The 68,419-nt window shown below is 33.9% G+C and overlaps 9 protein-coding genes across 18 annotated transcripts; 6 read left to right on the top strand and 3 right to left on the bottom strand.

The window, feature by feature from the left end:
- Positions 1–3,490: 3,490 nt before the first annotated feature.
- LOC111015015 (Subtilase family protein) lies at positions 3,491–6,059 on the bottom strand. Its single transcript, XM_088117808.1, has one exon. It carries the CDS (start codon positions 5,996–5,998, stop codon positions 3,683–3,685), a length of 2,316 nt encoding a protein of 771 aa, XP_087973934.1. The 5' UTR covers positions 5,999–6,059; the 3' UTR covers positions 3,491–3,682.
- A 2,885-nt stretch (positions 6,060–8,944) lies between these two features.
- Positions 8,945–15,921, top strand: ALDH7B4 (aldehyde dehydrogenase 7B4). 5 transcript variants are annotated; one of them, XM_022298261.2, is made up of 16 exons: positions 8,945–9,171; positions 9,401–9,534; positions 10,834–10,920; positions 11,078–11,209; positions 11,742–11,814; positions 11,954–11,976; positions 12,062–12,125; positions 12,454–12,499; positions 12,909–13,089; positions 13,263–13,439; positions 13,533–13,697; positions 13,850–13,990; positions 14,107–14,204; positions 14,361–14,510; positions 15,447–15,514; positions 15,608–15,921. In XM_022298261.2, the coding sequence occupies exons 2-15, from the start codon at positions 9,403–9,405 to the stop codon at positions 15,499–15,501; spliced, it is 1,524 nt and encodes a 507-aa protein (XP_022153953.1). In that variant the 5' UTR covers positions 8,945–9,171; positions 9,401–9,402; the 3' UTR covers positions 15,502–15,514; positions 15,608–15,921. The 5 variants fall into 5 exon arrangements, with proteins under 5 accessions (XP_022153953.1, XP_022153937.1, XP_022153945.1 ...); XM_022298245.2 differs by having other exon boundaries at positions 9,393–9,534; XM_022298253.2 differs by having other exon boundaries at positions 8,945–9,277.
- Positions 15,922–17,336: 1,415 nt separating this feature from the next.
- On the bottom strand, positions 17,337–18,593 carry LOC111021346 (uncharacterized). 2 transcript variants are annotated; one of them, XM_022298280.2, is made up of 2 exons: positions 18,179–18,593; positions 17,337–18,082 (listed from the first exon to the last, which is right to left on the bottom strand). In XM_022298280.2, the coding sequence occupies exon 2, from the start codon at positions 18,073–18,075 to the stop codon at positions 17,602–17,604; it is 474 nt and encodes a 157-aa protein (XP_022153972.1). In that variant the 5' UTR covers positions 18,076–18,082; positions 18,179–18,593; the 3' UTR covers positions 17,337–17,601. The 2 variants fall into 2 exon arrangements, with proteins under 2 accessions (XP_022153972.1, XP_022153961.1); XM_022298269.2 differs by having other exon boundaries at positions 18,183–18,588.
- Positions 18,594–20,856: 2,263 nt separating this feature from the next.
- Positions 20,857–25,118, bottom strand: LOC111019600 (proteasome subunit alpha type-6). Its single transcript, XM_022295995.2, has 9 exons — positions 24,879–25,118; positions 24,070–24,164; positions 23,891–23,972; positions 23,422–23,518; positions 23,091–23,149; positions 22,874–22,956; positions 21,921–22,016; positions 21,487–21,546; positions 20,857–21,240 (listed from the first exon to the last, which is right to left on the bottom strand). The coding sequence occupies exons 1-9, from the start codon at positions 24,952–24,954 to the stop codon at positions 21,148–21,150; spliced, it is 741 nt and encodes a 246-aa protein (XP_022151687.1). The 5' UTR covers positions 24,955–25,118; the 3' UTR covers positions 20,857–21,147.
- A 12,899-nt stretch (positions 25,119–38,017) lies between these two features.
- LOC111020229 (inter alpha-trypsin inhibitor, heavy chain-like protein) lies at positions 38,018–43,981 on the top strand. Of its 3 annotated transcripts, none has more exons than XM_022296837.2 (13): positions 38,018–38,569; positions 38,977–39,132; positions 39,222–39,434; positions 39,510–39,599; positions 39,732–39,848; positions 40,132–40,401; positions 40,534–40,690; positions 41,343–41,420; positions 41,842–41,942; positions 42,082–42,252; positions 42,608–42,682; positions 42,815–42,922; positions 43,492–43,981. In XM_022296837.2, exons 1-13 carry the CDS (start codon positions 38,186–38,188, stop codon positions 43,837–43,839), a joined length of 2,268 nt encoding a protein of 755 aa, XP_022152529.1. In that variant the 5' UTR covers positions 38,018–38,185; the 3' UTR covers positions 43,840–43,981. The 3 variants fall into 3 exon arrangements, with proteins under 3 accessions (XP_022152529.1, XP_087974029.1, XP_022152537.1); XM_088117903.1 differs by having other exon boundaries at positions 38,429–38,569; positions 38,999–39,132; XM_022296845.2 differs by having other exon boundaries at positions 38,431–38,569; positions 38,990–39,132.
- An 875-nt stretch (positions 43,982–44,856) lies between these two features.
- LOC111017349 (Nucleoside diphosphate kinase family protein) lies at positions 44,857–53,795 on the top strand. Of its 2 annotated transcripts, none has more exons than XM_022293095.2 (6): positions 44,857–45,007; positions 45,307–45,396; positions 46,088–46,312; positions 46,935–47,042; positions 47,184–47,290; positions 47,751–53,795. In XM_022293095.2, the coding sequence occupies exons 2-6, from the start codon at positions 45,320–45,322 to the stop codon at positions 47,780–47,782; spliced, it is 549 nt and encodes a 182-aa protein (XP_022148787.1). In that variant the 5' UTR covers positions 44,857–45,007; positions 45,307–45,319; the 3' UTR covers positions 47,783–53,795. The 2 variants fall into 2 exon arrangements, with proteins under 2 accessions (XP_022148787.1, XP_087973625.1); XM_088117499.1 differs by having other exon boundaries at positions 44,933–45,060.
- Positions 53,796–57,028: 3,233 nt separating this feature from the next.
- Positions 57,029–59,330, top strand: LOC111022297 (protein NEGATIVE GRAVITROPIC RESPONSE OF ROOTS). Its single transcript, XM_088117498.1, has 6 exons — positions 57,029–57,121; positions 57,243–57,315; positions 57,972–58,507; positions 58,599–58,767; positions 58,859–58,926; positions 59,035–59,330. Exons 1-5 carry the CDS (start codon positions 57,116–57,118, stop codon positions 58,876–58,878), a joined length of 804 nt encoding a protein of 267 aa, XP_087973624.1. The 5' UTR covers positions 57,029–57,115; the 3' UTR covers positions 58,879–58,926; positions 59,035–59,330.
- A 476-nt stretch (positions 59,331–59,806) lies between these two features.
- Positions 59,807–62,640, top strand: LSM1B (Small nuclear ribonucleoprotein family protein). The gene is made up of 5 exons (XM_088128383.1): positions 59,807–60,317; positions 61,737–61,805; positions 61,920–62,035; positions 62,122–62,184; positions 62,357–62,640. The coding sequence occupies exons 1-5, from the start codon at positions 60,257–60,259 to the stop codon at positions 62,432–62,434; spliced, it is 387 nt and encodes a 128-aa protein (XP_087984509.1). The 5' UTR covers positions 59,807–60,256; the 3' UTR covers positions 62,435–62,640.
- A 1,897-nt stretch (positions 62,641–64,537) lies between these two features.
- LOC111020488 (Lung seven transmembrane receptor family protein) lies at positions 64,538–67,713 on the top strand. Of its 2 annotated transcripts, none has more exons than XM_022297173.2 (5): positions 64,538–64,943; positions 65,292–66,210; positions 66,786–66,881; positions 67,015–67,151; positions 67,217–67,713. In XM_022297173.2, the coding sequence occupies exons 1-5, from the start codon at positions 64,723–64,725 to the stop codon at positions 67,392–67,394; spliced, it is 1,551 nt and encodes a 516-aa protein (XP_022152865.1). In that variant the 5' UTR covers positions 64,538–64,722; the 3' UTR covers positions 67,395–67,713. The 2 variants fall into 2 exon arrangements, with proteins under 2 accessions (XP_022152865.1, XP_087974281.1); XM_088118155.1 differs by having other exon boundaries at positions 64,809–64,943; positions 65,276–66,210.
- Positions 67,714–68,419: the final 706 nt, after the last annotated feature.

Below are 68,419 nucleotides of genomic sequence, written 5' to 3'. Positions count from 1 at the left end.
TTGTTAAAGATATTAGTCTTTTTTTTCATAAAGGTCCTACATTTGTGAAATATTTAGAGTCGATTTTCAATATATTTTAAACTAAAAAGCTAAAGTAATCACAAAAATTATATATTATAATTTAACAAATGTCATAAATAATAATAAGAATGTGTATTTCGAGGCTATGAGTTCAAATCTTCTCCCAATATATTGTACTAAAAAATCGAAATTAGGTATATAGATTTATAATTCAAATGGCAACTTCAACTATAAATAAATAATAATAATATGATGGAGAGCATTAAATTCAATATTGCCATTTTAACAGAAATAACTAAAACCAAATGATTTTACATGCTTGAGCTAATTAAAGGTAGTTATTAGAGGAGAGAGGCGCCAAGAACAGGAACGGCCAACGAAATCTCCATTAGAATCCTTTTCTGAAAAGCAACGACGGCGCCGGCGGTGCCTTTTCCGAACAATGGATTAAGCTTTTTGAGGAGGCACGTGCAGCGCACCCTCATCAGCCACTTCCTAATTTGGATGTCCCTAAATGACCTCCAAAACGCCACCACTCGCGGCGGCCTTCTCCCTCCGAGGCGGGCCGTCGGCAGCCTCCTCCGGCGGAGGTGGATGCGGAGGCGATACGGCCGCCGGTGGCCGGAGGGGAGGAGGGATTGGGCTTCGTCTTGTGGCTGTTCAGATTCGTAAGACAGAGCCATTGGGAGTGTGAGACAGAGAGGTGAGAGTTGTGGCTCTATTTATAATATTAATGCAATTTTGGCGATTTTTTTTTTTTTTTTTACTTTCTCAAAATGAAATTATTATTATTTTTTTTTTTGTAGCTTTACAAGTGGGGGTTTTTTTTTTAAAATAAAATGAATTATTTCTCTCTAAGGAGATAAAAGAGTGTGACCTATTATACTTTTTCTGTTTCACCTACCAATTTAGATTTGGAAAATTTATTGTGGTCAAAGAAAACAAAATCAAAAGATTCGGAGAATTTATTATGGACGGTAAAATTGGTTACAAAATTTATAAATTTGTTACATATAAAAAAATAATTTCCAAAAATCAAAAAGTTTTTTTTTTTATGTTGTATATCACTGATATACTATTTTTTATAGTATATTTATATAAATGATTGAGATAATATATGTCATTGAATAAAATATAACTCTTATATACTTTATATAATATAAAGTATATTACTGGTATACCAATTTTTACCTTTGTGTCATTTTTGATCTATTATTATTTTAGACAAATATGATGATGTTGTAAAAGCCTTTTTAGCTTTCTTCTAATGACTAATTACATTCTTGGTTAAGTTACTAATTAAGTTAAGTTTCGTTACTAAACTTTAATTCTAGACATGTTCAAATTTTGGCCAATAAAGTTGATGACTGAAACCTCAACTAAATATATAAATAAAAAATTGAAGGGTGAAACTTTAAATCATAAGACACATTATTTTTACCACTTTGCCTACTTGTTGCTTATTGGTTACACTTAATTCTAGGATTTATTTTTAAATAATGTGAAATTAGAAACTTATTTACAAATATTACTCTCCCAAATTTATTCCAAGAACAATGATCTTCTTTTTTCTTTTTTATCCAATAGAATGTTATATTGTAATTTTTCTATCTTCTAAATAAATATGAAAATATTAATAATTACGATATAACTCAAGACCTTTATATTAAAATGTGAGAGTGTAGCCAAATCACCAAAGTAGCATAACTATATAAATTGGTACATGTGTGTCTTGAAAAGACGACATGATAGGATTTTAAAAAAAAGTATGTAACGCCAACAAAGCGCCACACAAGTTGGAAACGGTTCCAAGTATTATTCTTTAAATAAGTTTATTTTGCAAATAAACTCCCAATTTAGCATTGTTAAAAAAAAGTCCCTTAATTCTACTAATAATTTCTTAAACTAAAATTAAATTTTCAAAATTGTTGATTTTTTTTTTTTAATTTTTCAATAAACTAGATTTGTTCAAATCTCACCAAGAGTGAAATTTCTTGGCTAGAGAAAATTTGTGACGTAGATACACAAATTCCCCAACCCATCTATTGACCTAGCTAGCTCACCTAAACGTTGATAAAGTCAAATTTTATAAAGTTTTTGTTTATTATTATTATTTTAGTCTATATAGGGGGAGTTTTATCTTTTATGTCACTTTTGTGATATTATAACTAGCTTTATTTGATTCCATAAATCATACAAGACATACAAAATATAATAATTGATCATACCCATCCTCTATAACTATATTTTTTCTTCAAATTAATAATCAATTTATTAAACAACATTTTTAGCCTAGTTTGGAAAGAGACCAATTCTCAACAACAAAGTCAGCTAAATGCTTTTTTTTTTTTCCATTGACGAGATTTTATAAGATAAGAACAAGTTGGAAAGCGACAATTCTCATATTTTATGTGTGATTTGAAGAAGTAATCAATTATTATTAGTCTAATACTTAACATTTAGAGCTAAGAGGGTGAGAAGTGGTCTACTAGTGGACTAAGTACAAACCGAGAGTAAGGTGTGTCATGCCAAAATCACTTTTCCATTGTCAAAATCGCTTTCTCTCTCATGGGTTGTGTTTGGCAAATTAAAAGATTGATTTTAGAAAAATTTAAAATCAATTTTTAAGATATAATTGGGATTATAATTTTGAAAAATCAATTATACTAAATCTATTTTTTCAAAATGCATTGAAATAAGAGATTTTGAGATATTGGTAGGATTATAAAAATAGTATTATTAAGGGTTAAATTATAAATTAAATCATTGTGATTTGGTCCCTACAGTTTTAAAAGTTTCAATTTGGTCCCTATGATTTAGTCAAATTTCACAAATCTTCCATACCGTTATCATAGTGATACTTTTATTTTAGTTAAATATTATGTTAGTTAACTGATTATGTATGGTTTAGGGATTAAGTTAAAAATGGAAGAAAATAGATGAGGCTTTTAAAGTGAATAAATGATAGTTTAGGGTGGATTCGTGAGATTTGAAATTAAACCGATGTCATAGAGACTAAATTGAAACTTTGAAAATCGTAGGAATCAAATCGAAATGATACATAAATTGATACTAATAAGAGGTTGCTATCTTATTTGTTGACTCATTCTAGACCTCTTAAAAAGTATGTGAATGAGAGCAAAGACTATGAGTGCATCTTCCCTCTTTTTTTGTTTTCTAGGTGCCGAATCCAAATTATAAATCTTGGCCCATTAATCAAATTTTAACCAAATTTAGAAAGAAAGAAAAAGTCTCCATTTCCATCTCCATTTTCCACAGAATTTTTTCTAACACATTTTCTTGTCTGCCAAACAGAACTCGAATGCAATGCAATGCAACACTGTCTATGCTTTAGAATTCATGACCCTGCTCTGCTGATACAGTTGTGTTTCAAGCAGCAATGATCAATTTTAACAGAGATTCATCACATCATCACAAGACTAAACACAAACAGTTCCTCAGAATCAAATTCGATGAACCCACCATAAAGGAAGATTATTATAAAGCTTAAATTCTTTCCATACGATTCAGAATAATCCAAACGAACAGAAGTGCAATCTCCTCGAATTGTACTGTACAGAAAGAGGAGCTCCGTACCCACCTACAATGGCGGACCCTATCAAATTGCACTCTTAAATATCCTGCTCAAGCCCATCCCAACTCACATCGAAGCTACAGATCCGCTGTTGAACGACACAGCAATCGGACTCCTCACCACGTGACTTCCATCGCTCCATTCAATTGATCCGAAGCTCGCCGATTTCTTGAATCCATTGATTTTGGTGAATGTAATCTCGTAAGACTGTGTCGTCTTCTTCGCGTTGAACTCCAGTTTGTTTGGAAGAACGCTGATTAGTACCCCTTGTGGGGATTCTACTTTCACTTCATAAACTGCATCGGCTTCGCTTCCGACGTTCGTGACAGTTCTTGTGTATTTCACCACCTCCTCGGCGTCGGAGTCGAACACGACGGCGAATGATGGGTAGTTCAGATATCCGGGACTGGTGAATTTGTGCGAACAGAGTTGCGAGTATGAAGAATCCTTCACGAAAACAGCTATTTGTCGAGGATCGTAGCCAATGGAGCAGAGAAATGATACGTAATCCTGAGAATTGAGGTCGTAAATCAAACCGGGATTCAGAGCTCTGTTGGGATCGATATGGCCGGCACCGTGGACGAACGGATTTGAATCTTCACTGGTGGCGAGATCTTTGATTGGGCTGCCGGAAGTGTCCACAGAGTAAGAAGTGGTGATCAGAGCCGATTTGATCGCCGCCGGCGACCATGCCGGAAAAGCCTTTCGGAGCAAGGCGGCGACGCCGCTGACGTGAGGGCAAGACATTGAAGTTCCGGAGATGATATTGAACTCCACTCTTCGAGGATCGATGCTCAGACCGGTCGGACTGCTGAACCCGGTCCAGCCGGCGAGAATGTTAACCCCCGGCGCTATCACGTCCGGCTTTAAAATCTCTGCCGTTCGATAGTTCGGACCGCGGCTGGAGAAGGCGGCGACTCTGGGCGCCGGTGGTGAATCGCCGATCACGGTTCCGCGGAAAACGAGTGTTGCAGTTGGATTCGGATCTGAATGGACGTAGGCTCTGAGTTTGTTACCGGCGATTTCGCCGACCATTGTTCCCGGTATAATATGAGCATCCGCCAAGAGTTCTTCGCCGTTTTCTTCCGTGTTGGCGAGAATCATACCACGACCGCCGGCTAATTTCACGGCGCCTCCTTTTTCGACTCTGGCGTTCCCTCCTCGATCGCATACTACGATCTTTCCGGCGACTTTCGATGAATTGAGGCTTCCATAATAACAATACCTGCTTCCGCAATCTCCACCGTAGACCAACGGAAGCTTGGAATCGCCGAGAGGATCGCCGGAATAGAGGGATACGCCGCCGAAAACCCTACCGTCTCCAAGAATCACATCTGCGAGAAACTCTCTGTCGATTGTGGAGGCGCCGACGGTGAGGATCCATGGAGCGATGTTCACCGCCGTGTAGGGACCGGGACCGGAGTTTCCGGCTGAGCAAGAGACGACAACGCCGTGCTGCATTGCGCCGAACGCTCCGATTGCGATGGAATCTCGATAGTACGCAGGGGCACGGCCGGAGGATCCGACGGAGAGAGAGATGATGTGGACCCCGTCGGCAATCGCCTGATCCATAGCGGCGAGTATGTCGGAGTCGTAACAACCAAGTTCCCAGCAGATCTTGTAGGCGGCGATTCGAGCTCTGCTCGCCATGCCTCTGGCTTCTCCACGAGCGTATTCAAGAAAACTCGCGTTCTTAACAAACGACCCTGCGGCCGTAGAAGCTGTGTGAGTTCCATGGCCCTCCGTATCCCTAGGAGATCTCAAATCCGAAGAATCTTCAAACGATTTTCCTAAATGAGACGCGTATCCATAGAAGTACGCCCTCGCGCCGATAATCTTCCGATTACAGGCAGAAGCCGGAAACCCCTCCCCGGTCTGGCAGATGCCTTTCCAGCTTGACGGAACCGGAGAAAGGCCCTCGTCCGAGAAACTGGGCCGTTCGGGCCAAATTCCAGTGTCAAGAACGCCAATAATAACATCATCCGCATAGTTCGTGTCGGGCCAGAGCCCTAGATTATCAGCGAGACCTAAGAAATGAGGCGTTCGAGTCGTATGAAGCTGACGGATCCGATCAGGAATCACCGAAACAACACCAGGAACGCGACGCAGCTCCCCCGCCTGAGCAGCCGTGAGGCGGGCGGAGAAGCCGTTGACGGCGCGTTCGTAGTTGTAAAGAAGCTTCGTCGGATGAAGGGAAGGAGAGAGCGATTCGAGAATGGTGGAGTGCCAATGATGATGAGAGGAGAAGAGAGCAGGCTTCTCCGATTTAGAAACGTGAACGATGAAGGTCTGCTGATCGTCCGGAAAACGGGAGAAAATCACCGGAACGAAACAGAGGAGGAAGAAGAAGATAAGGAAAGAACAGACATGGAAGTTCGCCATTGGAGGAGCTCTGATTTTCGATCGCAGATGCGAAGTACGAAGTTCAGTGGGGAGGAAATAGAAAATATAACTTTATAAGGTCCAGTTATTTCCACGTCAGATTATTGTTTTTCTTATTAATCTATGCGATTAGGTTGGGTAGGTTCACGTTCACGCGATCGATTAGTCGTCTAAAAATATAAATATTTATTTTCTTTATTAGACTTTCAATTATTGGGCCCATTGTCTTTGTAACAAGTGGGACCCAGAATATAAATATCTAGTATGCGACAACCAATGAATGGGCGCCACGACTTCACATAAAGATTCTTTATGGACGGGGACGAATCGTCTACGTCATGAATCATGATAAGGCATCAAGGGGAATTTTCAAACGTACCTTTCTCTTTTGACAACTTTTTTCCAGATATATATATATCCCTAAGAAACTCAGAAAAATAATAACATATATTTTGATGTCTATTTTTGATGCATTTCACGCGAGTGTAACGTATATTTTGGTCTCTAAATTTTTATTCTCCGTTTACAAAAATCTACCAAATGTTTCGTATTCTGTCAAATGCATTTTAATATTTATTTATAACTCAAATTAATATAAATAATTACGATAAAAAAAAGGGTAAGTGGATAGTTTTTTCAAAAATGAAAAGTAGAGAACGTAGAAATTGAATTCAAATCCAACTACCACTTAATTGTAAAAAGAATATGTAATTTTAAATCGAGCTCAATTGTTCAAAGTATTAATAACCCATTTCATGGGTCAAAATTTTAATCTCCACATTTTTATTGAAATTGTAATTTTGTAAGGTAAAAATATGAAATAAAATAGGTTAATGAAGGTTCACGTGTCACGTGGTTTTGAATTTTTTATATTTTATTTTGATTAAATATTCAATTTTAAGTTTCAAATAAATTAATTGGTGGCAAGATCAAAATTTTGTATTGTGGATATCGGATACGTGGCACTGGATCAGATCATAATCGACGTCGTATTTGTAAATTTAGTTTTTGTTTTTCGAAATATATTTAGTATTGTATTTTAGGGTGGATCTAACTTTTAATATTTTATTTTCCAAAATAATGTTTAAAGTTAAACTTCTCTTTTATAAAACTTAAATTAAAATAAGCAATAGACATACTACCAAGTACATTTCTGGTTTTTTATTCGATGAGAATAAAATAAAACAAATATATAAAATAATTATACTGAATGGGCCATAACCATAGTCCATAATCACATGTGTGGCCACGTCTAAAGTAAAAAATGGAAGGTGAGTCAGCTTCTTTCTGTAAAATTGTAAAGTTGTTTTTCTTTTCAAGCCACATCGAGCATAGTTTCTTTGAACGAGTGATTGGTCCTGACAGCAAAGCTAATGCATTTTAGTTCATATTAGTTGTTCAAATCGCTATATTATTTGTTTCACCCAATCCATCGGTTTAAATTTTTTATTTGAGTGGTAGTTAAACTGCATTAAAAACAATCTCCAAAAAAGACATTCATTTAAAACAAGAAAATGAAGAGTCAAATTATTTACCATAACACTTAATTCATGAATGTTTAACTAAATACAAGTTAATACATCAGGTATGATATGTCTAAATTAAAACATAATTAATTATCAACAAGTTAATCCACTTTCATCATTCCTTTTCATTTCTAACCGAATAAAACTGATAACTACATTCCATCTATTTTTAAATGTTCAGCTTTATCTACTTTTTAATACTCTTTAATTTCAACAAATAGGTTGAGTACAGTGGGTTACATATGAAAAAAATTAAATCTCATTTAGTCCGTAAACATTCAAGATTATTTAATTTGGATATCTAATTTTGAAAATTATTTAATTTAATTTTTAAATTTTAAAGTGAAATCTTTAAATCAAAACGAGCATAACCCCACAATAATTAACATATAACTTCAACTAAGAGATTGTGAATTCGATTTCCATCCCTACATGTTGTACTAAAAAATAGTACTTTACCTTTTTTTAGTACAACATGTGGTGGATGTGAATGAAACTCATAATCTTTTAGTTGGAGATTAAGGTTAATTATCTTAATATTTGTTTAGAATTATCTTAGTAATTAAACTTTAATTACAATGACGAGAGGGTACGTAATATGTTGGTTTAGGCGAGTATTAGATTTTAGGTAACAAATTAATAACAACTATTTTTTTAATATAACATGTGGGGTGGAAGATCGAACTCACAAACTCTTCATTTGAGATATATGTCAATTATCACTGACCTATATCTGTTTAGTAAACTAAAAAATTTGTTTTTTTTAAGTCCGATGCTAAAATAGAAATTTTAATTATTTAAAAATAGACATTTAAAAAACACAGGCATTAAATAACTATTTTTTTAAACAAAACCAAACTCAATATTTTAAACGTCTAGAAACGAAAATAAAGTTAAAGCGAACATAACTCAACGGTAATTGACATACTGAGTTTCATCCCACCTACGTGTTATACTAAAAAAAACACTGACTAAATTAAAACAATAACCATAAATTCGTTTGCAAAGGAAAATAACCATGGCATAAATTGCTGCCTAATGCTCAAGTGTCCAAATTCCTTTTCAACCAAATACGACATGTCGTTCCTGAAACGCAAGCGCGCGAAGCATCTGCCATTTATAGAACCAACGAGCAAACTGTGTAACCTCCATTACAGATTTACTCGCAGATTTCGATCAAATTTACAAGAAAAGAAAACGAACCACTGGGAAATGCCCAAAAGTACAAAAAGCTCAACTATAAGAAGTAATTTTCAGGACTAATAAGCATTTTTCTATATCAAAATCAATCCAAAACTATTGATTTTCCCTCCTACAATTCTCTCCGCACAGAAATTGAGGGATTTTTGCGTGCAGGTGGTTTCTCAAAAGCCAAGTTTACTTTTTCTTCCTTTTTTGGGTTTTTATAAATTATCGGCGAACAAAGAACGGATTCAGGGCCACCTCATCGTAGATTTGTTGATGCAATTATCAAAATGGACAAATTGGGTTCAACCCAATCCTAAACCTCTTCGATTCTTACACGTCTCTGCAATTTTTTTTGGGGCGCATTTTTTGGTTTCAGTCGCATCCTTAAAATAACAATCAAACTCCTTCCGTAAACTGCTAACACTTTCGTTTCTCTCTGGCTCTTAGCTTCTTTTACAGGTAATTAATCTCACCATTTTCTGCTTAATCCGTAAGATGGGGGAAAGAAGTTAGAATTTCACGAATCCCCATTAACTTTCTTCGATTAAAACGAGTAACTCAACTGGTTCTCCCTCTCTCTCTGTCTCTCTTCTGCTGTTCTACTTGTGCGGTTTAACTTTTAAGGTCTGTTCTATTGTGCCATTTGATCGATGAACGTTGATTTATGCGAGATTTTGTAGTTTTGCAGAGATGGGTCTCGCCAAGGAGTATGGATTTATGAATGAGATCGGTCTGGGACCTCGCAATTTGGGGTGTTACGTCAATGGCGTCTGGAAGGGAAGCGGCCCAGTGGCTTCTTCCTCGAATCCTGCCAATAATCAGGTTTCTGTTTTATTAATCGCCTGCAACAGTGACAGTCTCTCTTTTTCTCTTCCTTTTTTAGAAAAATAATGCGTAGTTTGTTATTAATCATGTTGATATTTCATTTTTGTTAAATATCATTTAGTTGTGTCTTCATTTTTGTTTGTCCGAGTCTTGGGAATTTTCCCATCCTCTTCTTTTAGGTGCTTTCTTTTATGCCAATTCAACTCGATTTTAAACGGAACTGTGGAGTTCTAGCTGAAATTTATGTGCACCACTTCTTGGTGGAAAACACTCGATTATTGTTCTGAAGATATCTCTGATTTGATTTGGGCAAAGTGCAATGTTCATTAGTTTGCAAACTTTCTGGCTGCTGGCTGACTATTGATCATGTTAGCTGGGAGGAATATTCTCCACTAGCACTTTCAATGATAGGATTAAAATGTAAAAAATAGTGATTAGGGGTTCTTATAGTTGCATTTCAACGATTCTTACTTCTATAAATAATTGCAATTATGAGAGAAGCTAATCTTTTGAATATAGCTCAATTGTTAAGACACCTGCACTTTCTCTTAAAGGGTTGTAAACCCACTCCCGTATCTGTGATGTGGTATTCTAGAAATTATGATTAATGAGATAAAGTATTGTCCAAAAATGGACTTCGAGTGCAGGGAGTGAGCAAGTGAAGATAGATAGTCCTTTGGGGCCGCCATATGTCTATGTTTGTGCTCTAGTTATACCATTTTGTTCTGACATATGGGGACTGAGAAACCAATGCAGAAATCCTGACTTTCTGGAATTTTTACAATGGCTGAAGGTCATCCCACAGTCTACTTGAATAAATAATTTTTTTTTTTTTTTTTTTGAGTTTATCGACCATGGGTGTGACAGTAGGTTACTTTATGCTTTTACCAATTGAGCTATTACTCAGTTGGCAAATACCAAGTAGTAGTTTATTTTAGGATTGTATAGGATATCGTTGTAAGCTTCAACATTGGATTTTAAGAAATATATCTAAGTGTACCTTGAATAAGCATCCATAAAACTAATTTAATACCTATATGGCTATATCCATTTCCAGAGGGTATAGATGCAGTACCCCAGAGATCAAACAGCACAAAAGATAGTTTCTTGGTATATACGGTTTGAGACAGAGAAGCGTGATTTATGGGTTTTATAAAGTGGATAATTGAATGCTACAATCCAAACGATATTATCCTTATCAGCTTCCATTTGCCATGAAAACTCCCAATGGGAGCTGAAGATTGTTGAATTTGCTTATTATTTGTTTAACAAGATCAATTATCTCTCTTTACTTAGATAATTGCTGAAGTAGTGGAGGCTTCCACCCAAGATTATGAGGAGGGCTTGGAAGCGTGTAGTGAAGCGGCAAAAGTATGGATGCAGGTGAGATTTTCTTGAGACAAATTGAACAGTGGAATGTTATTTTGAAGTATCCCAGTGCGCACAACAATGCTCTTCTTGGATTATTTAGTTTAATTTGATTGCACATGCTTCCTAAGCTGGAATTGGCCTTTTTATGGGCGCTTTTCATCTATTACAGGTTCCTGCGCCCAAGAGAGGAGAGATTGTAAGACAGATAGGGGATGCACTAAGAGGTAAACTCCATCAACTTGGTCGTCTTGTGTCACTTGAGATGGGAAAGATACTTCCAGAAGGGATAGGAGAAGTTCAAGTATGTTTCTCATGACCATTATAAATCTCCAATAATTCCACTTACAGAACCCCAACAAACCCCCACCCCACCCCACACACACACACACAAAAAAAAAGGATATGCATACCTCATGTAGTTTCATTTTAAAGGCATGATGTTCAGTTATTGTGCTATAGTGGGATATTACATACCATCGTACATGCTTGGACAATATTTCCCTACTGCACGCCACTAAATTTTGAGAGAGAGAACGCTGAGAGGGAATTTTAGTGGTGGTTAGTAGGAAAGTGCAGAAGTATTGTTCTTTGGCATTAGTTCTTGAATTGCCCCCCTCCCTTCCCTTTGTATTAAGTTAGATAGCAGCCTCATAAACAGAAGCAAAGTAGTCTGCATCTATTGTGAGCTTATTAGTGTGCTTTCTGTATGAGAGTGTGGCCCATTTGCATCAGTCTAATGCTTCTTCAGCCTCATGTATATACGTGTTCTGTGCCATATTTAAACCTTTATGCTGTAGATTTTCCCCCCTTTAGTAATGGAGGTGCCATTGCAGGAAATTATTGACATGTGTGACTTCTCTGTTGGTTTAAGTCGACAACTGAATGGATCCATCATACCATCTGAGCGTAAGCTAATCTTAAATATCAACAATCATTCAGCATCTTCATGTTTTCTGAGTTCCTCTAAATTTAAACTGATACGAACTGGACTTTTAATGTTTAATATCTGCAAATAGAATTCTTAATCATATTTACTTGTTAACAGGTCCAAATCATGCTATGATGGAGGTGCGCTTTGATTCCCCTTTTTAATTAAATTCATCTATAATCACTATCACAAATCTTCCATTCTGAATGTGAATTGTGTGCACAGATGTGGAACCCTCTTGGAATAGTTGGTGTCATTACAGCTTTCAACTTTCCTTGTGCTGTTCTTGGTAAGTCGGTGCAAAAATGAGGCTTTACAGAAGTTACATGATTATATATTTATATCAATGTCCGAGGATAGAGTGATATGATATTTTATTATATTCAATTCTGTATTTAGAGGGGGAGGCACATGGACACAGTCACCTGAATCAGAGAAATATTATATTACTATGAAGAATTTTCCCTTTCTCTTGGCAAAAATTCCTAAAGAATTTACTTTTTTGTTATTTCGGTTTAAATCACATAAAATTATCCTTTTTTATACATTTTTTATTGGTGATTTCGGTCGACTTTTAAGATGAGTTCTGTAATCTTGTCTCGATTGTTGTCGTGTAGGATGGAATGCTTGTATTGCACTAGTTTGTGGGAACTGTGTAGTCTGGTAAGTTATAATTTTTGTTCAATTAATCTATGATTTAGCATTCCTACATTTTAGGAGGAAGGAAAGAGAAGGATCTGAAATTTTTTGAAATGAGCTGCTTTTGACAGTCGCATTATTCATGTATTTATGTCCTTGTGGGACATTGAGGTCATTATTCTTTTTCTTCAATGTTGTTCCCAACTTTAATAGCACACAAAATCATCATATACTCTGAATGAAACCTATAAAAAGCTGTTGTGATTATATACTGTGATTGAAATTTTACAAAATGTGTATATTTATGAATAAAAAATCATTGAAGTCTGGAAACTACAAAAAGAGGAAATGGGAGATAAGATATCAAATAGTCATTAACAAGTTGAATCTTTTTTACACCATGAACTATCCCTGACTCCATCATGAATTATAGGAAAGGTGCTCCAACGACCCCCTTAATCACTGTTGCAATGACAAAGTTAGTGGCTGGGGTTCTCGAAAAGAACAACTTACCGGGTGCAATTTTCACATCCTTTTGCGGAGGTGCTGAAATCGGTCAGGCAATAGCAAAAGATAGGCGCATTCCCTTGGTTTCATTTACTGGAAGCTCCAAGGTAAATTTGTCACGACTCTTTTAATCACATCAAGAAAATGACAATCTCTTCTTGTGCTTGTATCACCATACTTTGTTTTTGCACCCCATTGTTGTTTTGTTGTTCTTAAAGACTGTTTTATTTTATTAGATCCGTGATAACCAATGAACTATACTGCATATGTCAAATTATAGGTCGGTCTAATGGTTCAGCAAACTGTAAACGAGAGATATGGGAAATGCTTGCTTGAATTAAGTGGAAATAATGCAATAGTTGTCATGGACGATGCTGATATCCAACTAGCTGTTCGTTCAGTTCTGTTTGCCGCTGTTGGCACAGCTGGTCAACGATGCACAACATGTCGAAGGCTGGTAGTATTCATTTTGATATTGCCCATGAACTTGTTACTCTGTTGGTCAAAGTGAAAGCATCTAATCCTGGAAGTTTGTATTCGTGTCTTGCAGCTGCTTCATGAAAGTATATATCAGAAAGTGCTCGATCAATTAGTCGACGTATACAAACAAGTGACAATTGGAAATCCTCTTGAGAAAGGTACCTTACTGGGGCCATTGCATACGTCGGATTCGAGGAAGAATTTCGAGAAGGGAATTGAGATCATCAAGTCTCAGGCACATTCGATATGCAACTTGCTTACTTTTCATTTCCATTTAGCTCCTTTTTCGGCCATGGATAGTGCAAAATGCATGATTTTGTGATGCTTTAACTTGTAGTTGTCGTTATCGTCATCGTCTGAGAACTTTTATGGATTTTCCGTGTTCAGGGAGGGAAGATTGTTACTGGAGGTTCGGTTGTTGAGTCGGAGGGCAACTTTGTGCAGCCCACAATTGTCGAAATTTCTGCAAATGCTAATGTTGTGAAGGAAGAACTATTCGCTCCAGTTCTTTATGTCATGAAATTTCAGGTGAACTCTTGAATTTGTGGCTTCTTTTGATGGACTTCCTATAACCACTAATTCCAGAAAGTGGTTTTCTTTTCCCCTCACCAAATTTTCCAATTTGTTCTGAACTATTTGCCTAGACGTTGAAAGAGGCAATTGAAATCAACAACTCCGTGCCGCAAGGGTTAAGCAGTTCTATCTTCACACGTCGACCTGAGATCATCTTCAAGTGGATTGGGTGAGTGTTTTAAGCTTTCAAGCCAATGCAATAAGTCCATTGTTGCTCATTACACAATTTTATATTATGCTATATCTTTGGTTGCTGTTTAACTATGATTGATTGTGACTTCATACAAATGGTTTATGTCATTCATTAGTTTTTAACTCCTTGCAGACCACAAGGGAGTGACTGTGGTATTGTAAATGTAAACATACCAACAAATGGGGCTGAAATTGGAGGTGCTTTCGGGGGAGAAAAGGCCACTGGGGGTGGTCGTGAAGCAGGAAGTGACTCGTGGAAGCAATACATGCGTCGCTCAACTTGGTACGTATTAAGCTCAAATTGATTCTTTGATGCATTATTCTTTCTTTCCTTTTTTCTTTTTTCAATAAATAAATTGGTGGTAGGAATAGGGAGACACATCCAATTATCCCAACTAGGTTGGCATAACCTTGACTGAGAAAAATATACAAAGAATTTAGAATAGATCAAGGAAACTTAAAAGAAGACTGCTACAAATTTCATTTACAAGAAAAGAGTTACAACTACCACCAAGGAGGAGAAACAATACTATAGGATTTTGGTAATCACTTTTGCACTTTTTTTAAAGACTAGTATATCATTGTAAAACATTAAAGGCATGTTTGGAAGTGATCCGTCATTTCCAAAATCATTTTCATTTTAAATAGTAACGTTTTACAATGATAGGTAAGCGATTTTAGAAAATCACACTCAAACATGCTCTAAAACTCTTAGCAGTCAAACAATCAGCAACACGATTGCTTTCTAAATACAGATATACAAGTAACTACAAACTCCATTTGAGAAAAAATGTAAACATTTGTTCTAAATAAGCTGAACCCCAATGCTAAAAAACTTGGGGAAGAGAAATTATTGGAGGCTAGAAAGATGTGGTCGGTGCCCTTATAAAAGGGATAACAAAATGTATTTCGAACCTATATCAATGGTTATTTGGGGCATATAAATTTCAAACTTGCATCCTATGGTTATTCATGAATAGAATGATCTTCACTAATTCACTGTAAGAGTAAAATCATTATCGAACTATAATTGACACCAACCAGAGCTCCAAGCCAAAGCAGAAGATAAAATGCAACCCATCTATAAAACTGAATCTTCTGGCTGATTGTCCACAGAATCTGAGCAGTGGGTCCTTTTACATAGCTAAAAAAATGAATCAAAACCCAATCTTCCAATAAATTCTTGGCATAACAAATTACTGATGAAGTTCATTTGCAGCACCATCAACTATGGGAATGAGTTACCATTGGCACAAGGAATCAATTTTGGATAGATGGTCAAAACAGGTCTGCTGTTTAATCAAGTACTCTTATTGAATCTCATTCTTCTCTCTCTTATCTCCTAAAATTTGCTACTTTTTCTTTTCTGTCTTTCCTCAGTTTGGTGCTTTTAGAGGAAGGGGCTTCATTTGAGGCTTCTGCTCCAGCTTTGACTGAGAAAAGATTTGGCGTTACCAACGCTTTTAGAAAGACAATTCCTGCCAACTAATAGAAGAGGGAGCTCCTTCAAAATCTGGCCGTATGCAACTCAAATAAATAAATTAAAAAAAAAAAAGTTTTCACAGGAATAACTTCATTCCAGTGGCTGGCTCCTCCCTCTTTCTTCATTTACTGTATTGTTGAAGACTTTTGCAATCCAATAATGAGATTTTCAGCAAGAATATGAATATGAATATGAATATGAATTTATGATAGTTGTTTGAAAAAGAAGGGAAAAAAAAACGTGTTGGGTAACTTATGAATTGATTAATTAATGAATTTGATGAGCGTATTTCTTGCAATATGATTCTGTAGTTTATTTTAAAAGGCTATGTGTTTCATCATTTTCTCCACTATTGGAAACCGAGGTGTGATCCACAAGATGGAAAATAAATAGTTTAACAAAAGTCAATTATGAGAATATTATAATCAATTTTATTTCATTATTAATTCACCAATGTGTATTAATCTAAAAATATATATATCATACACGTCAACGATATAAATTTCAACTCTATTTTACAATTAGTGAATGTCAATCGTTGGTATATAAAAAAAAGTAGTCATTTGGGAGTTGATAATGATGTGATAAATAAGAAATTGACCCATCTTTAGGAAGCAATTTTTGCTATAAAGTGATCAATGATTGATAGTTAACAATCATTCCACATCATTAACCATCAATAATTCACTCACTAATACATTGCAAGGAAACTTTAAAAGTTGACAAAATCAAAGAAATTGAATAAAGTATTATCATATTATTGCTTATTCTTATTATTAATATTACTTCAAGTAATAAAAAGAATCTCCAAGCAAAACGCCCAATGTTTTTCCAAAGAAAGGGAAAGAGAATTAAAATACAAGAAGAAGAAGAAGACAAGAGGAAAGTAATGAGGCATGCACAAGGCTTCTTCTTCTTCTTCTTTTGGGTAATAAACACATCTCACATTATTATTATTTATTATTATTATTATTATTATTATTATTATTATTATTTTTGAGAAAACAGATTATTTGATTGGGTTATGTCAACTACTCAACACATCTTTGGTTACATTTTGTCCTGATTTGGTTTTTTTTAATAGTTTTAATAATTTTTCTAGAAATCTATAAAATTACACACTCCGGAATTTCTTTTTATGAGAAATGGGTGTGATATGAAACTTCCTTTTCTTTATATTTGATGAATAAAAATAATAAATGTGGCAACATTGTCGTACAAATTATTGCATCCTTTTATTTCCTGACTCCATAATTCCCATATAAAAGTTTGCAGAAAAATAAATGCAGTCTTTTATAAACTATTAATTACCCTCCTTTATTTTATTTTCTTGCAAATGACCTCCATTATTATTACTATTTTTTAACACATTATTTAATTTTCTTACATAATAAAAGAACTTGCGCAATATGCTTTCAAAATACAGCATTTTGATTAAATAGTTTTAACAAAAATAAAATAAATATTATCAGACTCAGAATTCAAATAGTAAAAGAAAAAAAAAAGATATCAAGAGCCTCTTTTCTGAAATGATATTTTTTTATGGATTTTTTACAAGGAAGAAGAATGAACATTATATTTCAAGAAAAGTAAAATATTGGGTGGGTTCTGGAATTGACAACTAAATTACTGTACTGAAAATCCAACTTCCATTAATATTTAGGCTAAATCGCACAAAATGAGTACGGTTTAAAACTTTCAATTTTGCCAGATAAATTTCCAATTCTGTCAAAATTTAAAAGAGAAAAAAAAACCATTATAGATGAAGAATATGGTATGATTTAGCCTAATGTTTTTTTTTATTTTCGGAATATAAAGTAAATCGGCGATCCCCCAATATTTTTTAGTTGAGTTTTGTGGTTGGTCCTTGGAATCCTGTACCTTTGATGATTCACGAACCGGAGGCGGAGAGGGAAGATAAACAGCTTCCTGATCGAGCGAGCGGCGGCGGGCGAGATGATTTCTTCGTCGGACTGCTGGGCATCGACCTCAAAGCCCTTGTTTGGGGAGAATCCATGCTGCGCTTCAGAATCTGTCTCATCGCCGCGATCAAATGCACCGCAGGGTTCGGAGGCGGTTTCAACGAGGTGAACTTCTTGCAGAGCTTCATGTGACTTTCCATGGCTTCCTCCGCCGTGATTAGGCTGTCGGACCGGAGAATTTCGTAGTTGATGGCCTCGGAGCAGAGGCCGCAGATCCAATTTCCATTGTATCGCTCGCGAACGCGTTCTATGTACGCCGGTGTGCACTCCTCTGAAAGTCCGCAGCAATCGCATTTCACGAACTCGACCTCCATGTGAGCAATTAGCTTCGCCGAAGCAGTTGCAGATTCAAGGATCGTATCACTAAGTACGGTTGCAGACATGGCGACTCTGCAAATAGAATCGATGATTATTTTATTAACAACGAAGAACAAACCCTAGAAATTTCGAAATTCGTAATCAGATCAAATCTAGGAGAGTACTTACTTACCAACAGAATCAGATAAAAAGATATGTAAATGAATTTGAATTTGAATTTCCTTCTCCCTCCGCCTTATTCTCGGCTTAATTTCCTGCTATCTCTCCTTTTCCCCCTTCCCTTCGTCGTCATCGGATGATGAAATTTCAGAGAGGAAAACCATTTCAAAATTGAAACTCAACCAATCAAATCAAAAGGCAGTCAGTTCCAATCAGAACCTTCCGCCAAGAAAAAATGGAACCGATCTCTCGCTTGAATCAAAATCTTCGAAGATATTCCAGATGAATTATCACAAATCTATAGAACACAACAGATCTCGAACTGAAATCAGGGCGGAGAGAGAGAGAGAGAGAGAGAGAGATGGAGGAGAATCGGAGGAAGGGCGCGTCGGGAATTATGGAGGAGAGATACGTGAAACTTGAAGGCTTATAAAGGATCTAATTCCGTTCGGCCACGTCAGCGGAATTGGCTGTCGGTAATTTTCAGCCGTTGAATATTAGACTGCCAGCTAAGCAGTTATCGAGTTCAGACTTTTGTTAGCAAATATGTGCTGTTTCGGAAGGTTGTTCCTCCTTTTTTTCTATACTTAACTAACCAATGCTTATCCTCCACGTGTACTCCATACAATTTGTACGGCGCGCCTACGTTTCAAATCTTTCTCCACGTAATTTCCTAGTTGTACTTCCTTTTCTTTCCTTTCCCTCCACTATCCAAAATATACTAATCTAATATTATGAATTATCTAATATTATTCTCAAAATAAAAAGAATAATAATCCAATTCTTTAGTACATATGAACTGAACGCTCTCCAATAAAAAGTTCTCACAGTATGGAATGGTTTTATACCACTTTAATTTGTTGATACGATCACGTTGGATTTTTTTGACCTGTTTTAGTACGCAAGTCGCGTTTTGTTTATTGTTTTTAAATTTACTGTTTGATAGATTTGTTTTTTAAAACTATTTCTAAATTCTGTAACAATAAAAATTTTGAAAACAATTTTTCTTTTTTCAGATTTTGAATCTAAAACTTTAAAATGTATAATTATGTTAAATAATATAAAAATTTTGATAAATATATTATATTATCTTATAAACTCATTTCATTTTTTTTAATTTAAAAAATATAATATAATACATTGTAAAATAATAATTCTAAAAAATTTATAGCATATATTTTTGAAATAATTTGGTAAAAACGCATTTTTATATCATTTTATTTAAATCAGCATTATTTTAAAAATACGTTTTAAAAAAAATTAACTAAATATTTAGTTGGTAAATAGCACTAACTTACAAATAAATTACAAAAGTACCCTTTATCGCTTAAAAATATGTTGTTTTGGAATACTTTTAAACTAAACAATTTCAGTAAAAAAAATATTTTTATTATAAGCACTTTGGTAGTCTCTAGATGATGAATGACTTTCTGTTTGATTCTAATAAGCATTTAAGTCAAAAGCATTCTACACATCCTTTCCTATAAAACATTTGAGTGCTACAACCTTAATAAAAAAAATTTAAAAAAAATAAAAATAAAAGTTAACTAATTCGAAATCTCTTTGCCGGTCAAAGATAACTAATTCGAGATAAATGCCTTTGAACATTAAACTATCATTAAGTTGGAGTTAAATATTTGGTTACTATAATCTAAAAACGAAGCCATGGCCGGTATAGCAAATAGGAAATAAAATTTTTTATTTCATAGAAGACCATTATAATTAAAAAGGTAATGTGAATGGATTAGAAGAATTGGAGAGGTGGCGTTTTCTTTTCGTTCTTTTTTTTTTTTGAATTTTTTTATAAACAGAAGTGTTGAGTAATATTATTATAATCAGTGAAGAATATAAAAATAAATTAGGTGGAGTGTGGTCAAAGAAAGCAATAATTATTGGATTAGAGAAATGATAATAGGTTTGAATTTGATTTTATAGAAAAATTGGATTAAGAGAGAAGAGTATATACCTGGGCGATTATGCTGAATATAAAAAGATCCGATTTTGAAGAGCAAAGTCGGCTTCTCTCTGTGACTGAGTCCACTAATATCTTTTGTTAATAAGTGGACCAGGGATTGCCTCGCCCAGACCATCAACTCAAATCATTCATTTGCTTTCCACATACAATCTTGAGAAAGACGTATTATTATAGTGACACAGATGAACAACAATCCAACGGTTTTGGCAAAATATCAAAATATTACCAAATACAAATACAAACAACGAGACATGCTCTAGATATTTACTCATAGTATTTTGTGTAATTTGAAAAGTGAGAAATTTCCATGATTGTAATATACGGTCAATGATATGTCTTAACCAATTAAACTATATTCAAGTTAGTAAATAGAAGAATTTCGGATATTGCAATACTAGGAATTTTATTCTCGTTTCTTGTCAATGTCAGCTGTATTGATTTGTTGAAAAATGATGGGGAGTCCAACAATTGGAGTACCACAAGTTTTCTCATCACAAAACTTTGTTTTAATGCTTTAATCAATAAAATGATGAGTGAGAGAGAGAGAGAGAGAACCTCTCATCATATTTGCTATCCATCTTTCACTTGCTTTGATGTGTGAAATGATGAGCCAGAGACCTTCCAATCCCTTCCTATCTTTTCTTCACATCAGAGAGCTTTGTTTTGTAAGTTTTTATCTCTAACATGATTATAACAAAAAAGGCGAAAACACTGTTCATAATCTCCTTCCCATCATTTTTGGCCATCAGAAACTTTGTTTATTTGTCTCACATGTAACATGATGAGTTCCTCTGAGAACACAAATTCTAGAGATGCACGGTTTAAGGTCATTTTTAAATAAGGAAACAACATCGTCGTCTACAGAGATTCAGAAGCAAGTACCTCAAGAACTTGCATATATAAAGAACGCATTGATAACCGACATCTGAAATGGAGGTGTTAAGATGTTGTCAATTTGCTTTTCCAGGTAGCTTCAGCTTGTGTTCTGCACACATCACAATAATCAATCTCGCTCACTAATGGCAGTCAAATGCTCATCAACTTCTTCAGTGCTCAAAACTCTGAAGATGGGATTCTCCGACCTAACCACACCCACCTATAAACAATGTAAAAATGCATTTGCGTTATCATCATAATCACGGTGCAATTGACTCAAATAACATATATACAGTGGAATACAGCGCACCCTCTACCAATGACAATAACATAACTACATGTCGACATTATAGTGGAAGCTAGCACGTCAAATCAGAATTTGGATTTGAGACCAATCATGTACATCCCTTTCAAAAGAATTCTCAAGCATATTTGTTGAAAGAAGAGACGATGCAAATTTTAGTACCTCAATCTCGTTGGCCTTGAAGTCCTCTTGCAGCACTGATTGAAGTGCAGAAATTGCAGTCTAAGAACAAAAGAAATTGACATTAAAGAGTGGTCATATTCATCACAGCAGATCTTCAATTCTATGTTTGCTACCAGTATCAAAAGCCGCTTAACGGAAGAAGACGGCATAATTGAAAATAACCAAGAGAGAAATTACGCTTAAAGTTACATCAGAGAATATTTCCCATGAAGTCCTCGGCCCTCTTTTTAAGAAAAATAATAGTTGTGGACCAATATGGGTTATATTGCCAATTACTCAAAAACATTAAGAATAAAAATTTCTTTCAGAAAAGTATGCACAGAGATAATGATGCGTCCCTGAAATTAACAGAAGAGGAGAAAAAATATGTGACTAGTACAATATCTAAACATTTGAAACAAAGTGAGATCTACCTGCACTGTCTCCTCATAAGTAAAAGCAGGATCGTTCTTCATTTTCTTTTCAAGGAAATTAATGGCCTCCTGCTCCTTTAGTCCAGCACTAGTGGCCTAAATGACAAAATTGTTAAGTCTTACTCGCATAGTTAACCTAATAGTAATATCAAGTTAAAAAGGTAAAAGAAACTAAAGCATTGGAATACATGACATTAGACAAACATGAAACAAGTATGCTAAGAAGCATGTAGTTAGTAATATTGAAGCAACTAAGAAATTAGAACAATCAGTATCTCAGTTCTTAAGAAAGAACATGTTATTCTTCAGAAGTCAACCCACGTTCTTCAACCAATTTTGAAAAAGGTAGATTGTGAAGCAGCTTAAGTGCAGTGTACTCTAAATAGCAATGCCTCCCTACGCATCACTATAATGATGGTGATCAACAAACCATCGTGCCCTCAAATAATAGTGTGTAAAAATTTACATTTGAAGGCACATGCTATTTTACACAAAAGCAAAATACATATCCATAATACTTGTACATAAATCAATGCTGTTTAAAACAAAATTTCCTTAGAAGCAAGAAAATAGAAGAGTTAGTATTTTTGTTTTCTTTTTTAAAACATTTAACTCTTTTATTTTCTTCTTTTGAAACAAGAACCTTAACTTGATGCACTGAAAATATGAAGCAATATTAAAAAAAGTTATCCACCGTCTAGAAGCTTAAGAAACACTCCAATGTCAAAATATATATATATATATATATATATATAGAGAGAGAGAGAGAGAGAGAGAGAGAGAGAGAGAGAGATTTTGAATAAAAAAACATCATTTGGTAATCAATTGTTAATGAAAATTTTTGCCATTGTGGCATCCACCTACCGGAAAATATAAAATTTTGAACATAGGTGCATGTTGCAAATTGTATGGTGCTCTGACCCAATTTTTTTTCCTTCTAAAAGGAAATTTACCTTGTGACCAAAGAAATGACCAGCAGGATCGCATTTATAGAGCCGAGGCCCATACTCATCATCAATGCCCAAAACCATTGCCACTACAGGAAGTCCAGAAAAAAACCAAGGATTTAGAGGATAAATAAAGGCAGTTAAAAAGCTATGCCAATCAATATAATATGATAAGGTTCAAGCATTATATGCATCTAAAATAAGAAATATGCGAGGAACCAACCAACTCCAAGTGGTCTCATATAAGCATGCTGGGTATAGATCTGTGATTTATCAGCAATCCTGCAAACAAATAATTCCAACATCATAAGTCTAGTTCCTGAAATCGTCTTCCAAAACTCATTGATCGATGTGCATGTATCTGACTTGAAAAGCAATATCAAAACAAAATCTCCATGAATGATTCATATTTAAAAACCTTGCCTAAACTTCAAAGAAATATTATAGGGCGTTAAATGTTGCCGCGTAACAGAATGCAAATAAAACAGCAGCAGTTTCTGAGCAGTTGACTCAAAAAATAAGGAGATTCTCGTAGAAATAAATAATCAGTATACCATTTAGCCAATACATCCACAGGCATCTCGTAGCCATATCGGAATCGAAACTCAGCTGCTTCGTTCCTTGCCTGTTGAACCAGCGATCTGGCATCAGCTGAATGGCATAGAAAAAATGTGTAAAGAATTCAATCATTCAAATTTGAGCCAAATAGATATTTACAATGAAGCATATGCATGTGGTATTTCAAACTAATAACAGTACATTGTACTGTAGAATACTAGTACCATTGCACCATCAGCATAAATAGCATGAGTAAATACACACTAATCATACGCATATGAGACTAATTCCGGAATATAGTCAAGGTATTCTTCTACAATCAGTTTATCAGAAGCCTGTTATCTTAGTGAGTACAAGTTTATCATCAGTAGAATTTGAAGTCAGCAAAAACATGAGGCAAGCAATCTGTTAGGAAACATGCTGCTTTATTGAATGAATATGCAGTAAAAATGATACAAAATGTACCTGTAATGCCAGTAGCCAGCAAACCCAGATACTTGGTGATGGAGAAAAGGTGAGTGACACTTGTCTGATCCAAAAGTTTATCCTGTGATCAAAATGGGAATTACTACAAATGAAACGGAATATGTAGCATCAATAAAAGAAATTCTGGGAAGTGGCACGGTCAAACCAATAATACTTACAGGGACCTTCTTCTGAGTCACAACACAAACCGAATCCTTCCCTTTGACACCAATCGAGGTAGTTCCAGCAGATTTCACAGCCTTGAACGCATACTCTAGTTGATCATTTCAAAACGAATAAGTCGTGAAACCATAACTTATTTGACAAGCTAAATCATGAAACTAAGCAAAAATTTTATGATAAATGTATCACTGACAACAATGTGAGGCCTCTGGGACATTATAACAATTTATCAATTAGAAACTATTTCTTCTGCAATCTTTCCTAATAAATGGAGTCACTAAAAGCAAATCCAGCATCAAAGACATTGATTAATGATTGTCGCCCTTCCAACATAAAGTTTCCAAATATTCTAAAAACACACCGCACTTAAGAAAACCCTAACACGCACAGGTCAAAGGCCATACATCTAGAATACACTTGCAAGAGAAAAACCATCGTCGTCGCACAGGAAAGACGAAGTTAATTTGCGCGTTTCCCCTTAATTCCGTCCGACACAAACTAAACGCATTCTCTCGACATTAATCCAAGTGAAATGAGGAATTACACTCAATACATCTAATTAGAGGCAGAATCTATACACCCACCACACCAAACTCACCTTTACTTCCTGAGAAATAGCATCACACTTCAGAAGAGAGATATTCCCTTCTTTTACCGAGAGTTTTCACCATTAGAACTAAAAAATCAAGCTAAATCACTTCAAATATAATCATTCTGAAACATTAAGCGAAAATGGCAAACCCTAGGAGACATTTCAACTGGTCCGATCGAAACAAAGAGATCGAAGACGGAACTGCATACATACCGACTTGAAATAAGCGGCCCTCGGGTGAGAATATTGTAATGTGACGATCATATCCACCTCCACTTCCACGGCTCATGGCTTCTGGTTCAGATCGATTAGGGCTTCTACGGGATTTTGGGGTTTGTAGAGAAAATGACTTTTCTGATAGAGCTTGGAGAAGAATATAGTAGTCGAGCCGCGAAAGCTTTCTCGCCAAGAAAACCGCGCACGCGCAGACAGGCACCACCCGGCAGCAGTGACTGGCTAAACACCTTTTTTTTCCTTTTAACTTTTATTTAATTTTACATTTTACATCATTTTAATTTAATAATTTTCATCATAAAATTTTAATTGAACAAGTTAGTACATATTTATTTTTAAGTCAATCTAAGTTCAACCGTGAAGACAACTACCAAACTATGACTAAGTGTTAATTGACATGTATATCTTCAATCGGACGGAAAAGAAAATAACAATTGATTAAGACAATTATCTTCAATAAAAAAATCGTGATGGGAGATAAGTGTCTTAAAAAAAACATATTTCTTTTTAAGTATATGTCAAATGATTTTAAATCAAGAGAGCATAATTCAACACATATCCCTGACTAAGATCGAATTTTAAATTTCCACACCACGTATTGTCGAACTCAATAGAATAGAGTATAGTTCACTCTTTTAGATACAAGTAAGTTAAAATATTACAGTATATCCGTAAATTGAAAATTAAGGTTTTTTCATCCAAAATTTCAATAAAAATATTAGGAAAATTGATTATTTACAACAAAAGAAAAAAGTTATTGAAAAATAAAACCATCTTGTCACGAATGAGTTCGTGCAATAATTTTGAAACAGTAAAAGAAATTGATTGTCACGACCTCGATATAACTTCATGGTTAAAATATTGGTAGAGAGGAAAAGAAATACTACTAATCTCTCAAATAAGCTTCTTAAAAAAAAAAAAAAAAATCTCAAAAAAAGAAAGAAATAATAAATAAATAAAATAATCTCTCTCTAATAAGCTGAAAACTTGAATCCTCTCGCTCTCAAGTTTGCAATGCTACATTATAAATAAATTAAGACACTTGTATCTCATTGCCTTCACCTTCAACTATTAGTTTTGGGCCAGTTCAGATATTTCGGCCCACAAGCACGACCCAAATAAGTTGATTTGGGCTGATTGGGATTTTGGCCCACAAGCATGTGGCCCAATCAAAATACTGCTTCTGAATATATATATATATATATTTTTTTAATACATGCTTCTGAATATTTAAGAAAGTCAATAATTTGTTTGATTAGAATATCTTTAGAGTTATATTCTTTTTTTTTTCCGACGACTGAAATATTTTTAATTTGGCATGGTTATATACAGGTTCTTAGTGTACTTTTTCTTGAACTTTATTGCACTGTTTTTTCGTATCTTTCTTTTTCATTTATTTATTATTATTATTATTACTATTGACCGCTCAATCCATCTCTACTATTATTTAAAAATTTATTCAATTTACATATTTTAAAGATATAACTTATAAGTTGTATATATATATATAAAGATATCAACCACCACACTTTTGTCATGTTATAGTTTTTATAGTGTAGTATAAATTCAACTCCTTCCAAAGATTAAATCATATTTTATCCACGTAAATTTATTATTATTATTTTTTTAATGTAACAACCATATTGTTTATCCACTAGTGATCGATTATAATTCTAATGTTGTGTACGTGAGTTTGTAGATAATTTAATACCTCGAATCATTGAAAGAAGCGAGTATACTTATTCCTACTATCAAAATTGACATGAAGCTACAAGTATCAATTTAATATTTAAAAATAAATAAATGTTTAAATGATCGATACTTTTACTATTTTCAATGGTAATCAACAAAGAAACTTTGTATTATTTATCGAGGTGTCTTAAAAGGTAAAATATTTAATTGTAATTGTTTTAGTTGGACACGTTTAACTTAATTCAACCAACCTTGAGTAAGATTTTCAAAGTAAAAGCTTTGAACATTTTATTTGAATTAAAAAATTTACTCACCCCAACTAAATCCAACCTAGAATACCCTAGGTCCAACTCTCTCAACCTTAAATCAAATGTCAAAACTGGTGGAATAGGCCTCTTCCAGGTCAGAAAGCTTCCTTCAACGAGTGCGCCTGTTTAACTTAAACTCTTGAAGATGTCGAATTGTATTATTCTTCTTCCGATTCAACACACTCCTATTTTTCTACTAAGAAAAGAAATCGCATTGTTCACAGAACAAACATAGCTTGAAATACTTCATATAAAAAAATTCATCGAGCAAGTACGATTATGAACACACGGGTCCTCCAAATAAATAAGAATGAGCCCCCCCTGTAAAAATAAGGTGAAGAAAAGTAACAAAAGGTGCATTGAAACAAAGAAATGTGATTGATGAAAATGACCCAAAGTAGATAGAGGGGAAAGAGTATAAATTTGGGGTTACTTGTTGGTCCATGTCATATGAAAATCAGCTAGCCTATTATTTGTTGATTCAATGGTTCCACGTTATCTTTTTTGATTGATCCAAAAATAAGTGGAACAGAGCTCGTTTGGCTTTCTTGTCTTTTATCCTCGATTTGATTTCGTGGTCAAAATTGGCAGAGGGCTTCTTTTATTGACTTAAATATACTGACAAAATAATTAGCTTTTCTGTTGTCGAACCATAATATCCATGCTAGCTGTAGTTCGGAATAGAGATCGGAAATCACCATCTATCCCATTCTATTGCTTTTGTTGTTTGGTTTCTTTATATAAAAAATAATATTCGAGTGGGAGTTTAAATATTCTGTTTATACAAATGTTACACTTTTGTTTAGATTAAAATTTGAATCTACGACTTTTTGAAAGAAATAAAAATATCTGAGCTGTAGGCTATAAGATATGTTATAAATATCTTAACAGTCAAATTATGTTTTCCCACCAGAAACAATCATGATACTAATAGCATTAAAAATTTTCATGCTACTTAATTGTTATTAGTCATGTCATCTCTATTTAAAAATAATGTACGGTCTGTGAGATAAAAAAATATCGCTAAATAGGTGTTCTATAGTTTTAGTAGGTAGTTTGTATTTTTTTATTTTTCGTTTGGTACAAAACAAACTAGATTTTTATAGCTTACTTTCTATTGTTGTTGTTGGGTAAATCTTGATATGATCCATGTTGGCACAATCATCGTCGAATTACTAAGAAGATGTCAAGTTATCCAAGGACACACTTGCAATGCATAGCCGCATCCCGACCGACCTACATGCTCACCATCAATGTCATTCACGTGTTCTCAAAGGTCAAATTACATATTTGTATGTCGCGATTGAAGTTAGATCATCGCAACTCGATATCAAAATAGACACACTTGAAATTTTCTAATATTTTGGAATTGCCTAGAGAGGGAGAGTTGGTTTATTGGACACATACTATAGAGATCAAAGATATATTGCTTCAAATCAAATGCGATGTTTGTTTCTTCATTACAAATAGAAAAGGGAATTGATTAGGTTGGCTCACAAGACAATTTGAGTAGCGGTGGGAAGGAGAGTTGAAGACATCTAACTTGAGGAGTACTTTTTGAAAAATTCAGCTTGACTATTCAAGTGAACACGAGACAACCGTGTGATTTTACTTCTTTTTTAATGCATGTTGTTTCTTAATCTTCTTTATATTTCTCCATTAAAAAAAGACATATCTATAAAGCTTTTTTAATAAAAAAAATCACTACCACAAATGATTTTAGTGTTCAAATATCAACAAAACAATACACGACATTGGAGGTGTATACCAATAGATGATATCACAAGTAAACAGATAATGCAAAGAAATGAAACTTAACAAATAAGAACGAACAAATGAACAAAAGTAACACAGCGTGGGGACAAAATGTCGAATAATTAGAAAACAATAGCAACAAAAAATCACGTGAAAATTGCCCCTAACCAACCCACCACTAGAAGCAAATTAGCAGCCAAGTAGGGCCTCCCTTTTTCCCTTTCCTTATCGCCCATGGGAATTGTCAATGATGAAGAAGACATATAGTACACAAAATTGTCAAATTAGAGTTTTTAAAAATGGCCAAATCTTGGTCCATAATAACCCTCCTCCCCAAGTCCTAAACTCCCTAATGATGTGCCTCTCGCCGGCTGGCACAACAGTAATTTTTGTCTTCCCCCTGCCCCCTGCCCCGGCCCCTTTACGACGTCGCATATGGCATTAAATTCCGTGGCGATTTCTTTGTCCGCCCCATCATTTTCTCCGGGTGCCCATCACGTGGTCTTGTTATCATCTCATCATGGTCCCCCATCGGACGGTGCCAATTTCACGCCAGGGTTGGATTAGTACTACCACATGGGACCATCGTGGTCCTGGCTCTAGAGGATTACCGTCCCTAACTAGCCGCCTCGCCAATAAATCGCCGCTTTATTAAATTTAAAGTTGTTCATTTACTTTACTTTTATTGCTTTTCTCAAGTAGTTTTGTGGTCTTTTTATCAAACACACTTATTACATTACTGGACTTCTAATGATTTAATTTAATTTTTTTTTAATCAGGAGAACAGGAGATAAAAGAAAGTAACAAATTAAAACTTATTTAATTGAATTAGACTAGATACAGGCCTGTTGATCTATTTATACTAATATACTACTAAATTATATTAAGACAATCTCAAATCACTATTCAAATATTATAATCCAAATTATATTCTGATTTAAACAACATAATCTAATAATGATTCAAATGACATTGTCTAATAATATAATCTCACAAAAACTTGAGAAGAAAATATTTAAATTTTGATACTCGTACAAACATTGAGGTCTCAATTTTAAATTTCTATAAAATTACTGTTAAAATATTGATTTGATAGATATTCCTAGAAAATTTATAATAAAATCATAAAATATATTTAAATTAATAAATAAATATATCACACTTTGTAAATAAGTTTAAAATTGGTATAGTGTCCACATTAATACTATTTTATTGATATTTGTTTATATAGTGTCAAATTTTTTACAATAAAATGAAAATGTTGATATCGAACATATAAAAATCTATGAAAATGTGTCCAGACAAGTTGATGTAAATTTTAAATGGGGCCGAGAAGTCATTCTTTCTCCTTTCTTTCTCTTGCGGAGAGTTTCAATACTCAAATTTTATAAACAGCTTTATCGTGGTTAAATTTCAAGTTCTTTTAATTTCGACACTTGTTAAACCATGTGTATAAGTCGTATTATTTATCTTAATTTTTGTTTATCTACCATATTACTAATATAGACATAATACTAATATTAATAAATTTTAATTTATTTAGAAATTGTGAAATATTTAAATATTTTTATCAAAATTTTTATTTTTATAATTTTTTTTAGAAATATCTATCGACATCGACATTCTATTGAATATTTTCTTCGACATTCCCATAAAATTGTGACTTCGACATTTTCATTGATATTGCCATTTAAAACTTTACTTGTATTCGTTATAACTACTTGTAATATGGGGAGTTTGTTGGCATTTTGGGCTATTTCGGGGTAGCCTGTTATCGTCTTTAGGTACAGGAAACATCCATAGCTTTTATAAACAAAAAATTTGTTTCCACTCTCTCCTTTATTTCGACACCATTATAATATGTAAGTTAAATTATACACTTTCCAAATTATTTCTAACGAATTTTCAAACTTTTAAAAAAGATAATAAATTACTGTATTTTCTTTTATACCTAAAATGACAATGTCTAATTAATTTATTAGACATTGTTTCAGGTTACAGATTTATTGAATACAAAATATAAAGTTTATGACCAAATTAATTATTTTTTAAAATCTTCAGAATTATAAATTTAGAGACCTTATTTAAAAATTGAAAGCCACGTCAGACAACACCATGAAAGTAAATTGACCAAATTTATAATTTGGTCTCAATTACATTTTGTCGCGGGCCCGAGATTTATCTTATTATCAAATAAAAATTAATCGTCTGACTGAAAGAATTTTATTTATTATTATTATTATTATTTTTTTTTTTTTGAAGAAGATGGAAAGAATATTTAAAGTTGTACTAAAAAAATAAATAATATTTAAAGTTGTATTTATATTTTTGGGGTCAATATTTTATTTAAAACAGTCATTAGAAAGTAGAGCTAAAAACTCGCGTAGATCGTGGATTATCGTTAGTTAAAGCGAAGCAGACAGAGATTAGACGTCTACCTGTTTTAATTTTAATAAAGTGAAAAAAAAATGTCTCCTAATCAAATCATTTTCCTGGATTTGCGGTGCTCCAACTTTAGCCACAGTCAATTAATGCGTTTTTAATCTCTCGTCGTGTGGTCGCAATCCCCTGCGGCCGTGCCTATTTCCGAGTTCTGAGCGCTTGATTTGGTAGCTTATGACCTGGCATTTTTCATTTATTTGACAGTGAAAGGTGTTGAATTGATTCTCACTAAAATGACATGCCAGAAAAAAAAAGTCACTAAAATGACTTTAAAAATTAAATAAACAAAAAAGTAATTTTTATATATATAATTTAATATACTTGATTATGATCGTTGCTACTTTTACAATAATATACTTAATATATCAATAATATAATTTAATATACTTGATTATGATTGTTGATATGATATAATTGACTGTATATGTTGATATATCAATGAAGATGTACTTCCACACGTACCAATGATATATTTGAAAATCTAGGAAGAAAAAAATAAAAATAACTAAGAAATTGAAAATCATATTTGCAGTATTTATAAAACTCATTGCTAGATTTGTAAATGTGTTAAATGTTTTGAAAAAAAATTATAAATCAGATAAGCACCCACATTTGAATTTTGTAATCATCTCTTAACTCTAACCACTTATAAATATTAGTACTTTCAGCTAGGGTAATATTAATATAAACATTATTTTATAATTGATATTCATATATTTTTAAAACACTAATAAAAATGTAATTAATACGAATGCAAGTAATATATATATTGTAATAAGTATGATTGTGGATCGATCTCACAATCTCTTATTGAAAAGACAATATGCGGGGTGTAGATTGAACTCATAACCTCTTAGTTTGAAATATATGTCAATTACCGCTGAATTATGTTTGTTTTGACATCTTTATAATTTTCTTAATTTCATGATATTTAAAGAATTAATATCTATCCATGTTGATATCTCTATCAATAAATGGAGGATTCGATTTTTTTTTGGGAAGATGCAAACATTTAACAACTTTAGTAGCTTTATTTTTCTATTTATTTTTTAATTTTTTAATAATCTGTCAAATAGATCAAAAGTATGCATTATTTGTGTTGGATGATGGTAAAACTTTTAATGAGACTCATAAATAAGGTATGCATAATTATTGATGTGATAGAAGCCATGGATGCATTTCTTGCCTTCACATAGACCTAGACCCCGACCCTACCTTTATGTCTCTACAAATTTTAACTTTATAACATATTTGTTTATTTTCTAATAAAGTAATTAACTTATATACTTCGTTAATTAATAATTTAATCTTATTGTCAAAATGAGTATAGCTCGTAATTCACGTACATCTCCAACTAAAATGGTGAGTTCGATTTCTTATCCGACATGTTGTATTAAAATAATAATAATAATAATGATAATTTGATGTTATTTATGAATTTAGAAATTAATTTTCCGACCTAAGCATGAAGATACTACTTATATATATGTGTATTTGTCATATGGGTAATACTACAACAATTTCGACTTTAGATGATGGGGAAATATATTGTCAATATCATATTTTTTGACGTATTTTTTCCATAATTATATCAATCTTCGAAGAAATAGTAAACATGACGGTAGACAGCATTAATGTAACTATGATAGTTAAACCAATTTTCCATTTGGTTTAGTTTGTGAATTTTTAGAGTTGTATCCTCGTAAACTTAAAGTGTCTAATAGCTTCATAATTAAACTTTCAATTTCGTGTTTAACAAGTTTGATCTATTCGACATTTTTTAAAACTTACAAAATTGTTAGACGCAAAACTGAATTTTATGTCTATCATGTTCTGACATATTTGACTTTTGCAAAATTCACAAATCTATTGGTCACAAAATTGAAAGGTTAAGAAATTATTTGATTATAACTGTTTTGTGAATGGTAAAAAAAAAAAAATGTTTCATAGTTCAATGATCTATTAAATATTTTTAAGTTTGGAGACCTATTAAATATATAATTGAAAGTTTTAAAACTTTGTAGACGCATTTCAAAATTCATTCATATAATAGACACTTTTTGAATGTTCAAGTTCCCATTGAATACTACACTAACCATTTAAATGTTTAACATACAATTGTTCTCATTTAAAATGAAACATACGGGGCTCTTTGGCTACATTCTCTATTTTTTATTTCTCATTTATTATTTTTAATAAATAAAAATATAATTGCATTTGGTAACTATTTTTCGTTTCTCGTTTTTTATTGAAAAAAAATATATATAGAAACACGTTTGTTAAAAAAATTTATTGTTTCTAGTTATCTCTAAAATTTTAAATATAAAAATTTATTTTAAAACTTTTAAGTTATATTTACTTTTTTTAATATGTATTATGCAATTGATGAGTCAAAAATGTTACAATAATAATTCATTTGCAAAAAAGAAATACAATAATAATTTTATTTATGTTTTTGAAAAAACTAGACACAAAAATGAAAAAATTAAGAACCCATTTGATAACCCTTTTAGTTTTTAGTTTTTGGGTTTTGGTTATATTTGTTTGATAACCATTTTTAGTTTTTTGTTTCTAAAAAGTTAGAAAATTGAAAATACATATCAGAGATATAAAATTTTATGTAGAGTACAGATGACAATGATGTGGGTGCGAGTGAGGATGTTCTCTTCCATTCTCGTCATCGTGAAAATTTGTAGTCTCCGTCTCCACCTCGTTATTAGGTCCGACAGATCTTCTCGAGAAAAATTATCGGTTTATAATTGTTTTTAATCATTTTTAGAATTTAAGTATAAAAAGTGTAATAAATATATATTAATTATTCAAAAAATGGAATCGGAGATGGGAACATGCATTTCCTATTTTTGGGACCCGATCATTTGGAAATTTTTGTGTTCCCCCTAATGTAGAGACATGAAAATAATTTTAGAGAAAAAGAATAAAGTCGAAAGGAAAAGATATGTTAAAGAAAAAAAATAAATTATAACAAAAGAGAAAAATTATAGTGGAAACAAATTTAAAAATTAAAAAGTTAGGAAAAATAGTAAATTTTTAGAAAGAAATAAAACTGGTCTGTTAGAAAAAACAACAAAAAAATTTTGGAGACAAATAATAATAATTATTCAAAATATGAAAATTTTAGAGAGAGAAAAATAAAGTTTGTAAGGAGTAATTTTAGAAATAAAAAATTTTAGAGTGATAAATAATTTTTTTAGAGATAAATATGAAAAAGAAAAAAAAATTGAATATAGAAGAAAAATCAGATTTTGAAATGGAATAAAGATATCTCAACCACCCAAGTAAAGAACTGTTACAAATAAGGTAGAAACTAATAGATTTAGATACGAAGCAACATAAAATAAACCAAATTTGATACTCGGATACTCGATTTGATAACACGCTACTAATTCTTCTTATGCTTCTGGTAAATAAAAAGGTAATCTCTCGCATTTTGCTAAGGAAGAAATTAGAAAAATAACAAACCCTATAGGTTCGCCACAAATTCCACCCCCAAAAACCATATTTTGATTGAGCCTCACCTATATCAATTGTACTTGAACTGTTAGATAATCATAGTCGACAATAACATCATTGTTCTCATCGCTATTACAGAACCGTACATGAGATTTTCACCTCATACGGCTCCTTGAGGGCCATAAATAAATCTAAGGAGCGTTTTTGAAAACTTTTTTTTTTTAATTTACATAGAATTTCAAAATGGTTTCTGAAAAACAAAAGAAAAAACAGAAAATTGAATTGAATATCAAACATATTTTTTAAAAACTAAAAACCAAAAACCAAATGGTTATGATCCTAAAATATTGTTTCCAAAATTTCAATATCATTTTAAAAATATTTCTTAAAAATAAGAAACCAGAAATAAAAATAATTATCAAATTGCTTGAAAATGAGCCATGTGATTATTTAAAACTAGTGGGGCTAATTTATTTGGAAAACATCGAAACCAAGAGAACTTTAAAGAGAGCCTGGGACTCCCTCCAATGCCCCATACTAATTTCCAACGAATGTATTCATAGAATGAAACTATAAAATAGTGGTCCTAATATTAGTGAAATTGTTTACATGCAAGTTGCAACCAGCACATCCTTAATTTTACCAACATTCTTCTAAATAGTATTATGACGAAAAAAAGAATCGACCGTTTAAGTATTAAAAATTGCACTTATTTATATATATATGTAAACATTCCACTAAATAGAATGTCTTCTTTAAAGACATTTTTTTTATATTCAATATTTTATTTTTATACGTGTCACTTATCTTTCAATTTCGATACACTTCATCTTCAAATATCTTTTTTCACTTTCGAATTAGTTATAAAAAGAAAAATATTTTTCTATTTTTTAATTTTAATATTAGTTATAAAGTTCATATGTGGATTTCATGTTTGATGTATCGTAACCTATGTCGTTGTAAATAAAATTCCATTTCTAGGCAATTTTATGTTTTGTCGTTTTAAATTTTATTTTAACTTATGATTTTAAAACCCATTTTTTTGTTATTTTTTTGAATTTGATTGAAATTTCGAGAATGTGATTGATTTTATTTTTAGAAAATTCATATTGTTTAAATTTTAATAAATGCAATGAAGTAAGTCAGATAAAAGTTCTCAAACTATTCTATATTTCAATATAATAACTTTTAAATACAATAAATACGTTATTTTTGAAGAATAAATACATTATTATTACATGTAACATTTTTTTTACCGTAAACCTTCCCCCAGCTGGAGTGGTTGCATGTATGTTGAAATACTTGCCAAAAAAACAAATATGATAATAATAAAATAATAATAATAGATAAATAAATAAAACCCTCTATTATATGTAATTTATCTATTGTTTTTATTAACCGAGTACGGTAAAAATATCTATGAATTATTAATTATGCCCTTAAAATAGCCCCTCATATATGCATTTTTTTTTTTTGAGATACCTTATATATGTAGTTGGAAGTCCTAGTTTACTCTGACCAAATAATTTTTTCCTTTTATATAAGAAGAATTGGAAAATTGGAAAATTAATTAATTTAAATACATTTTTTTAACGAAAAATAAGCAAAATGAAAAATAATGGCTGAAATACAATTATACAAGGTCAAAGTTCCGAAAGCTATATGTGTATAAATATCATAGAAAATGTAAATTAATAAAAGGAAAGAAATAATGAAAGTGGAATACAGCTTTCATTTGGCATCATTCACAAGATTCATTTCAACTCATACTACAGATATATATAAGATATTTTATTTCGTTGGTTGTTATTTATTTAAATTAGTTATTCGATATATTGTTTAATAAACTTTGAGAACAACTTTATAGAATTATTGCTTTTAAAATATTATATTTTTGTGTGCTTCAATCATTGTCCATCGGATCATGTTGCCCAATAAAATATAATTTTCAAATAGTTTGGAAAATGCACAGTCGTGCTAAAGAATACGGTAGAGAGAGACAATTAAAAGGAAAACAACGTTCAACTATATTCTTATTAATTCTGAAAAAGAAAAAAAAATTAAAGACTTAAGATTTTAACAAGTTTGGATTTTTGTAGTTTAAATTATTGTAAATGAACCCATTATACAAATTTTAGTTTAGTTAGTATATATATCTTCACCAAAAGATCGTTGTTCGAATGTCCACTATCACATCTTGTTATATCGAATAAAAAAATCTCAAACTCATATTTCGTTTAACCAATGATCAAACAAGTACTTTAGTTTTTCTCATTTTCAAATGTTACGTAGTTAACTAATAGGTTGAACCAATACCTCGAGTCACGGGCTTATAACATATAATTTCATAAATGTTAATTTACCAGTCTCCAAACTATACAGACTTGACATATCCAACAAAAATTCCATAATTAATTTTATGAGGTGCAATATAAAACAATTGAACATCCTTAATTGCTTGACTTGTCTCTATTGTATAAAACCATATGACCTGCAACTTAAATTAAGAATCTCATCCCTTGATTTAATGACATGTTGCCACCTACACTCAATGCATCAATCTATTTGAATAATAATCTTCCATCCTTGTGAACATGGATATTAAATATTCCATACGTATGGATAATTTTTTGTCAAACCGAGCATAACTTAAATGGTTAAGGTACCTATTTTTGACCAAAATGTCATGAGTTAGAATCCTCATCCCATCTTGTATTTAAAAAAAAAATGATAATTTTTTAAAGTTAAATTAGATCGGTATCTGCTATATATAAATAAATAGTCATATTATCTCTACATGTTAAAGTCATCCAGATCACCAAACGTGGGGCCATAAATATATTGTAATGTTTTAAAAGTATAGTGTATATATGTACTAACTATTTTGTTTCAACTTTTTCTTTTCATGTATTGCGTCCGATGTTTGAAATTCTAAAATAAATTATCGTATTTTCTTTTCTCATTGAATTACTTTTCAAGCAATTCTATAGAATATTTTATATACATGAGATTTTTATTTGTATATTTCTTAAAATATTTTTGGTCTCTCAAAGTACATTACGAACATAGATGAAAGGTGTATTTTGCTTAAATATTTTCTAGAAATTTAACAAAAATCATTATTATTATTAAAAGGTCAAAGAAATCCGGTGAGAAAAATAAAAATAGAAATACGAAAAATGCCCGTAATCGTGAATTATCATGACATGGCAAGATCTCCATAATCAAGCGTACGGTAGATTAAATATAGTTAACCGCAGCGGATTATTTTAACCAAGGTTAATTACGTAACTTCAACCGGGTTCGCATAAACTAAACACGGCGAAGGCATCCACGTGCTGCGAAACCATTGGTCAAGTACTTTTAAAAGCAGTTTTTTCCCTCCGTTTTTGTCCTGATATAATGAAAAAGAAACGAATAAAGAAAAAAAAAAAAATTCATCTTCATTGTCGCCGTTTCTCACTTCCAACTCGTATAGCTGAATCTGACCTTCCCCATTAATGGCTACCATACGGCTCATATATCTACTCTCCATTTTTTATTTACCTTTTGATTCTCTTTTCTTTCTCTTCTTTATATAATTCTCTCTGTGCAAATTTCTTCCAAATTTCATCGACGATGGCTGCCGAGTTTTCCAACTGCGTCGAGTACGGTCTCCATTTATCGAAGCGAATTTACTATGGAAAAGGATCGGCTCCGGCGGCTCTCGCGAGGCAGATGACCAGAGTGTCGGAGGACTACCTTCCTACGGCTCCTATGGTGTACGCAGTCGTACCGGAGCCGACGATTGTGGACAATCCGGATGTTCCGAGCTACCAGCCTTACGTGCACGGGCGTTGCGTACCGCCTGCGTTGATTCCGCTGCATATGAACGGAGTTGCAATGGAAATCGATTGCTGTTTCGATACTGCGTTCATTGGTGTTAGCGGAACGTGGCGCGTCCACTGCGTCATGGCCGGCAAAGGCTGTGAGTGTCTTATCGCGGTGCCGATGGGAGAGCAGGTAGCGAGATTTTCTCCATTATATTCTGAACGTTGATTTATTGGTTTTGGTCGTACTGGTCAATCTGTTCTGATTCATCGCGCGAATGGTAGAGATTATTTGGAAAATGCTCTGTTATGTTTTGCATTCTGAAATCGATTTGGAGTTTGAATCGACGTGAAGTTTCAATTTAATTCCAATAGTATTTTAATTGAGCTTCAACAAGGTAAACTAATCACTTAGAACTTAACAGAGCTTCTCTTCGTTGATCGTGTTACAGAAAGTATGATAAAGAGTGGTCGATTGTTTTATTCTTCCTCCAATTTCTCGGGACTTGCGTTTCTGTCCCTTGAGAAGCTGCACAAGTCCCTTTCCTTCAACATTCCATTTTTGTTTTTCGTTCTGAAGAAAAACATTGTGGCTAACAGGGTTCACTTCTAGGTGTTGAAGTTGATGTTACTGGAAGTTCACATCGCACTGAATTAGTCTCCATGGAAGATCTGGAAGCTATAGAGAAGCTGGCAAAATCTGAAGATGGAAGGTTTCTGAAAGGGCGCCGGATATACACATTAAAAATTCCCAAGGTTACATCGATTTAATCTTCGTTTAAATTTTTTCTTCATGATTTCCTGTTCATTCTACATCGGGTAAATAAGGTATAATTGCGCGCCAGGTCGATGGTGGCTGTACTGTTTCAGTCCGAATCAATTGGTCACAGAGAATACCATACCTCGACAATCTCTTCTGTCTCAGCGTACCTTTCAATTTTCCAGCTTACGTAGATTCTCCTGGGAAGAAAATCAAGAAGAATCAAAAGATCTTACTGAATATAAATTCCGGTACTTCGTCAGAAGTTGTATGTAAATATACTAGCCATCCGATGAAGGTAAATCATCAGTTTTAATAGATAATACTAATTTCAGAGTTTACCTAATATGACCGTATCTTTAATATCTTCAAGATTCTAAGACGCGAAGTTGGCAACTTAAGTTTCTCGAACGAAGCAGAGGTCTCAACATGGTCAACTATGGATTTCGATCTTTCGTACTCTGTAAGAATCAAGCCTTTGTATTTCTTACGAAAAAACTGGAAGAATTTTTGGTTTTGAGAGAATGCAAAACTTCACCAGTTGCTAAATATGCTGCATGCTAAAATTAGTTTCTACTTTCTACCCTATTGGCAGATTTCTCCCAGTGACTTGTTTGGTGGTGTGCTGCTGCAATCGCCGTCTCTTCATGATTTTGATCAAAGAGAAATGTTTTGTCTGTACGTTTTTCCCGGCCAGAACCAGGATCGAAAGGTTTGTTAGCATCTGCATCTTCTTTATCCCAATAATATTCTCCAGTAAAACTTAGTTATCTGGCATTATTTTCTTAGTTCATCGTAAACAGTTTCAATTATTTACTTGATTAATACTTTGCATTTGATCACAACTTCCGGTCTATGAACAAATTAAAACGCATTATAACTCTTCCAGCTAGGATCTAGGCCGGGCCCTTCTCTTTTTTGTTAGTTGACAATTTATTTCTGTGTCATTGGTAGGTCCTGTCTCCTGTGTTAATGTCTCTCTGTTGCTTTATTAGGTTTTCAGAAAGGAAGTAGTATTTATTATTGACATAAGCGGAAGCATGAAAGGTGGTCCTCTCGAGAGTACAAAGCATGCGGTGCTCGCATCACTTTCTGAGTTGGGTCCTGAAGATACTTTTAACATAATAGGGTTTAATGGAGACACTAAATTATTTTCATTATCAATGGAGCAAGCAACCAACGAAGCAATTACAAGGGCAACAGAGTGGATTGACGCTAATCTAGTTGCTAATGGTGGTACTAACATCCTGCTTCCCGTGGAACAGGTAATAACATTTGAAATGTGGGGTAGACGTTAAATGTTACAAATAATTTTCTAATAAGTTCTTCAGAAATTGTTATGAATGAAATTTCAGCTGCACATGAGTTTTTTGGTTTACAGTGTTGTTCTATTACAGGCTATAAACATGTTGGCTGAAACCGGCAATTCCATTCCCCTCATTTTTCTCATTACCGATGGTTCTGTTGATAATGAGAGAGATATATGCAATCTTGTGAAAGCTTCTTTGAAGAGTGGAAAGACAATCTGTCCTCGTTTGTGCACTTTTGGTATTGGTAAGAACTTGCTATTCCACTTATATAGTTCTTTCAAGAAACACGACATCCTGAGTATATAGTCTTAATTTGGAAATAAATCCCAATTGAATCTAATCGATGACTGCTTTAATTCGCCACCAAACATTTTGTCAGAGAAGACCCACCAAGTGAATCTAATCGATGACTGCTTTAATTCTAAGTCCGGTCTTACAGTGGCGTTTGACAATCTCAGGGCAGGGCCCTGTAATGTAACTGTTGTTAAATTTACTGGACTATTTTGATTCTAACATTCATTTAATAATTTGGGGAAGAACATCGGAACAAATATGAGGCACGTCAATTCACCGCAATATCATTGCAGCTGCTTTTTAATCGCACGTCTTCTTAGGACAGTTGCATTTATATCGTGTGCCACCTTCTCATTTTTCCACTGTTAGGTAGTCAAAGTTTCGCCTTTATTATTTACTAGAGACCCGATAGAACAGATTGTAGTACTGATGATATTTGAACTTTCGACTAACTGTGAGATTTTTTTTTAGAATTATCATTTTATGGTTTCCTTCCGCTCATCAACTGCTTCCGCCACTTAATTTGGCTTATTTAAAATGTGAACAGTTTCTTCCATTGGATCTGAAATTTTCCGTTTATTGATGTTTAAAGCTTTCCACAGGTACATTTTGTAACCACTACTTCTTACAGATGCTATCAGAAATTGGGAGGGGGATTTACGATGCCGCTTATGATGTAGGTGAATATCTCTTCCTCTGTCTTGGTTTGATGTTAATGATGGAAAATATTTACCACAGCCTTCCATTGTTCTTGTGGTACTCTTGTATTTGTCTAGTACAAAAGAAATAAAATTGGGTTCCATACTAATAGGTAAAATTTCCTATTGATCATTTGGAGGTAGAATGTTGTCATGGACTAAATATCATACTCCATATGAATAAAACCAAAGTAGCAGCTTCATACTTAATATTGTTTAATTAGATGATAACCCAAACAAAAAGCCTTCGTGATCAGATTCCCAAAATAAAATCTTGTTATAGAGGTTATATAATCAACTGTTTTTTAAGTCGTTCATCCATCTAAATTTTAGGTTCATTTTCTTCATCTTTTGTACACTATATTGAGAATCAATTTTTACAAAATATTCACTGTTTTTCCAGATTCGGTTGATTCTCGGTTCCAGAGATTATTCAAAAAAGCCTCATCGCTCATTCTCGCCAACATCACCGTGGATGCTTTCAAGCATCTTGCTTCCCTTGAGGTTTACAATTCTTAAGCAACTCCTTTCTGTTGTCCGTTGCACACTTTCTAGAGTCGTTATCTTTCTTCCACAATAAACACTGCTCTCTAATCTCCTGACAAATCTTGACATTCCTTTCGAACATGATGCTGTTGTGTAGTTGTTTCCAACTCAAGTTCCAGACCTTGCATGTGGAAGCCCATTGATAATATCGGGTCGATACAATGGAAGCTTTCCAGAATCTTTTAAAATTAGTGGCATCTCAGCAGATATGAGCAACTCCACAATCCATCTGAAAGCTCAAAGAGCGAAAGAACTGCTCCTTGATAGGGTACTGCTTCTTCCTAGCTTCCTGCAACCTACATATACTATTTTTTAATGAATTGTTACAATGGGTGATCAACCATGAATCCCTTCCTTCGGTCCGGGATAGAATTTGGTAATTTTATTAGAAAAACGAAAAATTGTCTCCCATCAATAAGTAGGAGCCCTTATTATTTATTATTTTCTGATGTGGCTTATTTCAGTGGTTTGAAATATGTTCAACTCAAGAAATATCTATGTACAATTATATGATATTAAGGAGGAAGTTTCTCCTTTTTTAACTTTAAGGTGTCAAGTTTTTCTACGATTAATAGAAATAAAACCAGACGTCTAACTGTAAAAATCGTTTATTTCCAACGCAGGTGCTTGCGAGAAGACAAATCGATATAACGACTTCACATGCATGGTTACATGAAAGCAAGGAGTTAGAAGATAAGGTTTGTCGCTTTAACTTGGCCGTTTCTTGTTGATCCCATCAGCCTTTTCTACGATGGTTCGGTATGTATTATTCAAACTAACGTTAGTTTGTCTAATCCCCGCTTAATTCTGTTTAATTTTGCCTCTTCCAGGTTACAAAAATTAGCAAACAAACTGGGTTTCCGTCCGAGTATACTCGCTTGATTCTAATACAGACCAACGAAGGGAAGAAAGCACCAGCCTCCACTATCGTACAAGAGGTAAGAATTTTTAATCTTATATATTTATTTTTAACAATCCCTCACTCATCGGTATAGGTTTAGTCTTAAGTTCAAGAGCGGGTTGTGTCCTCTTCAACATTTCGATCACTACTTCCTTGCCAGCCGAACCTTCCAGCCGAGCAAATTCCAATGAACATTTACCTTTCGTTTGTAACGTGCACTTTTTTGTTTGTTTGGATCCTTCAAACATCGAGTGAAAGTCAATGCGTTTGTTCAAATCAAGCAGCTTTTTTTTCTTTTATTTTAAGGAGGGCTTTCTAAAAAGGGCTTGGGACCTCTGAACAAAAGAAAGCCAACTGCCCCAATTCGACCTTCCACCCCGATGCATGGCAAACATACCTCGGAGACGAACTCTCTGTGTGGAGACATCCATGGGCCGGAAGGAAATAACATTGCATGAGTTCAAATGTGTTGGAAAACAAGTTTAAATTAAATTAAAGAAGTCACGAGAGTTATACCCAAAGCAGACACTATCATACCATTACGGCGGCGTTTAATTAGTAATTTCGGTCTAAAATCCCTAACATTTTGTTACAATGGAAAAACAGATGCGTAAGAGATTGGAGGTGTCGAAGTCGAAGGTGGTGGAATGGAAGGGGCAGAAGATGAGGTTATTAGGGAAGCAAGGCGTGGGATTCGGGAACTTGGCGGCGACGGCGGAGAATATGCAGCCAGGAAAGGAAATAAAGGCAGCCCAAGCCACAGAGCTGCTGGTGAAAGCCGCAAGCAACTGCTGTGGCCGACTCATCGACCGCTTCTGCTGCCTGTGCTTCATAAAGTCTTGCATGTATTTGAACGACCGCTGCGTTGTGGCCTTCACGCAACTCACCGCCGCTCTCGCCTGCTGCGAGATCTTCAACTGCTGCTTCGAATTATGTGAATGTGATTGCTTCTGAAATCTCAATCTTAATAACTAATCAATATTATTATATGTCTAAAGCTTCCTCAATTCAACTCGGTCATGTTGGAAAAATCATGTCCTTGTGTTTGTAAATTAAATCTAGTGTTGTTTTTTAGTTCAACAAGAGCTTATAACCATTATAGAGTTTTTTTTTGGTATGTGTTTAATTATGACATAAAAATTGTTCTTGCAAAGTATTTTTAGGGTGGTTTTGACTCAACCAAGTATTTGAATGAGAAATCATTTAAAAGCACTTTTAATAATTTAGAGTAAAGTATGTAGTGTAATAATGAGAGGACAATAAACTCACTCACGATCTAATAAAGGGCAAGTAGCTTGATTGGTTCGAATCCAAGTCGTAAGATGGCAGTAACAGTAACTACGACACCGGTTTTCGTTATTTTTCTGAGCCCCATGCCACGCTGTTATTTCGACTGGTTAAAATAGTTATCTCTAATTTAAGAGTCTTGACTTTAAATCTCATCCTCACATGTGCACTAAAAAAAATTAAAGTTAAACATCTACATGAATTGTTTACTAAAACTCTTAACTCCCAAATGTACTCTCTCTCTAACTTGCATGGTTTTGAATGTGACCAAAACCCTTGCGACAATCCACCGAATATCACATTTCCATATTAATTTGAATGAAGAAGTGAGTCGAATAGCTATTTTGAACCAATTTTAAAAGTGACGATTTAAAATAAAACTTTTGAAATAATAGAGATATTATTGTTGAAGCTTAGCTCAAGGTTTGCACAATTGAAATGATTTATTTTTCACAAATTTACTCATATTTTTATTTTCCTTTTAACAAATATAGTTGACGAAATGATATTTTAAAAATAATTTAAAGGCTGGGGATAGGATTAAAATAAATATAATTTTAAAGCAAGCATAGCTCAACTCACGTATATTTCTAACCAAAGGATCATGTTGTTCTCAAAGAAATAAAAACATGAATATAATTGAAACCAACCTCAAATTTGGTACAATTGATTATATATATTTTTTTAGTTGACAATCCTCCGGTTTCGCGTAAATTCCAAGTTACCGCGGTCTTCCCCCATTTTGTAGCGCGCTCTACTTTCCCGCCCTTCAACTCTTCTGCGAGTTTCGGTTATCTTTCTTGCGGCTTCTCAATATCGGCTTCACGAATCGCAGGTACTAGTTTCCATCGGTCATGGAGTAAATGAAGAAACAGAGGAGAAGAAACTGTATGATTATTAGTTTTTCATTCTTGAAATTACTGATTATTTGTAGAAACGGATTGTTTGACAAGCTAGCTGTAGCAGTAGGATTTTTGGAGAATAACTGTGTCAGTTTAAATTGAAATCTCTTAACTCATCTGTTGCTCTCCTGCCTGGCGATCTCGGAAGTTCTGAATCGGTTTTTTTGAGTTGACGCGAAATATGAGTTTAAATCTTGTGTTTATGTTGTGATTGGTATAATTGTTCTTGCAGTTTCGCTCCGGAAATGGCGATCCGCTTGGTTCTGGTCGGTCCGCGGTTTCTCTTTTTCTTCTTCCTGTTCGCTATCGCATTTTCTGGCGCGTAAGTAGTGCTATTGCTATGGCGTCTCGTTTTCTTCATTTTTGAAAATTTTCGATTATCTGACTGCTTAGTGCGCGGAAAGGAAATTTGTATCTGTCATCATCTTTGATAATCACGTCGTTTTCGTTTAATTTGAGATAGAAGCAAAGGTATGTTTGGTTCATAATGATCATCATTTTTTTATCTAATTCTTGCTAGATTATACGAATCGGACGTATATCCATTTCTACCGAAGGGAATTCTAGGAATGGTTGCAAATTTCTGGCAGCTTTAGATGATTCTGTTGAGCAATTTACGGGATATATATATATAAGGAAGTCCTGTTTGCAAATTTCTGTCAGTTTTAGATGATTCTGTTGAGCAATTTTCGGGATATATATGTATATTCTGCACCTTTAAATTTAGTGATATCAATTTCACTTATCTACTTTATCTGTTGGAGGACTTTTTTTTGGTAGTGCCGCCTTCTCTTGAAGATTCTGGTTCGGAGCATAAAATTGTTTTCTCCATTTCTGTTTATTATAATCAATTATAGTGATATTTGAAGTGACACTTTACTGATTAGTGATTATTTCTCTTTTATCTGTCTGACTGACATTTTTACTCATGGTATCTTATCGTTCTGTTTTTGAAGATCTTTTCTCATTTACACGATGAGGAATTCTTAAAATATTGGATGCCCTGATTTTAGGTTTGCAAGTAATGGGAATATGGTAACGGAGAAAACTTTGGCTATGATAAAACCAGATGGATTGCGTGGTAACTACACCAATAGAATTAAAAAGGCCATTGTGGAGTCAGGTTTTAGAATTTTGAAGGAAATTATTGTTGAATTGGATGAAGATAGAGCAAGTCGCTTTTATGCTGAACATTCGTCGAGAAACTTCTTTTCTGGTCTCGTCAAATACATGACAAGGTATATGTTGAATCTTTGAATTGTCGTCAAGTTTTCTTAACAAATCATCTTTTGCCTGATTTTTAAACGTTCCATGGTACTGTTGTATCAATACTGATATTGTACCTCACCGTCTTTGTTATTGCATTTTTAAGCCTGAATTTGAACTGCTTTCATTATGCATTAATTTGCTAGTAAGTGGTTGTTGTTATCCTTCTCACCCATGGAACTTGTGCAGCAATCAGACCACCATCTGCCTGCACTGAAACTAAAACGTGAAAATTCTGAAATTGCAAGATTTACTAATTCATGCAATTACTATTTTTCTTACTTTCTTTTCAAGTAATTTCAGTTAAGATATTAGCATAGCAACACAGAATTTCACATGTATCCCAAGCTTACCAGATGTTAGTCAGTGTGCTTCTCCACCTTGAGCCGTACTCTAATAGTTTAACTTAGTTGAAATGTGGGTCTATGTATGGCAGGAGACATTAAAAAACAATCTAGTAGACTTATGATCTGACATTTTTTGTCTAGCCTTATTATGTAATTAAACAAACATTAAATCTCTCTAGAATTGTGCGATCCTGTATTTCAGTTCTTGCATAATGGTGTTTTTCCTCTGTCTAACGTTACTCATCAGTGGCCCAGTATGCATTATGGTTTTGGAGAAACAAAATGCAATCGCAGATTGGCGTGCTATGATTGGGCCAACAGATGCTACGAAAGCTAAGGCTACACATCCCAATAGGTACTATAAATTTTTATCTTCGTCACTATATATACTTTGCCTACTGAAGTTTGAGACATGGATTCAATACCGATGTCAATACAGTTGCTACCGGTTCATTTGTAGTTTTGGTTTTCACTGGAGTCCTTTGCTTGATTTCAGCATTAGGGCAATGTGTGGCTTGGATTCAGAGAAAAATTGTGTTCATGGTTCAGATTCCCTTCAATCTGCTCAAAGAGAGATCTCATTTTTCTTTGAAGAGGAGACTGGTAAAATTTATCCCCGCTATCTCAAATATATAAATTGCATACTTCTATCTTTCCGTGCATGACCTATTATAGCGTTCACATCGTAGTACTTCAATATTTTTTACAGTCACATTTTATAGCGTTCACATATAGCTATCGATATCTGATAAAGTCATAATTCTATTGATGAAAGTAGAGGTTCCATATTGATTTATGTAGAGTTAAAATATATGTTGAACTTGATTTTTTGCCGTTTTAGAATGAGAAGTAAATTCTAGACAGGAAGGGGATGTGGGTGGAGAGCAACATAGAAGCTAGATTTACAAGCTATTTACGACAAAAGATGCATATTTTTAGTTTAAGCAATTCTTGTTCTGTTTCTAAAATGACAAAACAAAACATTCCTTTAGTTCTTCTCCCACAAGGCACGTCTTTCTTGGTCCTCAAAAGCGTACTTCTTCTGTGACTGTACTTTTGACAGGTGAAATGGTTGGAAAACATGATGAATTATAATCATTAAGCAGTCAGTGCATAAGCATGACTAGGTCCTTGTACAAGCCTCTTTAGTTTGATTAGTCTCAAATTCCAAAAGTGGATTGCTGCCACCCCCTCCCAATTTTCTTCTGGACGTTGGCAAGCCCATACTTTGTAATCGCACATGCTCATTCTGTACATTTGTGTGCCATTTGTGGACGTTTTATTTTCGCTCAGTGCCTGTATTAGAACCTGTCCTCCGATGAGCTGTTAGTTTTATTATCTTTCACTTTTAAAAATGTTGTTTTTCTTTCGACTACTAAATCCTCTACTACTAGGCGGATAGAACAATTGGTTTGGTAATGAAGCCTCCCGTGGCTGCTTTAGTTTATTATGTTTTAGGGACTGGGTCTCTTTATTTGTTTTATTGTTTTAGTTAATTAGAACATGTTGGATTGAGGGAAAATTTCCAGTACTCCCGTAGCATGGAAGAAATTAACAAAAAGGAAAGAGACAATCTCTTGAAGAAAGAAACTTTTATTTTGGAAATTACAAAAATAGACACTTTTGAGAGAAGGCTCTCTCACACTCACTTGCCTGCCTTACTTTTATAGCTTTCCTGATATGTGGCCAAGGGATTCTTGTGAAAAAACAAATAGATTTTTCTTGACCCCTCTTGAATTAAGTATCCTAAATACAATATATCTTTATTCAAAGGAATTCTCTAAAATCTTTTGGAGCCTAAGGAAAAATTTTAGATATTTCTGAAGTATCTTTTATATATGTATTGATAGTCTTCAAGAACAACCTAGTACCTAGAAAGACTTGTACATTTGAGAGAGATATATGGAGACTTTAAGACGGTTCTGGATAGTTAGTGTTGTATTTTATTTTACCACGTAGAATCTATCCTAAGGTGGATGTGAGAGAGAGATGGGTTGCAGTAAGATGTGAGTAAGGATTATTAGTGATCTGATGCTTGTAAAGGTAACCAAAAGAAATTAAGATTATTTCAGATGAGAAGATGATGTATTGTAGATTTTAATGAACTGTCTTAGGGGTGAAATTAAGCCATACGAATCAAGAGCAGTCAAGGACCAAAGACCATGACCGACCAGCCCACATTGCTCCACTGCACTGCAGCTGGGAAGCGAGTCGAAAGAAAACTCGTCTTCGACACCTTGTCTTCATTTCCGAAAAAAGCCATATGCCCTGTGCTCCTCCTGATTGCCCGTGCCACTATGCATTCTCCAAGAAGGTAGCGAAGAAATAGCTTGTGGTTCGGGGTCGGGTTGGATCGGGTCTTCTAGTTAATGGATCAGATTTTCAAGTGCCAGGCTTGTTCATGATAAAATAAAATAATAATTCAACCACATCTAATTTTATGAATATTAACCGATTTCTTGGATTTAGTTGAAAAATATTAATATTTTAACTGTAAATTTGTTCATTTTAAATTATTTTTTAAGATGAAATTAATAATTGAAATATTTTAAATATGTTAAAATCCTATGTAATTTTAAAAAAAGTTTATATATATATATATATATTTATTATATATATAGTTGTGGTGTTCATACCCTACTTGAGAACCTGTTTGAATTAACAAGTTTTTAAAAAACCTTTTTATTTTTATTTTTATTTTTATTAAGTTCTTATAAACCGATCATCTATAAAAATAAGTGTGAACAATAAACCAGAAAACAAGTGAAAGGTTATTGTGATTTAGTAGACTCTCACACTTTTGGATTAGGCTGTAATGTGATTCGGTGCAAACTGTAAATTAGTATGGCATCGCTTTTGTGCCCCTTGGTCTATTTGCCATAAGCCTGAAGATTGATTGTTACGGTATTCTCGTAGCAAATTGAGATATGATAGTTTTCCCATTCATTTGGAGAGACGCTTTTTAGATTCACAACAAATAGTGAATAGACATAAAAGTTTTGAGAAAACGAGCACCAAAGAAAGCCTTGATATTGATGAATACAAAACGATCAAACCAATATTCCAGAAATTTACCTTGAAAAACTTTGAGAGAATTATCTTGGAGGTATTAATCTAAATCTTTGATTTTGTTGGAAGAGTTGGAAGAGTCAGACTACAAAGAAGATGCTGAATATTTGAACTTGGATTCTCACCAAAGACCCAACACATATATTAATTTGATCAATGAGAGTGCTCCAGCAATGAGAAGATGATTTTGATCTTCTGAAGACAGCAAGCACAAAGTACTAATTGAGGGAGCTTTCTTTGAAGCCTAACCTATGTGTTGAGACCACCACAGAGCAAATTCCATTTAAGAAACTTATTATTTTTGGACTTTTGATTGATTTCCGAACTGCGTTAAATAAAGAGGAAGGCATTGGAGAACCCTATGTAAGTTTTTGGAACATAGACTTAACAATTGAAGGAACCCGATGAATGAAGCAGGACAACAGTACCCCAAGTAACTCATCCTCCTTTAAATTTCTTCTCAAAATAGTATTATAAGAATGGTTGGAGGAATCCCAAAACTCAGAGATTCAACCGTTTGGATTGGAGATAATCTTGAGGATTGATGGAAAGGTAGTCATTAACAGAGTGGAACCAATCCATAAATCTTTCCAGAAATTGATTCTATTACCGCTACCCAATTTGAATGAAGAAAGGGAATCAACAAGCCTTGAAGTTTGCTTAATGCTCAGCCAAGGACTTCTACAACTGCTGCCTTTTCTGATAAAAAAATAAATTAAAAAAGAAGAAAAAACAAGGAAAGAAAAAAATTAACACAAGAATTTATACAAATTCAATTATTTAGTGGGCTAAATCCTATTTAAAACTTCACAGATTCCGCTGTAAAGTTGAGAATTTTTACACTTTCTCAAACTCATGTCTCTCCTTTAAGAAACTTTTTTACAAAATGCTCTCAAGCGGCCTACAACCAAATGCCCATTAAATTACACCCAAAAGAAACTATCACATATCCTTGTTATCACCATGCATAACACTTCTGCTCTGCATCTATTAATTAGCATGCTTAATTTTGTTAACTTATTAGCCTCCTTAGTGAGATTGTTAAATATGCTGGGAAGGAAAGTGTTATCAAGTCATTTGGAGAGTGACCATTTCTTGGAACTTTTCTCTTTTTGTAAACCATAATCTTGCTAACATTTTATATGTTCTCTTATGATAATTGAAAGGTCGAATTCATAGATCTTAAGTTGAAGCAAGAATTTTGTTTACTCCCATCTGTTTGTGTCTGTGGGGCAAATTGGGAAGACTTAAGCCATCTCTTCTTCTTTCATTGTTCCTATGTTGTTCATGGATGGTCTTCTATCTTCTCTCAATTCCAAGTAGACTGGGTTTTCGATTATAAGGCAGAAGATATTGCTTTTTGGGATTCTTCATCCTTCATCTATGGTTCGGATTTTGTAGATTAATGCAATGAAAAGTTTTCTTTCGGAGTTATGGTTCGAGAGAAATTTGAGGATCTTCGAAGGAAAACATGGTTCCGTGCTTGATTGTCTTAATTCCACTAAGTTCAAGGCTTCTTATTGGTGTTTTTTCGTTGATTCCTTTTCTAATTATTCTCCTGTTCTTAATTATTCTCCTGTTCTTATTTTTTATAATTGGGGTGCTTTTACTAGTCTTTTGTAGTTTTGAATTACTTTTTATTATTTCACAAGTTGGTATCTTTGAAAAAATTTATTCCTTTTTTATCACATCAATGAAAAGTCAGTAGCTTATTCAAAAAACAAAAATAGGGTGATTCGCACCGCGGCGGGTCTTAATTCCTGGTTTCTGAACTATTTCTCCAGTTGCTTTTGGTCTTCAGTTTGATGTGATTTTGGCTTCAACTAAGTATCATCTCGTCTTGGGCTTTTTTACGACCCGTTGTCAATTCCCAATACTAAATCATATTAACGTTTTAGCATCGATCAGATATATTCTTGTTTTGGCCATGGAAGTGACAGATTTCCTTACGCTGTTTAGTTCTTTGGCCATTACTATCAGCTCCGTCCTCGGGATCATAAGCAGATACAAATTTCCTTTCCTATCATGGGCCAGGAACAGGATAGGGATGGAATACAAGGGCCAAGTGAAGAGCCAGGAACTGAGGATCTATTCTCTGCCCAAGGGACACTACCCTCATAATTCTTCATACAATTTTAGAGTCAAGATACTCTTAACGCTTTTTGCCCCCAATTCAGCTAGAAGTTTCTATTTGATTAAAAGAAGATATAATGAAAAGCGAGGTAGTCAAACCATTGGATGATACAAGGCCACGCAATACCAAGTCTTAGTTTATGGTTTTGGTTGCCAACCACAATATTTGCCTTCCACAATTAGGAAGTCTAGCAGATCGTTTCTCCTTTTAGCTTGTGTTTGTAAACCCTAGACATCTACTAGATGCATCCCTCACATGGTTTCTTATCTTTCCTTTAAAATAAGCTGTGTCTCGGTTGGAGTAATTCTTTTCTCACTCCTCCGATCGCTTTATTTTATTCCAAAAATTGTTTAATTTTCTTTTCCTTCTCCTTTTCCCTGCATCTCGAGGAACTTTTGAGGGATGAGACTAAAATGACGAACCTAGTGACGCTTGTGATGTTGAGATATTTAAGCGTCGGATATTTTTTTTGATAAGTTTGGTCACGGAGTTCGTCATCTCGAATATTTTCAGTATTTTGCCCTCTCTTTATTACTCTGAATCCTTTTTGATCTATCAACCTTACTCCATGGCGGTACGTTTATGAACTTAAATTGGTTTTTTTCCCCTTTATTTTAGAATATAGCATGGAATATGGGTGATTGAGATTCAAAATTTCAACCCATAAGGCTAATTACGGATTGGATTGGATTGTGCTATATTTTAAAAAAGTTTAATTGAATTTGATTGAATAATTTTTAAATTCTTTTATTTCTTGATGGCATTCTGCATCCTGATGGGACACGACAGAGTGTTTTAAACCAAGTATCTAAACAGTAAGCAGTACAGTGGTAAGGATTTTTTAAGGCACTTGGTAATAGTATAAGATATTATAGGTATTGGTAACGGTAATATCCTATAATGTTAGAGGGAGAGCTTGTGGCTGGAATTGAAAGGCGAGTACCGCTTTACTATTCTGTTGAATGAAACGTGGAGAGATCCGAGAGTTGGCTTAATTGGTTTGTGGCATCTTTTAAGGAGCAAAGGCTCCGAGGAAGGAATAAAAAAACTATAGAATTTTTCAAACCACCCGGTTGGTACGACTACGGATTATTCATTATGTGATTGACTTTGTCGTGACACGTGGCCAAAAGGTCTCAAATGGGCCACTTGATGGGTGATATTTTCGGGGGTTTGATGTGGGTCCACTGTCGAAACTGGAAAAAATCCTAGCAAAGTATCTAAAGACGTTTGGATATGCAAAGTCTAGGAATGAAAAGGCTTGCGAAAGAGATTTTTAGTTTGATGCTTGTATTTGAGAATAATATATAACACTAGAAATAAGTTGTCCGGTTATGGAATGTTCGGAAATGAATTTGTGATATAACTCTGTTTGCAGACCAAACACCACATTCTCTTGGATGATATATGTTAGGATCATAAACTTATCCATAAATAGACTTGGTTCAAGTTTAAGTTGAAGTGTGTGGGAGGAAGATTAGTTGCGCCCAAGTGATGAGGCACTTGAAGGCACATAGCCATTAGAAGGTGTTGCATGACCATTGTGGTACCACAACACAATTTTGCCCCATAACGTTGCACGAGTGTCATGGCACTGGAATAAGCTTGATTTTTCAACCTATAAATAGAGGTATGAAACAACCTCTTAAGTGGAGAATCATGGGTATTTAAGTTGACAACTTGTAAGAGTTGCCTGATTCGAGTGGGGAGAAAATGTGTGAGACATTCCCATGAAATTATGTGAGATCTATATTGTTCTTCCTTATTGTAATATAGATTCCCTACAATAATGATTTGGAAAATTTTGGTCGAAATTGAAGATAAGCCGACCAGTCACATATGTGCTATTCATTGTTCTTTAATAGCATTGTTTAACTTTATGGAGAATAATTCCTACATTCTTTATACTGTTGTGCCTTTCATATGGCCCTTATAGATTACAGTATTCATCCAATGACTACAATGAGGAATAAGTGATTGATTTGTGGTAATGACTTGAGGAGCAAGTCCAGGAGTCGCGTGTACCTGGACACCATGCTCCTTAAAACTCAACCTCCTATCAAGTGGACCAATTTTTAATTTCTACACCGAAGCCTTTCTCTTTTCTGTTTACTAGATCTTACCATGTGTCTGAGCACTACAAGAAACTTTATGCATTCATTTGTGTGGTTCTACATAATTATTGGTTTGGAGGTAGTTGGTTTACATAGCTGAGTGATTTATTTTATATAAATTTTAACATGTTTACATGATCAGTAGCAAACCCTCAGATTCAATTAGGGGCCATGGTTTCAGTTTTGTGGGTCGTATCATCTTTTAGATTTTGGAATATGGTATCATTGAAATGATGTTTTTAGAAGTATTATATTACCTTATTCACTCCCTCACCAAGAACTGAATATTATCACATTTGTTTCATTACATATTTTTTGTAATAATTATAAATATTTCTTATTTCCAAAAAAATATTAACCTTTTGGTATTAGAGGTAAAGAATATTCATGTGCTTTAGTTAAAAGTTGGGGGAGATAAATGTGTAATTAGCGAGAAATTGATGAAGAAAATGTACACTGAGAAGAGAATTTGTGGGAGACATGAGTAAGTTAGTGATGGAAAGTGTATAAGGGTGTGAGAGAAAGGGGTAAAGAGACGTTTGGTCAATTAGTATAGGAAACTTAACGAGAGACTGTATTTGCATAGATAGATTACTACTTAAATAAAGTATGGAGAGAATTAATTTGAAAGAAAATGTATAAAAAGAGGTTAATTAGACAGTGAGATATAATGTGTAAAAGGTTACATTACAAATGTGTGGAAGATTTGAAATATGAAGTTAGGTATCTAAGTTTGACTACTTGAGCTACATTCAAGTAAATGAAACTGTGTATGTTTTTTTAGTACAACATGTGGGGGTTGGGATCAAATTCACCACCTCTTGATTGGAGATATATGTCAATTACTGTTGAGTTATGCTCACTTTAGCATGAAATTGTGTTTGTTATTGTGTATGTTAGGAAGTTTTTTTTTTCATCTTTTAGTACAACAATTTTAGAGATGGGAGATTGAACTTCCGAAAAGAAATAGTTAGTCATAACTGCTGAGTTAAGCTCATGTTGGCAGAGTAGGTCAAGAAGTTAGGAAACATAAAGCCAAAATATGTAGGTGAAGAGTGGTTAATAAGAAAAGGTAGTATATAAAAAGAAGTGAGAGAATAGTTTTATTTTGTTTGGAAAAAACAAGTAATATGTGAGAATAAAGTACATCTAAATCATAGAGTAATTTTTATTGAGTTTTCAAATGGATTTGGTTTCTTTATTAAACGTGCGATGAAAAATGAACGGTAAAGACTAAAATAATTTTTTATATGGAAAATTCAGGGATTGAAACTGGAAAATTTAGAAAGAATATTTAAGATATCAGAGAGTAAAATAAAATAAATATTAAAAAGAAAGATCCAAAGATACATCCTTCAAGAAGAACCCTAAATCGAGGAATTTCCTTGGCACGAGTTTTGGGGTTTTCCAAATGCGGAAATCTTGAATTCGTCCAGTTTTCAGAAAATGTTGCCATAAATGTTTTCCCACGAGCCATGAGGCGGACTCTACAGCTTTCTTAGGAAAATGGTAAAAAATGTAATATTATCAATTTCTCGGAAAATGATGCCAAACGTCTTCGAATTCCCTATTGGGTGAATATTTTATAAAGTACTTGGAGGAGAGGATTTGAAATTGTAAACTAGATCTTGCTAGACTTTTACCGTAGCATATCATGAACCAAATCCAGAAGAAGACAAAAAATTGTTTTTTATTCTTGAAGTATAGAATTTTTTCTTGACCCGAATCTAATTGAAAAATATGATTGTGTGTATACCTGAGTAGAAACAGTTCACTTTGTGTCATCCTTATCGTTCGGAGCAACAACGAAACAGCAAACTCTTTGACAATATGTGCAAGAAGAAATCAGCTCACTGAAGTGTGACCAGAAGAAAATTTAAACTGGGTAAATCGCGCCTTCAGCGCTGATGCTCTTCTTAGAGGACTTTTTTAGTTTTGCCTTTTGTTCTCTGTTTTCTTTCTATACTAAAAAACCATGGTGCCACATGTCAGCCATATTGGTTGCCACGTAAGAAGTTCTAAAACTAATAAAAGGCTAAATTTAGGCTTTCGTTGGAAGTTTAGAGCATAGGTATAGAGGCTAAAATAGAATAAGTTCTAAAAGTTTTATAGATCCTAAAGAATTAAATGAGAGTTTAATTGTTTTTCTTTAATCAATGAAGTGTTGGATATTATTCAAAATTACACTGGTCAAAATCTGAAGTTTGTTTTTGTTTTTAACTGGAAAGATCTGAATCTAAATGAAAATTATAAATCATAAAAAATTGGGGGCTAGGGGTATTGAAGGTTATCATAATGCTTTCTACTCATTTGAAATCATGTATATTACTGACACAAATTTGATCCCAATCCCATCATAATGTACAATGAGAGTTTTTAGGTTTCTTTGAAATTTCTGATATGTTGATATACTTATGTGCATGTGGGTTTTATTTTTTACCAATATAATGTTTAAAATAACTACAGTAATAAACTATTATTGTTGGGTTTCATTTTGAGAGTTTGCATTAGTGCCAAGTTGCCTTTATTTATGATTGGTCAGCGGAACAGTCACCCCTGAATGGTGAATGCCCACCTCGTGTAATTATCATTACCATTAGATTAAAGACGGTATAGGTATAGGGATCAACTCCACCTTTTCTACTTAGCAGTTGTCTTAGGATTTGCATCTCAAGATCTGACGGACCAAATTCTGACACGGTCGGTTGTATAGCGGATGTTCCAGAATTGAACCCGCAGAATCCTCCTTTTGTAGTCTTATTAAATTACAGGGAATTAAATAATTCAATTTTATAGAGAATGTTTTTCATGCTAGTGGTGTATGTGCATTTGAGGTCTATAAGAGCAAGAATCAGCAAGAATTTTCAGGAGGAGAGCTCAGAGTGGGAACTGTTTGGGAACTTGAACCAATTAGCTTGCTGTGACTGAGCTTCAGCTTGAAACTCGCCAAAATTCTACATTTATTTTGATCATCCCAATACCACCTCGCCATTGGCTTTTAAGATCTGGTTCTGAACTTCTCAGTTTTGCAGACATCCCATAGCCACCGCCACCTCCCTCCCCAATATTATTTCCAGTCCACACAACTTCAAGTTGTATCGTTAGTAGAAGATGAAGGTGAGCTTTTCCTATGTCATAGTATCTTTTTAGCTCAAAAACTCTATTGGTTATGAATTGCTACATCCATGCTGTGTAGTTTGATGGAAGCTTGATTTTCTTTTCCGTTTCTTGAATGCAGTTCTTCGGCTGGATGCAGACCAAACTCAATGGCAGACACGAGAAGAAAATCCCAGATACATTCTCTGCTTCTCGTAAGCTTTCTTCTCCTTTTTGCACCACTTTTTCCTGTGTGCTATGACTTCTTTTCTCTCTGTTTCCAAACTGGTGTGTGTGTGGAATCAGTACTAGAAATATCCACTCCGCCACTTGCATGGATGAGCTCTAGCTGATAGGAGAGAGTTAGGAGTTATAATATTGAATCTTTTTTCATATTCAAGCAGAGGTTGGAATTTGGATGGATTAATTGTTTAATAAAGGGACAATGGTGTGGAAAATAGATTCAGTGAAATGGTTTTGGTTGGATCCGAAATTTAGTAAGCTGGATCAAGAATCCCAATGCAAACGGGGACATGATTCAAAAGGTAACCTGAATCACCAACCCGCAGACTTGGGTCCATGTGCTTGGTTCCTTCCACCCTTTAAACAAATATTTAATATAATACAATATTTACCATTCTTTTACATTCCCTCTTTTGTCCACATTCTTCCTTAGCTTAGCTTTTTAAGGGTGCAAATTAACCGCGAATCAGATCCCAGCACTTATGACACACATATATATTTATATATTCTTATTTCATAGGGCAATGTAATGGATCTCTGAAATTGCCTAGTATTGCATTTTTATATAATTTTAAGGAAGAAACTTGGTTCTGCATAAATTGAATATGTTCCGTCTCCCATTTTGCAGAGCACAAAAAACAAGAGTCTCGCGAAGAGTTCAGCGATTGGCCTCATGGGTTGCTGGCCATTGGAACTTTTGGCAACAATGAGATTAAAGATGATTCTGAGAGACAAGATATAGAGGAGGAGGAGCCATCTTCTTCAGAAGAGATAGTGGATTTCTCCCCTGAAGAAGTTGGTAAATTACAGAAAGAGTTGACGAAGCTTCTATCTCGGAAACCGAATGCCGAAAAGCAGGTTGCAGATCTGCCATTAGACAGATTTCTCAACTGTCCCTCAAGCTTGGAGGTCGACAGGAGAATCAGCAACCCGCTTTGCAGTGATTCTTCAGATGACAAAGATGAAGATATTGAAAGAACCATTAGTCTCATCATTGGTAAATGCAAGGACATTTGTGCCGATAGTAAAAAGAAAGCCCTCGGGAAGAAATCGATCTCGTTTCTGCTGAAAAAGTTGTTTGTTTGTGGAGATGGCTTCACTCCTGTACCACCACCACCACCACCAAGTTTGAGAGAAACTCTACAAGAGTCGAGAATGGAAAAGGTACTTTACATTACATACTAAAAAACCTCTTCTACTCACTCGTTACTAAATATCAGCTTCTGAATCTGATGATCTTCCATTTCAATGGCAGCTTTTGAGGACCATTCTCCTAAAGAAGATCTCCCCACAAAATTCCTCTCGATCATCATCACTTAAGAGATACATCGAGGACAAACACTCGGCAAAAAACCGAAACCATGGAGAAGAAGAGCACAAAAATGCTAAAGATGGATCCAAATGGGTCAAGACTGATTCCGAGTGTAAGTTCATAACTTTTATATGTACACAAATTCAGCTGCTCAATATCATAAATTTTTAGCTTTTTAACAAGTCCTTGTTTGGAAATTGCAGATATTGTTCTCGAGATATAATTCTGTCTCCTGTTCTAATCAATTGGCCATCTAACTGATTAGAAGAAGGTAACTCTCGCTTGTTTCTGGCCTCTGTTCTTCAGTATCTATTTTTTTTTTTCCTTTTTTACGCAGCAAATTACTGATCATGTCAAGAAAAAAAATAACTTTTTGCAGATATTGAAACTCCAGCCTTTGATTTGAAATAGTTGAGATGAGCAAATACAAGTATAAAGATCCTTATTGACGATGGTTACTCTCCTTTTGTGTTTTTTCATGGTGTTGTTTGTATGGAAACAGTGCAACTCATGTTATGATTCATCGTCAAAAGAGATTCTATGATTTGATCACAGGGCTTTACATTTTTTTTTTTTGTTCTTGATGTTTTGGGGTCTCACTATTGTAACATATTTGAGGCAAATAGCATTTTGTATGGTTATAAAGTTGTCAAAGACATTATTGCTTTTGGGTTTCTTTTCATCTTTTTTTTTTCTATATAATATTATATCACGATCTACTAAATAATAGAGATCTAAACCTACAAATACTTTTAAAAGAGGTAGAGATTTCTAAACTATGAGAAACAATCAATGTTCGATGATTTGAAATGTCAAATTGATATATGTTCATGTCAGCTAATGATTTGATACTTCCACAAAATATTTGAGTCAAACAAATCCAATAAAATTATCTATATTGTTACTAAAAATGATTCATTAATTTCTTTTTTAGGAACATCTTTTTTATCTATTAGATCAATTGCTAAGGAATTCGAAAGTTTAATTTCGTAATTGGGTGATTATACCAACTCAAATTCAAACTAGAGAATATTAAAATCATGAACCAAACATTTTACATTCAAAAACTCCAATTCTAATTTCTCTACTCTAATAATTGTTTTTTTTCCTTTTTTTGATAAAAATAAAATAAAGCCCTATCTTACCTAACCGAAGTATGGGATGAATCGTAAGTACCAACGAAAAACCAAATCCGAAGCAACACAGCAGCAGCTGGAGGTTCAATCTTCTGGGCTTCCGCCACGTTCTACAAAGCCCTAACTCTTTTCAATTTTCTCACTTTTTCTTCCGATTTTTCCTTCGATTTCCATCTTCTTCCCTCTATCTCTACTCTCTAACAAATTGGATCTGCGCGCTTCTTTCCCTTTTCCGATTCGGTTCTGTTCGCATTTCTAAACCTACTTTGTTAGAGCCGCAGAACTGCGTCCGTTGATCCTTTGCTCTTAGTTTTTTTCGAAGATTGTTTCTTTCCCGAAATTCTCCAAGGATTTTGAGGGATTTGGGTCGAAGTTTGGCCAGCCAATGCTATTTATTTTGCCTCCACTAAGAACAAGTTTTCGGTGATTTTTTTTATATATACCGGAAAATTGTTGGGTTCGTCGATGTCTTGGGCAAGCGCGGAAGATATCTACCTTTCAACTTCTCTTGCTAATTACCTTGACAGTATGTTGCTTCTCTTCTAATCCCATGCATCTGTCTGTGTAGTTTGGATTATTAACATTCGCTTCAGTTCTGTTTGTTGATTCAACGAGAAAGTAGAAAACAATACTCGTTTTTCTTTACTTGATTATTCATGGGTATTGCTGTTTTTGTGGAATGTGATCTTGTTCATAGGGTTTTACCATCCCACTGTTTTGCACTGCAACTCGTTGACTGAGAATGCTTTCTGATTCGATTGTTTTTTTTTTTTCTTCTTCTTTTTCCAAGAGTAGTGCTGTAACCTTTCGGAGACGTTGCTCATTGCATAATAGTGGTCTGTTGACTGATTGTAATTGATCTGTAGATGCAAGATAAAATCTTGAAATATAAGTGTTATTCTTACAATTTTTTATTTTCAATCAATGTTTCTTAGAACACTATAAAGGGACTTGCTTTTGTTTACCTAGATTTGAGGCATGCCCAACATGTCACCAAATGAAGTGAAGCTTATTTTTCTAATCGGGAGAGAAGAGTATATAGACATATGAAAATAAATCATAATGCAGCAATGGCTCGAAATACTTGAATTAACATCAATTTATCTTTTCTGGTCAAATGTACTTTGAAGAAAGCTAAGCAAAAATATGTTTTTATTTGGTGAATGGCTTTGATTCCCTCTTTTTTCAAGAGATGGACTGGTAGAGCACTTCTCCCTGAAATTGTACTTCAGAAATCTGAAAACTCTCTCTTTCACTAAGGTATCCATGATATGACCAAGGTGACACCTCTTTGGGAGAGCTTGCCATGGTCAATCTGTTATAGCATGGGTGATGGGTCTCTCTTCACTTCACCTATTACCATATGCAATTGTCTAGCTCTGCCTTAAAAACCTTTGTTTCAACTATGGTTTCAACATAATCAAATAGAAGAAAAGATAGATGACAATTTGCCATTGTTTCTGTGGATTGTATATATATATATATTTGAGTGGGGATTCGAACCTCCAGCCTTTAGAGAGCTAATGAGCTATGCTCATGTCGGCATATGGATAATATATTCCTAGAACTTGTGTAGCTATCAGCACAGATAATCCCAGTACCAAATGCTGAAGGCTGTTGTACAGCTACCTGCCAAATGGTTATTTAGTAGTAGAATGCTGTGAAAGAATTGAGAACAGGATGAGAGATTGCTTTAATTGTTCCTACATTTCACCAATTGGGTGATTGAAGAAATTCAGAAAACCATATTATTTAGAGATTTCAGCAAGTATGCATTCATAAAATTATTTAGAAAAGGATTCATATTTGCTACTAATGGCATGACAATTTGGGAATTTCTTTATATTAGATATAGTTGCAATTATTCACTTAAATCGTGCATCAGTATTTTTTTTTTCTCTTACATTAGTAGAGTTGTTGTTCTAATGATAATTTCATGCTATAGAGAAGGTTCTTGTACTACTTCGAGATGGTCGAAAGCTATTAGGGATACTCCGTTCATTTGATCAATTTGGTATAGTTCCCCACCCCCCCCCCCCCCCCCCAAAAAAAAAAGTTTACATGGTTTTTTATTCCATCTTGCAAACATTTGACTGGAGCCTGAAGAACTAATTGTTCCAATATTCAGCAAATGCCGTTCTGGAAGGATCCTGTGAAAGAGTGATTGTCGGTGACCTTTACAGTGATATTCCTTTAGGTCTCTATGTAATTCGAGGCGAAAACGTTGTCTTACTTGGCGAACTGGTAGGACGAATCTGAGATTTCCTTTACTTTCAGCTATCCAGCCCCCCTTCCACCTCTTAAAACTTCTGTTTTTTGGACTTGAATAGGACTTGGAGAAGGAGGAGCTCCCTCCACACATGACTCATGTATCAGCTGTGGAGATTAAAAGGGTAAGTGCTCTTGACTTTTCTTTTTCTGTTTCTTGCAACATGTTTCTCTGGACTCCTCCATTGGATTCATAGAACATTTCCACATCATAGATTTGGTTACATATGAACTTAGTCTTGTGAGAGTAATTATTTTGGGAGTTAGTTACAAAGTAGAATGAATTGATTATTGCAGGCTCAAAAAGCAGAGAGAGAGGCTAGTGATCTTAAAGGTACAATTAGGAAAAGATTGGAGTTCCTTGATCTCGACTGAATCTTGGATTTGTTGTTTGTTAGCTTTCTTGTTTGGCAAGCTTTCTGTAGCCCAGTAATTTTAATCTGATCACATGTTGGCTTTGTTTTGGACAATTGAGAGCCTATTTTTTGGCAACTACAATGAATCTAAACACTATGTTGTTGATCTTCAATTTCTCCTGTAATATTTTATTCAATTAAATAAAAAACCCTCCCTTCAATTTCTTTAGAATGTGTTTATTATATTTCCTTGGGTTATTGGTTCCCTTTATCAAGTGGCTGCTTTGTGTTGACTTTTATAAATCTCAAATTTTACAGATGACTGCTAGATGCTAAATTTCATCTCACTTTTATATTTACTTATCATATTTTAAATATGTTTAAACACTTCCGTTTTAGTCCTTTTTTTCTTTTTTATAAAGTGACTATTTTGATCCTTTTATTTTTATTTTTACTCATTATTTTTTTATCAAAATTTTAATATAATATTTTACACATTGATTTTTTTTAATATGACAAAAACAAACGTTTTGAAAATACACGAATTGTCAGGATTGTAATGGAGTGTGGTCGAAAATATAGGATCGAAATAATATTTGAATCTATTGAATATTAATTGAGTTTATTTTCTTAAATGAATAAAACTTTGGACGTCAACGTTTCTTTTTCTTTGCTTGCTTTTTCTCTTCTCGAACTGGAGGGTAATTTTCTAACTCAAAAGTCAAGGGAGAATCATTTCAAATGAAAGGATGTAATTATAGGAAAACCAAAACATTTCTGATTTTTTTTTTTTTGGAAGTTTCTTCTTTATTGTAATATTTTGTTTGAAGATATATATATATTGTTGGTATTAAAAAATATATAATTTTTTTTGGGTCTTTTTTTTTCTTTTGAAGAAATTTTTTTGGGTCTTATTATGTTTTATATTTATTAATTTGAAAATACCTACAAAATTAAGTAATCATTCTCGCAATAAATACTTTTGATCATTTGATGCGAACAAAATTTATAAGATCATTAGGAAAACATGGGTCGATATTATATTTATATTATTTTTAAATTGTAATTAATTATAGTTTTTTTTATTTTGTTGAGAGAAAATATACATGATTTTTTGGAAAAAAAAATAACAATTTCCAAAAATCACAAATGGGGAAATGTCTCGCTATTAGTTTTGTTTTTTACAAATGAATCAATGTAATTTCATATTCTACAAAAAATTTAATGGGAGATAAAAAGATTTAACTCTGCCACAAAAAGTTAAATAAAAATTAGTTAAATTATAAGTTTGAAGGTTCCTTTAATTTCATTTCGTTTTTTTAATAGGTTCTTAACTCGAGTCTCAGAAATTTGAATTTCAAATAAACTCTGGATTAAAAAAGAATTATACTTGGCAGAATTTGTAAATAAATTGCTTATTAACCTTATTGTATTTGAATTTTTAATTAATAAATTAAGATTAAAAATCTATATTAATAAAATTTTTATTTTCTTTTCCTTTTGAGTCAACATCCAAAGATTCCATTATATTCATTTTAAATAACATTTCTGAAATTTTAAATCACATAACTAAAAAAATATATCCGAGTTAATTAGTTCAATAGTAATATATTCCTTTGCAAAAAAAAAACAAAAACGCAAAAAAGGAAAAGGAAAAGGAAAAAAACTACAGTAATATATTATTCATACACCGACAGTTGAGTAAGGCAGGTTCCGTCGCAAATCGGATGGCGGAAAAAGGAAAGGGGAATGGATCAAGCGGTCCTAAAATCCCCACGTGTCTCTCCGAAGTTGACTGACTCTGAGCAGAATAATTCTAGGAGGGCGCGGGCCCAATCCCCCACTCATTACTCAACCCAATTAAATCATGTAAATAATTAATATACGCTTAAAATCTATATTTCTATCTTTGGTTCACTACATGGTATTTTCAACACCTTTTTTAAATATTCGCCTTGATCTGGATCTCTTGGCTCTTAAAAAATAACTATTTATAAAATTTTAACACAAATTTTACAAAAAAAAAATCTAATATAAAAATCGGATAGAAAAAAATTAAAATTGTATTTCAAAAAAATAATATTTTAAGCATATAAATGTAAAATACACTCAAATCAAAGCTGGAACTCCAGTTACCCATTTAAGTTGAGTCGTGTTCGTGTTTTTTGGGTCACAGAAACAGATCTGGCGCGCTCAAGCAAGCATTTGACAGATCCATAGCTTTACTTCTTCTTCTTCTTCTTCCTCTACTCTCAACTTAGGGTTCCAACCTCCATTTCTTTGAAGCTCCGACTGAGATTAATTTCCATGTCTTCTCTTTCTAACCACCTCTTCTTCTCCTTCTCTCTCCTACTATGCATCTCCTCCTCCTGCATTCACGCCTCAGTCCACCACTATTCTGCTGATGTTTTCGTCAACAAGGGCAATGCCTTCGTTGTCCATGGCGGCAGCGAGGGAATTCGCTCCTCTCACGCTAACCGCAACCACCCAGACGCGGATTCTTCTAATAATGGCGAATCCTACATTCGGTATGTTTTTTATCCCGTTTCATTGCGTATTTTCTCTTCTATGTGCTGATTCGATGATTCCTGTGTGGCTGCCACTGCCGTTGGGTCTGGATTTCGATGATTATCGGACGTATTGAGTTATTTGGGAAATTGTTTTCTCATTTTTTTGCAATTGAATGTTGTTTTGTTTTGTTTTCCATCTTCGATGACCTTTGAGAATTTTGTTGTATGTGAGTGATTATTGAAAACCTGTTAGTGCTAATGTAGCTTAGCTTGCCTGCGGAAGTTTCAAAAGCTTGTCGGTGGTGTATCTCTTCTTCTGTCTTTGTTGTGATAGTTACCTTATTCTATAGTGTACTGTCAAACCAGCTTCGAAAAGATTACATTTCGGAGGCCCGAGGAGTTCTCCAACTTCAGCTCGGGACCATTGCATGCAATTGTCTTTGAGGTGGAAGATAGAGAGATGGTTGGAGGCTCGGCATATGGTGGCCAAAGGGCAATCTGTTGTACTGTAGATCTTGCTAAGCTAGGTGTTTGCTCAGAAGGAGAAGTTATTTACCGCCCGTCCTCAAAGAATCCTGGCTGGCCTCAAGTTTATGGGGTCTCCTTCAACGCAGATGAGCAAGTTGCAACCCTGGCGACAAAATCAATTCAGATTACTAAAACTGGCATGTACAACTTGTATTTCATCCATTGTGATCCAAAGCTTAAAAATGTGGTTGTCGAAGGGAAAACCATATGGAAAAATCCTTCTGGATATCTACCGGGTAGAATGGCACCTCTGATGAAGTTTTATTTGTATATGTCTTTTGCTTATGTGTTGCTTGGAATCTTTTGGTTCTCACAGTATGCAAGGTTCTGGAAAGAAGTTTTTCCATTGCAGAACTGCATTACGGTTGTCATAACATTGGGGATGTTTGAGATGGCTCTGTGGTATTTTGAGTATGCTGAATTCAACCAGACAGGGATTAGACCAACAGGGATTACCATGTGGGCTGTCACCTTTGGAGTTGTTAAGCGTACAATTGCACGTCTGATACTTTTGATGGTTTCAATGGGTTATGGTGTTGTAAGACCTACTCTAGGTGGACTGACATCAAAGGTGCTGATGCTTGGATTAACCTTCTTTCTGGCATCTGAAGTTCTTGAATTAGTGGAGAATGTGGGTGCAGTAAGTGATCTTTCAGGAAAAGCTAGACTGTTCTTGGTTCTACCTGTGGCAATCTTGGATGCTTTCTTCATTCTTTGGATATTTACCTCCCTATCTGCAACTTTAAGCAAGCTTCAGGTAGCTTGTTTGTCCATAACAATTATTTCTTTATTTGTCTTCCTGATTTTTCTTTTTTGAAATATTCGAGTCTGTAGTGCCAATGATACACTTGGTGCAAATGTTCTCCTATCTTTAAACACTAGTTTTTTCTCTCTTTTAACCAATTGGAGAGTTATTTTAACTTTGGTTTGGGATGTTCTCCCCTTTTGTACACCTTCATCATTTCATTACATTAATGAAATCGTTTTTCATATAAAAAGAAAAATAAAAAAATAATAATTTCCTCCTAGCAAGTGGTTTTCTGAAGAATATTGAGAAAGCATTCTTCTTTTATTCAAATTAATATTTTGATGAAGTAGGTTAGTACCAAGGAAATCATGGTCTATTGGTCTTTTAAGTGGACCTTCTAATTGAAACATGCGTTTAGTGGAAGCAGTATTATTTTCTGTGATTTTAGGCTAAAACTAGGCATGGTTTTGTTGATATCCCTGCCCAAGTCTAATATTAGATGTTACCTTCATTTTATGCTACTGCATTTCTTGTGTTATAACTTCTCCTGATTGGCCTTCCTCTATTACTGTGTGATGTCACAGGCTAGAAGGTTGACATCTAAATTGGACATTTATAGAAAATTCACAAATGCATTGGCGGTAACTGTCATTGTATCCGTGGGTTGGATATGCTACGAGGTAATTTGCATTTGAAGACCTGTTCTTGTTATCATAAGAACGCATTTAGACACAGGCCCATTCATCCATTGGTTTTGGAAATAAATGAACAAAAATAGTCGCTGACTGTACTTTCTCGAATGTATTCTGGCAGCTGTATTTCAAGTCAAATGATATTTACAATGAGCAGTGGCAAGATGCATGGATTATTCCTGCCTTCTGGCAAATCTTATCATTTTCTCTACTGTGTGTCATCTGTGCTCTCTGGGCGCCCTCTCAAAACTCGATGAGGTAAATTATAAACTTGGTTTCTCAGTTCCAGGGTTGTACATTTTCTCATCCTCCATTTTCCTCAGGTATGCATACTCCGAAGACGCACATGAAGAGTTCGACAAGGATGACACAAATCTAACGCTCATAAGACCATCTCCAATATCCTCACCTTCAAAGGACGTCCGGAGTGTACCAGACATTAAACCGCTGCGTGGAAACGACAACCCAACTGGCGATCTAGAAGAAGATAAAACAGAGTAAAATTGAAATCACAGGTCCTTCTTTTTGGTACCATAGTAGCCATAAGTTTATTTTACTTTGGTTAGAGATCTATAATATTTCTGGGAAAACTCTGGTAGTCTATAAATTCCAGTAGCGAAAATGCTTTTCATTTTCGCTTCAATGGTTCTTAATAGCTGGATCGGATGTAATGGTAGACTAGAATGTTGTAGTCTTTTTTTTTTTTTTTTTTTGTAGTATTTATATTACCTTTTTCCAACAATAATTGTAGTTGTAACTGTGCGTGATTTTGAGTTTTGATGCGAAATCTTCCTGGTTCTATAGAATGTTTATTCTGATATGCTATTATGAACATTGAAACCCATTATACAGAAGGTTTCAGTTGAGGATTGAGTTCAGTTTTTCAATTTTTTCAGTCTCTCTGTTTCTGGTCAGTTAACAGGATGGCTTTTTTCAAAAAGTGGTGTATTTTTAAATTTTATGTTCTTATGAGACCTTATTTCTGCCTTTTCCTTCTGACCTTTAAAATTCTCAGATTTAGCAAGAGCAATTTTTTGTTGTTTTCAATTTCTAGAACTTCAGTCAGATTTTTGAGAGATAATTATATTCTGATGTTTTTATGTTTGAATTTTATTTAGTCCCTCAGATTTGGTCTTTAAACTTTCATATTTGGTCTATTTTGGTTATAAAAAATCATTTGGGTCCTTGAGTTTTATCTTTCTATTTCTTTTACTTCTTTTTTATTTATAGCATATTGTTCCACGAGTTAATATCTGATATTTTTTTAACTTTCCTTACTTTATCAATACAGAATGTTGATATATCTATAAGAAAATAGGAATTTGGATATGGAAAAAGCTTAGAATAATAGAAAAACTGATGAGTAAAAAATGCGCTCTCCACATTTTTTTTTTATTGAAATCAAAGTAATAAAAATTATGAAATAATAAAAGAAATGATAGGCCTGAGACTAAAATAGTAAAATAGTAAATAATGATAGGGTTTAAAATAGTAAATAATGATAGGGTTGAAAATGAAGCACTAAA

This window comes from Momordica charantia (assembly GCF_013281855.1).
Source record: "Momordica charantia cultivar OHB3-1 chromosome 9 unlocalized genomic scaffold, Mcharantia_2.0 BLBB01000009.1, whole genome shotgun sequence".
Taxonomy (NCBI): Eukaryota; Viridiplantae; Streptophyta; class Magnoliopsida; order Cucurbitales; family Cucurbitaceae; genus Momordica; species Momordica charantia.
This window is presented reverse-complemented; position numbering and strand designations above follow the sequence as displayed.

What these genes read in the sequence shown, in the direction of transcription:
- LOC111017349 (XM_022293095.2), top strand. Translation starts at nt 45,320, where the DNA reads ATGGCGATCCGCTTGGTTCTGGTCGGTCCGCGGTTTCTCTTTTTCTTC. An exon ending in AAGGCTACACATCCCAATAG is followed by an intron (nt 47,043 to 47,183) that starts GTACTATAAATT and finishes GCTTGATTTCAG; the next exon opens with CATTAGGGCAATGTGTGGCT. An exon ending in TTTCTTTGAAGAGGAGACTG is followed by an intron (nt 47,291 to 47,750) that starts GTAAAATTTATC and finishes TACTTTTGACAG; the next exon opens with GTGAAATGGTTGGAAAACAT.
- LOC111020488 (XM_022297173.2), top strand. Translation starts at nt 64,723, where the DNA reads ATGTCTTCTCTTTCTAACCACCTCTTCTTCTCCTTCTCTCTCCTACTA. An exon ending in AATGGCGAATCCTACATTCG is followed by an intron (nt 64,944 to 65,291) that starts GTATGTTTTTTA and finishes CTGTCAAACCAG; the next exon opens with CTTCGAAAAGATTACATTTC. An exon ending in CCCTCTCAAAACTCGATGAG is followed by an intron (nt 67,152 to 67,216) that starts GTAAATTATAAA and finishes CATTTTCCTCAG; the next exon opens with GTATGCATACTCCGAAGACG.
- LSM1B (XM_088128383.1), top strand. Translation starts at nt 60,257, where the DNA reads ATGTCTTGGGCAAGCGCGGAAGATATCTACCTTTCAACTTCTCTTGCT. An exon ending in TCTTGCTAATTACCTTGACA is followed by an intron (nt 60,318 to 61,736) that starts GTATGTTGCTTC and finishes TTCATGCTATAG; the next exon opens with AGAAGGTTCTTGTACTACTT. An exon ending in TTGTCTTACTTGGCGAACTG is followed by an intron (nt 62,036 to 62,121) that starts GTAGGACGAATC and finishes GGACTTGAATAG; the next exon opens with GACTTGGAGAAGGAGGAGCT.
- ALDH7B4 (XM_022298261.2), top strand. Translation starts at nt 9,403, where the DNA reads ATGGGTCTCGCCAAGGAGTATGGATTTATGAATGAGATCGGTCTGGGA. An exon ending in AAGGGATAGGAGAAGTTCAA is followed by an intron (nt 11,210 to 11,741) that starts GTATGTTTCTCA and finishes GTGCCATTGCAG; the next exon opens with GAAATTATTGACATGTGTGA. An exon ending in CAAATCATGCTATGATGGAG is followed by an intron (nt 11,977 to 12,061) that starts GTGCGCTTTGAT and finishes TTGTGTGCACAG; the next exon opens with ATGTGGAACCCTCTTGGAAT.
- LOC111015015 (XM_088117808.1), bottom strand. Translation starts at nt 5,998, where the DNA reads ATGGCGAACTTCCATGTCTGTTCTTTCCTTATCTTCTTCTTCCTCCTC.
- LOC111021346 (XM_022298280.2), bottom strand. Translation starts at nt 18,075, where the DNA reads ATGTCTGCAACCGTACTTAGTGATACGATCCTTGAATCTGCAACTGCT.
- LOC111020229 (XM_022296837.2), top strand. Translation starts at nt 38,186, where the DNA reads ATGGCTGCCGAGTTTTCCAACTGCGTCGAGTACGGTCTCCATTTATCG. An exon ending in CGGTGCCGATGGGAGAGCAG is followed by an intron (nt 38,570 to 38,976) that starts GTAGCGAGATTT and finishes TGTGGCTAACAG; the next exon opens with GGTTCACTTCTAGGTGTTGA. An exon ending in GCCAGAACCAGGATCGAAAG is followed by an intron (nt 39,849 to 40,131) that starts GTTTGTTAGCAT and finishes TTGCTTTATTAG; the next exon opens with GTTTTCAGAAAGGAAGTAGT.
- LOC111019600 (XM_022295995.2), bottom strand. Translation starts at nt 24,954, where the DNA reads ATGAGCCGTGGAAGTGGAGGTGGATATGATCGTCACATTACAATATTC. An exon ending in GGGCCGCTTATTTCAAGTCG is followed by an intron (nt 24,165 to 24,878) that starts GTATGTATGCAG and finishes ATGATCAACTAG; the next exon opens with AGTATGCGTTCAAGGCTGTG. An exon ending in GCTGGCTACTGGCATTACAG is followed by an intron (nt 23,519 to 23,890) that starts GTACATTTTGTA and finishes TATGCCATTCAG; the next exon opens with CTGATGCCAGATCGCTGGTT.
- LOC111022297 (XM_088117498.1), top strand. An exon ending in AGATACATTCTCTGCTTCTC is followed by an intron (nt 57,316 to 57,971) that starts GTAAGCTTTCTT and finishes CCCATTTTGCAG; the next exon opens with AGCACAAAAAACAAGAGTCT. An exon ending in GGTCAAGACTGATTCCGAGT is followed by an intron (nt 58,768 to 58,858) that starts GTAAGTTCATAA and finishes TGGAAATTGCAG; the next exon opens with ATATTGTTCTCGAGATATAA.